Here is a 68750-nt window from a genome sequence, read left to right as displayed (position 1 = left end):
GTCCGTTGACTTGGAGCGTTCGCCACCGTCAAAAAGTTGAAAAATGTTCAACTTTTTCGGCCGCGACGGATCCGTCATCCAATCAGATCGCGTATGCAAATTTAAGCACTGTGACGCGACTCGGGCTCTGACGATACTGGAAAGCGGGAAAGCGGGTCATCTTGCCTCGCAACAAGCAGGAAGAAGCGGGAAGAACCAGGCGAAGCGATTTGATTGGCTGATGGTTGCCTCTGCAAAGACTACTCCCCCATCCGTCAGCCACGCCTTCCCACGTCCGTTGACTGACGGTGCAGTGGGCACGAGGCGTTACGCCTCGTGCCCACTACCTCCGTCCGTTGACTGATCCTCATTGGCTTTGAATGGGGACGGACGCGCAATGCATTGTGGATCCGTCCGTTCCTTTGGAGCCTTCGGCTCCGTCAAAAAGTTGAAAAATGTTCAACTTTTTCGGCAGCGACGGATCCGTCATCCAATCAGATCGCGTATGCAAATTTAAGCACTGTGACGCGACTCGGGCTCTGACGATACTGGAAAGCGGGAAAGCGGGTCATCTTGCAATGACAACGCAACAAGCAGGAAGACTGACTGACGGTGCAGTGGGCATGTAGGGTAAGGCAGCGCAAACAGCCGCCCATCCTCCACGCTATTCTTTCAGAATTTGGAGGATACAGCAGGTGGGAAACTAGACGGCTACGCCTACAATCATAGATGTAGAGTTATAATATCATAACTATCGTTCTATTTCATGTAGGCTACGCCGTCTAGGCTTCGCCTTATGGGCTAAGGTTAAGCTGTGAGCGGAGCCCAATCAATGTACTCCTGCTGGACCCCAGTCAAAAAAACGTAGTCACCAGGGCACATAAGACTCAAAAAAGCAGAGGATGTGCAAAACACAACAGCTTAATAAAAAACGAATTCCTCCTAGATCAAGCAAGGCGATGATCAAGAGAAAAAAGTGAGTCTGCAAAGACTCCGCAATCCGTCCTTCATGGAATCCATGAAAAGTGAAGGGAAAAACCAGAGTAATACGGTTTCCATTAGGTCCGCTACCACCGGGGGCGGAGCTACAGAGTTCGACTCTCAAATAAGGAGCTTCTCTCGTGGGGGCCATACTGGCAGACAAAACCAACTCGTCAATCGGCGAGCCAATAGGAACCTCTCTACTCCGCTTTCCAGTTGAAAAATGGCGGGAGAGAATAAATGGCAGTGAAGTCCAACTCGCCATCCGGCAAGAGAACTTTCAAAGATGCCGCTTAAAAGACATGCCTTCATTCTTAAGCCGTAGAAGGGGCACCGGACTCCAACACAGAGTTGCCGAGTGAGCCCCTGGACGTGTCTAACATGTAGAAACGGACAAAGGTGCCGGGGGAAGACCAAGACGCAGCCGCGCAAATGTCTTCCACCGGAACGCCTCTGAGTAGAGCGGTTGAAGCGGCCACGCCCCGTGTCGAGTGAGCTTTAACGCCCAATGGTGGCGCTAAGCCCTGCCGAGCGTAGGCTAAGCAAACACCCTCACATATCCAGAGAGAAAACCGCTGTTTGGAGAGAGCGCGGCCCCTGCTAGCGTCGCTATAACACACAAACAACTGTTGTGTGGAGCGGAACGCGGCCGAGCGTTTCATGTACATAGCCCTCACCCGCACCGGGCACAGGAGATGTAACTCCGCCTCCGCCTCACTAGAATGAGGCGGGGGGTGAAAAGCCTTAAGCACAATATCCCTCGACCGTAAAGAACTATTAATGTTCTTAGGGAGGAACGCAGGATTAGGTCTGAGCAGCGCGAAGGAGCTGTCCTCGTTAAGCAACAAGCAGCTCGGGCTGACAGACAGAGCGGGCAGCTCACAGGCCCGCTTGGCAGAAACCAAAGCCAATAAGAGCACAGGGCATCCAAAGGGGCCTGAGACAGAGGCTCGAAAGGGTCCCTGGACAACCAGGGACCCTAACCCGAGCGAAACAGGCCTAACCCGTCTAACCCCACGAAAGAACCTCTTGACCAGTGGATGGTCCACCATCACAGCCCGCATGGCCAGCCGAAACAGCTGCCGCATAGACCTTGATAGTGGAAAAAGCCAAACCCTTCTCCAATAAGTGCTGTAGAAACGCAAGCACGCTTCCGACCTCACAATGGGATGGGACAGCGTGGTTCCTGTCACACCAATCAGAGAAAGCACACCACTTTGCCGCATAGAGGGAAGAAGTAGAAGGTGCACGAGCACCCTGGATAGTGTTGATAACCGCTTCAGGCAAACCTTTGCCCTGCAGGATCAACCTCTCAGGAGCCAGACCAACAGCCGTCCCATTACATAGGGCGGGTGGTGCACCGTACCATGGGCCTGTGAAAGAGCATCCGGTCTGAACGGTACCGGCCACGGCGCCGTCCGTGAGAGCACCGCCAGCTCTGGAAACCACAGAGCTGAGCGGTTCTCCGGAGCCACTATAATCAGGGACAATCTCTCCTGTCTGACCCGTTCCAGAAGAGGAAGGATCAACTGGAGCGGAGGAAACGCATACAAGAGAACCCGCGGCCAAGGTGTGTGCGCCAACGCATCCACCCCCAACGGGGGAAGATCCCGAGGGTTGAGAGAGAACCACCACCTGCAGTGTGTGTTCTCCCTGCACGCGAACAGGTCCACCTGAGCCGTCCCGAACCTCTGGCAGATCAGTCTGACAATGTCGGGATGTAACCGCCGCGAGACATGAGGTCCGCCCCGAAGTTCTGGGCGCCCGCGATATGCAGGGCTCTCAGACTGAGGAGATACTGATGAGCCCAAAGCCAGAGCTCGACCGAAAGCAGAGGAGCGCACTGCCCCTTGTTTGTTTATGTACGCCGCCGCCGACACACTGTCTGTCCTGATCAGAACGTGGCGGCCACGTACCAGGTGAAAGAAATGCACCAGCACTTTCCTCACAGCGACGGGTTCCAGCACATTTATGTGGACTGTAGGGGGCGTGCGTGAGTGAGAGAGGCACGTTCCTTCCCAACCCGTCAACGAGGCGTCCGTGAAGACCACTACGTAGGACGTCACTCTGCCAAGGGGAACACCCCTGAGAAGGGCGGGGGGGTTTCCCCAATATGTCAGGTCTGGTGACACCGAACGGGTTAGGAGGAGCACCCTGAGCTTGTGTCGCACGGGGTCCAACCGTTGGCGAGCAAACCACCGCTTGAGTCTGCGCATAAAGAGCAGACCCAGGAGAACCACGGGATGGGCGGCTGCCATCAGCCCTAACAGGCTGGTTGCCATACCTACCACTCCCCTCACTCCTCCCTGGCGTCTGCCACAATATATATATATTTCAAACGCAATCAGTCCATCCTAATTCCATCGGAATAATCCATTGGCCGTTATGAAATCCAGGACAGCTTTTATAGTCCCAGGCTGATTCTCAATGGGATTTAGAAGGCTCTTTAGTGTAACCGGTCTTGTGCCCAGGCGTTCCACTGCTGCATACAGATGTTCCCTCTGTCGAGTGAGTCCAGCACATTTCATCAGGATATGTTTTACTGTTTGCTGTTTTTTACACACTCCCATGCGAGTCCGCAATGCCCCAGCCTCAGTCTGGTCATCATGACTGTATGCCCCCTTTCCTTTCCCATAAAACACTAGCTCTTTGTGACTCTATTCTGCAAGCTGTAGTAATGCCTCCCCTTCTTTTCCTTATCCCACTCCTCCTGCCACACAGCCATGATGTTCTTTTTGCTCATCGACCTACACTCAGTTAACCCCAGCCTCACTTTTACATCTGCATCTTCCCTTCTTAAAGCCCTTTTTGCTGCCCCATCAGCTAGCTCATTCCCCTCTATCCCCACATGAGCTGGGACCCACATGAACCCCACTGACTCTCCCGCCTGCTCAATCCTGTACATCAGGGTAAGAAGCTCCACCATGAGGTCCGACCTGGCTCCAAGCCCTCCCTCCCTCAATGTCATCAGCACTGACAAAATTAAGGACATCGTGAACTTTAACCTTTAAAGGGCTCAAGTCATGCCACCAGGTGTGGGTGTGATAAGTTAATCACACACACCTGGTGGCATGACATGAGCTCCTTAAAGTTATCATAAGTCTTACCTTTTCTCATGAAGGGAGAGATATTAAAGTCCATATCCACAAATGATGAGTAGTTGGTCACGTCGTTCTTCTTCATGTTATCAAACTGCACGAGATGTCTGATGTGTTCCTTCTCTGCGGCTTTAGAATTTGAACCAAGAAAGGAACTCAACTTGTCTATCTCTCGTCCAGTGTCCTACACACACACACACCCACACACACACCCACATCCACACACACACACACACACACACACACACACACACACACACACACACACACACACACACACACACACACACACACACACACACACACACACACACACACACACACACACATACACCTTTAACCCTACATCTTGACCACATTTTTTCAAGGTTCTATTATTTCATATTGGGAACACATACCCCTGGTTAAGAACTGCTGCTCTTACACAAACACTACTTACCTCAACCATATCTTCAAAGAACATGTAGTGGATTTCAGGATGGGACTGTTTCTTCTCCCACCAGCCAGTCACATGATCATACCAGGATCCAAATAACACTAAAACCAGAGAGGAATCCATCAGAAACTTCTAATGAAGGTGAAGCAGAGAAAAATGTAGGCCTGTATTCTGTTGATTATGTATATTTTGCTTTAATATGTGATGTACAGACTCCTTCCGTCTATGAATCTCTGTAGGTAGCTGTTCCAGTCTCCTGGCTCTGGTTGGCATAAATCCATGCTGTCAAAGTGGAAAAAAGACACTGCATTGTCTTTAGCCTTACGGGCCACATACACCACCTGCAAGGAGAGAACCCCCATTAGGACTTCTGCATTTACATCTCTATCTGTGAAACAATATTTTTTAGGTCTTTATTGGCAAAGGCATCCTTTGTAAATAACTACAAATATATATCAATATACATATGATATAAATCTCAAAGTAATTCTCACAGATTTTGATTGAAATGTCAAAAAAAAAAACATATTCAGAATACACAATACAGCTGTACAATTGTGATCAAGAATGTAGGAGACCCATGTAGTTCCTGAGAGAGAGAGAGAGAGAGAGAGAGAGAGAGAGAGAGAGAGAGAGAGAGAGAGAGAGAGAGAGAGAGAGAGAGAGAGAGAAGTGTTAATCTTGAAGAATTCAGTGTCATTCTCTTTGGAAAAACTATTGGCCAGTACTTTTAAATTTCCAACAGATACAAAGTGACGCAGCCTACATCCATTTTGTCATAATACCGCAAAGAGCATCGGTGGACCGAAGGCCTTGTCTCATTCGGTGATAGTTACTTAGAGTAACGATGACAAAAATTACAAAAACGTGCATTTAATACACTCAAAATCTCCTCAACTTCGATTGTTGGGCTCACAAACCTGCTTTTGGGTAGGTCGCGATGAGGATATCATCTGATCTGGCTTGGAAGTTTTGAACTTTCTCCCAGTTGTCTGTGAAAGAATGAGTCATCGAGACTCCATGGAAATCAAATAGACTCGGCCGAGGCGGCGTCGTGGTCTGAGGAAAAGTTGAGCAAAATAAATACATTGATAAAGAAATTGTATGGATGCATATGTGATAATATCTTATTTGAACAAATTTCTACAATATTTGACATATGCCTGACATTGTTGTCTGGGTTTTTACATTAGGTTGAACATAATTGTTTGAGATATCCTATAGGTTAATAATTGTAACTTGACTTTAGAATAAACAAGGCAAAACTATTGTTAGATCTGTTTGACCTTTTAGATAATATTAAACTTTTTTAAAAACATCATTGAGAGAATTCAAAACATTTCTGTAGAAGTATTTTGTTGGGCAGAAAACCAACAATCAAAGTATTACCTTGTCTACCGGTATGTCGGCTGCCATCGCTTCTCCTTACTGCAGTGTTTACCCTCTCTGTGTTCTGTGGGTTCTGAACACGAAATCCCTTTCCTTTCCCTCTTTTTATTGCACAACTGTCGCGTGCCGAGTGGCTGTGTTAATAATTGAAGGTGTTGGGCAGCGTTGGTGGGTGGAGCAGGGCAGGGGGAACCCCATATACCACCTTATCTATATGCATGTTGGCCGCCAGTGCTACTGCTGCAGTGTTTCTTGCATGCCTGTTGTTTTCTTCCTCAGCGTTTGCAGGTTTTTATCATTGAAATCCCTTTGCTTCCCATCTTCGGATTAAACAACTGTCCATTACACCAACTGTGACAACAGATAGTCAAACTTTGAATTATAGCGATGTGACTCTGGGAACGAAGACATGGTATCTAGCCGTTTATATCGGCTGAGGAGAAGGTGGGGTATCAGATATGTGTCAATATAATCAAACAAAACTATAATCCAACAAATACTTTGAGGGAGAATACAATTTAATGATGCAAAAAAAATGTTAAACACAAAGCTGGCAAACAAATGAGTTTGCAGGTGCTGTTGTCTTTCCCAAAGATACACTGTGTTCCAGTTGAAAAACAAATGAGTTTGTAGGTGCTGTTGTCTTTCCCAAAGATACACTGTGTTCCAGTTGAAAAACAAATGAGTTTGTAGGTGCTGTTGTCTTTCCCAAAGATACAACGTGTTCCAGTTGACAAACAAATGAGTCTGTTAATCATGAAAACTTGAAATTTTACATTTTTGTCCAATGTGGCCTTTTGTATAACGTCCCCTCTGTTTCTTCCACACGGAGCAGACTTCTGTGGGCCTCTGCTCCCAGGTGCCTGACCTTTAGTTTGCAGTTCTGACACAAACCTTCGCTTTGGAGTTTTTTTTTCCAGGGGTGCCTTCCCATAAGCTAATGAGCTCTAAGTATTCAAGTGTAAATAATCTTAAATACGTATACGGATCATAGGGAAGTATTGTACAGCAAAAGGAAATTTGGCAGTAAATTAGTAATCGTAGAGCATATGCTGTTAACCTGGGAAAGGGAGAGATTAATGGTGGAGAATGAACGGGGTAAAAACATTCACCATCCTGCGTCGGCCATTGCCATCATTCACGATCATCTTTTTTTAATTTTTACTTTTGTCCTGTTGACTTTCTTCATATTATCAAACTGCAATAGATGTCTGACTTGTTCTATCTCTTCGTCTGTGGAAGTTGAACCAACAATGGAGCACAACTTGTCTTTCTCTCGTCAAGTGCCCAGGCACACAGACATATAGACATACACGCATACACTTTAATTCATAATCATTGCTCAACCCTACCCCTCATTGCTCAACCCTAACCCTCACTTTTAAGCCGACCCACTACCCCTACCCTTCTTCCCCTACCAAATGGGACAACCCTACCCTGTGACCTCATCGGTAGTCCCTACCCTGTGACGTCATCGGTAGTCCCTACCCTGTGACCTCATCATTAGTCATCATAAGTCAACTCGAAATGCATGACCCCCAACCTCCCCGTGACCCCCTACCATATAACCAGACACCTGGTAATGCCACAAGGGATAGACTGGCTGCCATTGTCTCCGGCAACGAGCAAGCCCCATTGTAAAGGTGTATAACCTGAAATGGTATTTATATTATGTATTTTGTAATTGCCATGCTTAAATAAAGGATTTTTTTAATGCTACAATCTGTCCCTCGTAATATACCATTTATTTTGAATGTCACTTAGCTACATGTTAAACGTGGTATTAGGTAGGAATCGGTTAAGAACAAGAACACTTTAAAGAAGAAACACTTTATTTACATAAAGAAATAAATATTAAAACCTACGATTCCATGGTCCCTATACCATATATATGTTTGAAAGTAGGCAATGCCTCTTTTATAGAGGGCTTATTTTAATTAATAGAAAATTAATGCCTTAATGTTAAATGAATATTAACTGTATCTATCAGATTGATTCATATCTCATCAAATCGCACCGGATCGTTAAACATTGAATCGAATCGCATCAAATCGTTCCATTTTCAAATGTATCGTCCCCGGATCGTATCGTAGCACATGTGTCATGGTCTGTCTGTTTCCCTGTCTTGTTTTGGTGTTTCCTTTTTTACTTTGGTATCTCTGTCTTGTTTCTCCCCATGTCCGGTCAAGTTTCCCTCCTGTGTGATTACTGCTCCCTCCCCTATTGTCTTTCCGTTGTTCCTCGTCGTCTCATTGTAGTTTGTGGTGAGTTGTGTCCTGTGTGTTACCTGTGTTCCCTGTGTTACCTGCGTCACCTGTGTTCTCGGTGTACCTTGCCTTTTGCGCTAATAAATTATCCTTTACTCGAACTGTCCGCTATTGGGTCCTACCTTCCTGCCTGCCACCCGCTAACCGTGACAACATGTATCTAGATACGTATCGGATCGTCCTATAAAGGAGAGATGCACCTCACTAATAAATAACATACAAACAAGAACCAGTGATATAATGGAACTAATATTGCACATTACAAAAAGGCATTAACCATCACATTTTATCAATAACTTGGTCGGTTTTAAACAACCAGTGGGTGATTAATCTTTCTATTTTCCTGGGGGTTTTAGGGCTACCAATGCAGAAGAGGTGCTTGAGGTGATGGTGATTGGCTCTGCGATGGCAGCGGCCTCAATGATCCCCTGAAAGAAAATAGATAAGAAGGAATTATAGCGGGGTTATAGGGCCACATGTTACGTACAATATATATTGATTATTATTTTTATATATATTTCTACCAAAATAAATGAAAAAATACACTGGTTTATAAAAAGAAACAACATCACATTGATTCACCATTCTCCAGGCTAATAAGCATTTTTAAAACGAATTATTGCATTACTTGGCAGGGGATTAAAGTTTATCTTCAATCTGGAGTCCCTAGAACATGGAACATATGGATATCATACGACATGAGCCCCCGGTCCACGGCAAGGCTGCGGATCCCGCGGCGTGATTATTAACATAGAAAACACTTAGATTTGTGGTCTTCCATCCTGTCGCATCTTTTTCGCCCGCCATCTTGCCTATAGGATTTTTCTTGATTTTCTATTTTCTCGCAAGGTATCGTGGGAGCAAGTCACAACTGGAGCATTCTCAGTTTCTTTGAGTGTGCCCATCGAAAATCTACATTTTGAAGGAATGTTAGCCCTCCCCTTACCCCTTACGCTACCTTTAAATGGGTTTTGGACATGGCTCCACGGCACGTGAACGAGCAACATTTTCCTATGAGCAATTAAATTGGACAAGGCCTTGAAGTATTAATCTCGAAGAATTTTGTGTCCTTCTCTTCGGCAATACCTTTGGCAGGTGCTGTTATCTTTCCCAAAGATACAAAGTGTTCCAGCAGACACCCATTTTGTAATAGTACTGCAAATACAAAAACATTAGTGGACTATAGTATGGAGGTAGATTTGTGTCTTTATTATGCAATCAAAAATAAGTTTGAGAGCAAAACTTTCCACACTGAAATCAAAAAATAGGTTTGAGAGCAAAACTTTCCACACTGCAATCAAAAAATAGATTTGAGAGCAAAACTATCGACACTGCAATCAAAAAATGTTTTATTGCAAGATAAATTAATGTGATAAAAAAAATATTAATGGGAATCCAAAAGTTTTGTTTGCAAACCCAAAAGTTTTGTTTGCAAATCCAAAAGTTTTGTTTGCGAATCAAAAAGTTTTGTTTGCGAATCAAAAAGCTTTGTTTGCGAATCCTAAAGTTTGCTTGCGAATCCAAAAGCTTTGCTTGCTGTTGAGCTGAATCTCGTGGGCGGGACCTACGCCGAAAGATGTAAGACACGTCTCTATTGGCCAGTCTCGATCGGAGTGACAGCTTGGCAACATCTGAAAAGCCGCTGCCCCCCGACCGCCTCCAGAAGCAGATTGTCGGCCTGACGGACAGGGTGTTTGTTTGTTTCTCTCAATCCGCGGCGGCGGTCAACAACATCGCCCTGCTATCCTCTGCCATGGTCTCCTTGTCGGCTGACAGGGAGGCCTACGGAATTTTCAGGGCGCGCAAGCGCGCGCACGGGACAAGCCCATAAGGCGAAGCCTAGACGGCGTAGCCTACATGAAATAGAACTCCCTCTCTCGTTACTAACTGTGGATGTTGCCAAGCTGTCACTCTGATCGAGACTGGCCAATAGAGACGTGTCTTACATCTTTCGGCGTAGGTCCCGCCCACGAGATTCAGCTCAACAGCAAGCAAAGCTTTTGGATTCGCAAGCAGAACTTTAGGATTCGCAAACAAAGCTTTTTGATTCGCAAACAAAACTTTTGGATTCGCAAACAAAACTTTTGGATTTGCAAACAAAACTTTTGGGTTTGCAAACAAAACTTTTGGATTCCCATTAATATTTTTTTTATCACATTAATTTATCTTGCAATAAAACATTTTTTGATTGCAGTGTCGATAGTTTTGCTCTCAAATCTATTTTTTGATTGCAGTGTGGAAAGTTTTGCTCTCAAACCTATTTTTTGATTGCAGTGTGGAAAGTTTTGCTCTCAAACCTATTATTTTTGATTGCATAATAAAGACACAAATCTACCTCCATACTATAGGCCACATAGACAATCATGTGTCAATATATCTAACAAAACTATAATCAAACAAATAATTTGAGGGGGATACAAGTCAATGAAGCAACAAAAAAAGAATAAGTAAAACATATAGCTGGCAAAAAAATGAGTTGGTGAAAACTTGGTCTTTTACATTTTTGACAATATGTCCTTTTGTTTAACATCCCCTCTGCTTCTTTATTCCCAGGGGTGCCATCCTATTGGCTGGGAAGTATTTAAGTTTAATTCAGCTTAAATACGTTTATAGGTCCTTGCGAAGCATTGTACATGCAATGACATTTGCCGTGGAATTACAAACCGTAGAGCATATTCTGTAACTGTGTGTTAAAACCGGGGAAAGGGAGAGATTAATGGTGCGATTGTTGCGAATGAGAATGAACGGGGCAAAATCATTGACCGTCCTCGGCCAGCCAGGCGCCCTCACTCCAGAACAGCAGGGGCAGCAGTGCGCCGATGACGTTGCGTGACGCCGCCTGTAAAAAAACAAAGATGAATAATACATTGATGACGTAAACATCTCTCTGAACATACACAATAAAGATGGCGTCGGCGGAGGTAGCGCTGAAACATACACACGTGGAGAAAAAGAAAAAGGTAATTGACAAATTTCTAACCATAATAAATGCTCTGCTAGCTATATGAGCTCCGTACATTGTCAGTTATTGATAATTTATATACTACACCACTGAAGCGAAAGACCCAAAGTGATCTTAGCATTAGCAATGGCTGCACGTTTGAAAATGTAGGAAGCTATTTATTTCATCGTAAAGCCACTTGCGTGCCTCATAACAGTGATACAGTTTCTTTCTGTGCTTATAGAGATATATGATTCCACTTTGTTTGTATCGACAGGTTTCTGAGCGTTACTGGCAGGGCTCTGGTGAGGAGAAGAAGGATGAAGCCCCGGGTGGATCTCACGTGCCGGGGGACCAGCCAGCTCCACTGGGCAGCCAAACCAACCAGCAGACCAGTGCTTCAGAGAAGAAAAAAAAATATAAAGCGGAAGGAAGACATGGAAAGAAGGCCATAACAAGGGTCTGTCTGTCTGTCAGTCTTCGTGTGACGATCACCATTGGAATACTAGGATCATTGTGATCACATTAAAGATGTTTGTTTCGTCTCTATAGCTGGCTAATTGCTGTTGATGTTTTTTTTGTCTTCAGAAGCCTGATCCCTTCCCAGGATCTGCACCAGTTCCTGAGGAGAAGCGGCTTAAGTTCCGGAGGAAAATGAAAATTGCGCAGGTAATGTCCTGTCTTTAACATTTGCACTTTGTAATGTTCTGTTGTCAATCTGTTTTGTGATTTTCAACCCATTTCAGTTATTTAAACTTCCATTCTCTATATATGGGAGGCGTCTTTATGAATGTCAGTGAATGCTGACCTCTGCTACCATCTAGGTGGACGCAACCAGTCCTTAATGCACAGTATTTCTGTCTTCTAGCTTCCTCAGCATCTCTCTAAGCTAAGGCGTGTTGTGGCTAGCTCACAGGCTGAGTCAGAAATTACTGAAAAGGAATCTGCCCGACACGACCAACTTCTTCTCCAAGAGGATGCTGGGTAATCTCTCGACGACTACAACTGATTTTGTGTCTTGGAATATGTTTTTCCCAACAGTGATTTGACCCTCTATTTACTCTAGTTTTCTAGAAGGAGATGAAGATGAGGACACGTGTACCATCTCCCAAGAGGATATTGCTGATGCTGTGGATATAACGGCTGGAGCCAAGGTTGGGCGCCGTCCATCGTTGCAGCCATTAGAATGTCATGTCATGTGTTCCATTGAAAGCTCAGTTAATGTTGCCGATGGCACTGTGACTTTGCCTTCAAAAATTTCTTAAATTGTGCAAGCTCACCACTTCGCCTCGATATATTGTTCTTGAACTAGCCTGGCATGAACAGCCAGTCTCTAACACTCAGTAATCTGAGTTAACCGAGCAATGTAGATGGTGATGAAACAGAGCAGTGCTGTTAAAGATTTTATAGAATTGCTTAATTATAATATTTGTGCTGCGTTGGGGATTGTTAGACGTAATGGTAACGTTAGTTAAGAGTGTTTACTCTGGAAAAAATGAATGTGTTTCGCTATAACTATCTGGATTTAGCATCTGACTGGCTGAAGCTCATCCAGTCAGCTGCAAAGTAAGGTTCTCTGACGCCACCCCTCATCAATGACAGTATCCAGTCTTGATGAGTGAGGCAAATACGTGCTGGCTGTGTTGGGCTATCTGTGTGACATGAACACTTTTCATTCAGCTAATTTTCTTCTCCTTTCTAGTATTTTAATCTAGACCTATCCCAGTTTGGGCCTTATCGATTGGATTACAGCAAGACTGGACGGTTGGTATTAACGACTATAAGCATGAAACAAGTTATGAAGTTATTTGAGTTGTTTGGTAGATATTTTTTGTACATTAATCCTGTTTTCTCTGTTGTGGTATTTGTTCTGTTTGCAGCCAACTGTTACTGGGTGGGAGGAGGGGGCATGTGGCCTGCCTGGACTGGCAGACTAAACAGCTGCTGTGTGAGATCAACGTGATGGAGACTGTCAATGATGTGAAGTAAGTCTGTCTTATAGAGCTGGCCCCAAATATTCAGATGAACCAAACTGTTCTTTGTTAGTGTTTATTAGGGATGCACCGATAGTGAAATTCTGGGCCGTTACAGATGTTTAAAATAACAATTTGGCCGATGCCGATACCGATGTTTTTGTTATTTAGTCCCCCTTTTGTGCAAGGGAAACAAACCCTAACCCCCCACGCAGACACGCACCTCGTATGCACGCACAAACAATGACACAGGGAGAGGCTTTTATGATTTGTGTGAAATCAATCTGTTTATTTCAACAACTGCGCCATCAACATTCAACATCAAAACTATTTAACATGGGCTGAGGCAGATAGGCCTACATGCGCCGAAACAGATCACTATTTATTTTACTGAACACAGCCTGCATGACGGTGAACTAGACACGACTTTAGCATTTGGAAACTATGGCCAAAAAAATTACTTCATACGGTGTCTTTTAAATTTTTTATGTTTCCAGCATTCGTTGATCAGCTGAAAAATAGTCCGCCAAAGACGTTGACGTCGCATAGCAACCGAGGACGCTTGCGGAGTGATACGACCAGAAAAAAAACGCCCATGTGCATATCTCCGGCCCAATTTTGGCGGTCCAATCAGCAAATGGAGGGAGTGGCTCAGAACCATGACGTTGAGGTTGTGCGCTAGTTTGAGTTGTAGTCAAACGTTAGTGATTGGTTATGGCAGATCCAGAGTGGCACTGGGCAGATCGTTTAGTTTTAAACTCCAACAAACACCCGCCTTCAAGTGAGTTAATGTTTGTCAATGGAGAGGGGCCAGACTCTCTGTGCAAATGAAATGAAGTACAAGAGTCTGGTAGGACAAGGCTCAACCTGGGGCCTCTACGAATTCTCTTTTTTGTGTAGGAAATTTCCTTTCCTAACGAGATGACCCGGAAGCACTTGGAGGAGAGGTGGTTTGATTTCTTAAAATGCTTAGGAAAGGAGAGCCTTGATACATCCTTTAACCCTCCTTTAGCATACGTTACTCCTGAGCAACTTTTACGAAAGGAAAGGAGATAGTGGTATCCTTTAATCCTTTACGGCAGTGATATTTAAAGCAACATGCCACAGACGAAGTTTACCGTCTGTACGTGAAGACGAGGTAAAGCAGAAGAGAAGAAAATACAATTGATGATCATGGATACCAATTCCAGAAACATATTATTTGAATCGAAATTAATTCATTTATTGCTGCTTATTAAGCACATAATATACACCGTAAGAAACTAAAATGCAGACTTCACATTTAAGAGATTACTGGGGGCAGTTAATTTCAACATCAACATAAATTGAGCCTCTTTTTTTTTTTCACATGTGAATTGGGATTCAAGTGGCTTAAAATATTCCCGTTGGCCAAGTCCGACCTAACTTATTCTCAGTGTTGGCGACATCCTGATTGAAATCAATACGTCAAGAAAGAATGGATCGAAAGAGTGCTTGTTGTAGTCCAACTTCAGAAAACTGTATGTCCACGCTAGAGGCGCTGGAGGTCAGCAATACTCACGCAATGATGTCGGTTAGGAAAAGCTGAGTCTAATTCATTTTAAACAGTGCCGTCTTTTCCTTTGTTTGAAAGGAAGCACCTTTTCATCTCTGCTTGACCCAATGACGTTTTCCACAAAGGTTAAGCAAAGGAGGCATAAAGGATAGGAGATTGGACTATTCGTAGAGGCACCTGACCTGGGAAAAGCCTCTGGATTATGCTGTAGGCAGGATCTATAGACTACCCATGTGATTTAAGAGCAGTGTGTTATTTCTCTTAAAATTACAATCATGTGTTAGGTGTTTGTGTGATATGTGTAAATATTTTTTCTAGTTGAACAAGACAATTTTGCTTGGTCAGACGGTCAAAATGTCTGACTTGTCAGGGCATCTCTTCTTTGCAGTGTTGAAACCACCTTTTCGTCTTGTGATCCTTTAAGTGGCCTTATTATGCACTATTTGTCGAAGCCGAATCTTCGGCGGTAGTCCGGCCGCTGTCGAAGCCGTCCGGCTCCAGCCGAAGCTTCAGCAGTAGTCCGGCGCCTGCGGCCGAAGCTGAGGCGGCAGTCCGCCCGCCGTCGAAGCCGTCCGGCGGCTCCGGCCGAAGCTTCGGCGGCAGTCCGGCGGCTCCGGCCGAAGCTTCGGCCGAAGCTTCGGCGGCAGTCCGGCGGCTCCGGCCGAAGCTTCGGCCGAAGCTTCGGCGGCAGTCCGGCGGCTCCGGCCGAAGCTTCGGCCGAAGCTTCGGCGGCAGTCCGGCGGCTCCGGCCGAAGCTTCGGCGGCTCCGGCGGTGAACTCCGGGAGCTGAACTGCCGGCGAAGCTTTCCGGCGGCTCCGGCGGGTGTCCTCCGGGAGCTGAAAAGTCTGGCGGGGGTAGCTCGGCGGCAGTCCGGCAGCTCAGCTCCGGGAGTACATCCCTTTCTCCTCCATGTCTCCTCCTCCAGACTGCCGCCAAAGCTTCGGCAGCAGTTTGGCAGCTCCGGTGGGGGGAGCTCGGCGGCAGTCCGGGATAGAAAGAGATCGTACCCCCGGAGCTGAGCTGCCGCCGAGTTCCCCCCACCGGAGCTGCTCGTCCGCTGGTCCACAAAATCTTAGCTATGCTTGGATTGGAGGGGAGTAGGGAAGTGGGAGGTAATATTCAACTGTGCCCCTTCCTACGTAGGAGGAGGCGCTGCAACTGACTCGCTCGTTTGGTAACTAGGCGGGGTACTTTCAGAAATGCATATCTCACTCAAAAAAATCATGTACAGACTTTCTTCAAAGTTTGTATGCGTGTGGGATAGGAGTGGGAAAAATAATTGATTCTTCGATGCATCGCGATTCTCGCTAGAACGATTCTATCTCGATGCAGATAAATTAATAATCATTATTATTATTTTTAATATTTTTTGCCTGCTGCTACATTCTGTTCGCCAGAAAGGGATATTTTTTGTAATTTTCATTTTCATATTTGTGACAAGCTTTCCCTCATAAAATATAAGATTAGTTAATTCATCTGTTGATGACTTTAATGATCATCACAAAAGTAGGAAGTGATTAGCAAACTGAGTATCAAACCCAGATGTATATATATATTTTTGAAAATCATGCATGGAAATGTACATAAAAAAAATTGTTGCTTCAGAATCTAATCGTTGACCTCATAATCGGAATCTAATCGAATCGTGAGGTGCCAAGAGATTCCCACCCCTAGTGTGGGAGCACCAGAGACCCAAAACAACACCCCAACAAACATATGTTTTCATATGTCCCCTTTAAATGATGTGCATGTTTACATTGTTTATTCCATTTAGACTTTTGGGCTTTTGTTTAAATCTCTTCACTTGATTTAAGCCATTTAACGTTTCTTTACGTCTTAATCTATGTGGCTTTATTAAAAAATATTTTAAACCTCACTTTATACTACAGCACTCACCGCATTTTCTGCAGGAAATGCATTTATTAGTTTGCTTTGTTATTGCATCAAATGTTTTTTTATTTCCTTCAATCCAGATGGCTCCATAGCGAGGCTATGTATGCGGTGGCACAGAAGAAATGGCTGTACATCTATGACTCCAGTGGAATCGAGCTTCATTGTATACGAAAATTCAACGATGTTCTTCGCATGCAATTTCTCCCGTACCACTTTTTGTTAGCCACAGCGGTAAGTTCACATAAGAAAATATAAAAACACAAAAAGACTACCATTGGGTCATTAATTCAGCATCTCTATACGCCAACCTCTTCACTTTGAACTGAAAGTGTTGTGGGTTGTTGTATTCTTTACATACGGTCCCCAGTCAGTTCAGTGAATTAAATCTCATGGGCTATATTCAATCAATACTATATAGCTGACTCAAATAAGGCCACCCGGATGGGCTTTTCCTGCTTTCATCAAGCCGTCCATTGGTTTGTGTCTCTAGAGCGCAACAGGCTTCCTGCAGTACTTGGACGTGTCCGTTGGGAAGGAGGTGGCGGCCGTGGGCACCAAAGCAGGCCGGCTGGACGTCATGTGCCAGAATCCTCAGAATGCGATCATCCACCTGGGCCATTCTAACGGCACCGTCACCCTCTGGTCCCCCAATCAGAAGGAAGCGATCGTCAAGATGCTCTGTCACCAGGGTGGTGTACGCTCCGTCGCTGTGGACAAGACTGGCACGTACGTAAAAATGTATCTCTTTAGGGCAAGATACTTGTTCCTTCATAAGCTTTCGGCACAACTATATCAGACTGCAACAATACTGTGACATCTAGCCAACAATATTTAAATTTACAGTAAAACCCGGGATAATTTGATCAAAAGCAGACTCTTGCTCCTTAAGTGTAAAAGGTTAAGGGGACATGAAGACAACCTTTTTTATAGATGCATATATGCAAGCTAAATGGGCTTGGGCTAGTAAAGCTAGCCAGGCTTTAATTCAAAATAAAAGTTGTTTTTCATTTGAGGCTTGTCTCAAGCTGACTTCAGCCTTGCAGCAGTGTACATCTGGTTAGAGAATTCCAGCACTGCGTTTGTATTATTCTTACCATGTGTGACTTCTATTGTTGGCCACTAGAGAGCAGCCTTCTCAGTTGTTTCCTGTGCCTCCCTTAGTTATATGGTGACGTCGGGCATGGACAAAAAGCTGAAGGTTTTTGACCTCAGGTCCTTCAAGCCCTTTCAGTCCTACTTCCTGCCTGCCGGGGCCTCCTCCCTGGCTCTGAGCCACAGGGGTCTGCTGTCGGCCGCCACTGGAGACATTGTCCAGGTCACTTTTAACGTCTTTCATAATGGGTTTTTGTATGCATGGATTTTTATTTTTTTATTTCAAGATGTATTAATGTCATGTTTTAATGTCCTCGCAGGTCTACAGAGACGTATGGAATACACCAGTGAAAAAGCCCTACATGGCACACAAAGTGCACGGAGCGGTGTGGGGCCTCCACTTCTGTCCCTATGAGGATGTCCTTGGGGTGGGCCATGGAGAGGGCTTCACCAGTATGCTGGTGCCAGGTCTGCAGTGAAGCCACAACACTACAACACAGTCCCTGATGTTCAAAATATTGGTTGTACTTTGAACGTGAAATCAACCGGATATGGTTGGCTTCTTCATGCATTGTTCATGGTAGACACCTTCTGTTGCTGAAATAAGTGAACCAGTACAGTACGTTATTTGGACTGAGGTTATACTATGTGGATATTTGAGTCCCTGATAAACAGGAAATGGCTAGTTTCCTGTGGGAGGCTGGTTCAACGTAGGTTGAACCAGCCGTTTTGGTGATCTATGTGCCCTGATAATTGACTGCACCTCAGTTGAGTCCAGAGTCCAATCAACGGGACTCGGGCCATGCGAGTCTGCTTTAACCAGCCATCATCCACACCCTCCAGACACAGATTCTGTATCTAATGTAGAGCAGGTGATGACGCCCAATAGATTAGGCAAGTAACCTGGAATTGGTTTAAGGTTGACTAGCCACCTGCTGATTATGTGTTTCTGAGAGCGCTTTGCTTCTTAAAAATAATGATTGAAGAGGCATTTAGAGGGGAGCTGGAAGCACGAGAACGATAAAAAATACTTTCGATTTTTGGTTTGAGTGAGTCAAATTCTGACTTGCTCACATTTCCCATGTCGGTTAAAGGTTTTTTGTTGTAAGGTGGTGACCACAGTCACCACCTTATCAACTATGCTGCCTCTGTCAACAATAACTAACATAAGGATACGTGCCTATGTTTAGGTGCTGGTGAGCCCAACTTTGATGGGCTGGACTCGAACCCATACCGAAGTGCCAAACAACGGCAAGAATGGGAGGTTAAGGCCCTGTTGGAGAAGATACAGCCAGAGCTGATATCCCTCGATCCAGGAAAGCTGAGCCAAGTGGACTACGCCACGTTCAAGCAGAAGCATCAGGACAAAGTCAATGCCCTGGTCAGTAACTCGTTGTATGCAGTGTTGGGGAGTAACGGAAAGCATGTACCGGCGTTACGTATTCAGAATACAAATTATAACTAACTATTCCGTTACAATTTAAATTCTTGGTATTTAGAATAGTTACATTGTTGAAATCAATGGATTACATGACGATACTTCTGTTTCACAAGTTTATTCGTGCTTTCACACTAACAGCATTTAGTGCGCACTAAACAAGTTTGGTCCCTTGGTTTGGTACATTTGCGTTGGTGTGAATACAAGCACCTCACTTCGATGCGAACCAAATCAGCCGGCCTAGACCTCGCTGAACAGCTGGTCTCGGTTCGCTTCCAAACGAACCCTGGTACGGTTCGCTTGAGATGTGAAAAAGAAACCAACCTCAGTCCGATCCACTTCCAAAAAGCATACACCCCTTTGGACGTACCAGGCACCTGCTCAGCCATTCACATTATGGGAATTATTGTCTGATTAGCAGCAACTCCAAGACTAGCAGCATATTGTCGGACCGTCGGGTGAAAGTGAGTCATGGCTCAACATGGAGTCAAGAGACGGAATGTCTATTGGATATTTGGTCAGACGCCAACATAAAACATGCTGGAAAACACATAAAAATGCCGATGCATTTAACACATTCAGCACTAGGATGAGGGAGGAGTTCGACCGGTTCACAACTGTATGAATCAAATCAATATCACAACGAGTGCAGCCCGCTGGATAGCCATGATTATTTACTTTCACAGACGTACACAAACATACCCTTATAGTCTTTGTTCCTCTACAGCAAATTATATAATATAGTGCACTTTCAGGGAGACGTGGGCCTAACACATTCAGCCAGTTTGTACAGAAGAACATACCAGAATAGGTCTATTTAGTAAGCAGGATTCGATTCCGCATTCCTACACTTATAAAATGCAAATGTGGAAGTACTCTAAGTATTCAGAATACGATACGGAATATATTACATTTTTGGGTATGTATTCTGTAACTGGATACATTTTTAAAAGTATCCTACCCAACATTGGATGTATGTGTGAAATAATTTATGTGTTCTAAACTCTGTTACCATACCTAGGGCTATGACCCACTTGCCAGAGATAAGTTCAAGCCCCGCATGAGGAAGAAGGGCAGAAGTTCCACTGGAGGGGTTATAAGGCGCAAGAATCAAGTGGCTCACGAAGACAAGAGAGTAAGTAGTTCACAATGCTGTTCAGATGCTGTTCATCCATCTGTACATTCTCAACTGCTTGCTGAATATTCATATTTATTTATGTCCCGCGTCTACACAGGAGATCATCATTACAACTTTGAAGGAAAAGGCAGAGTCTGCAAAGGAAAGGAAGAAAAACAACAATGGGGAAACATCTGCTGTGCAGAGATCTGCTCTGGACCGATTCAAGAAACGGGCGGCCCCGTGAGGTCCAGCGGACGGAGTGACCTTTCGACTTTCCATGAAGGGCGGGTTCTCGTTCGCATTCTTGTCTACCCACTCGAGACTGTACAATATGCCGCTTGTTCTCGCAATGACTGTTCATCGCTGTCGCTCATGTAGACATGGTTCTTATGGGTGCAAAAGTTCCAACTCTTCAACTAGGTCCCCTGTCTAACCCAAAGCCACTTTATTGATTCCACAAACCATTTAGTTATTTTCTGTCTTGCTTCAGGAAAGTATGTAACCACATGGCTTGAAGGGTCAATTCGCACACTCAGCTGCTTCCATTTAGTCAAGATGATTGCCAGATGAGTTATTTGTACTGCATCACTTTTTTTTTTTTTTTTTTAGAACATTGTGATGCAGATAATTAAAAGATTCTCATGAAGCAAGGACTTCTTGTACAGGCAGATTCAAGTTATTCAGCGAACCTTCCAACCATTGCATCCACAAATAGACATTCACATCCTGTTTTTAAAAGCACTTTCAAGTACAGCGAAAGAACATGTTTATTGAGGGCCTTCAATTCCTGAGGGTTTTTAGTGACTCAATTCTTCTGCAATACCACAACGGAAGTAAACAATTAGTCTGGAAATAATATTAAATACAAATACGTTCTTCAAAGTCGAGATTGAACAAGTCCGGCGGTTAATTCTTAACCATTTCCCCTCCAAATAAAAACACCTTTTCATGCATTGACTAGGACTTTCCGTGTTTCATAGGCCTACTATAAGGAAATTGCCTATCATGTAGGCAAGTTTTATGACACCGTCACTACCCAATTTTATTTTGGCATTCAAATAGGCTAAGTAATAAGGGAAATAATCGTAATTGCGTCGATGCCCTGCCTTCTGGATGTGACTAAATATAGAGGTATATTGAGTTGGGCTTGCTGTGTCTGCATGCATTTGTGATAATAGATAAGACTTGTCTCCTTATCCGTGTTTTAAGCAGTTAATACTACTGAACCTGTGAAGTAGCACACGTTTTGAAGCTATGAGCTCTTTTATTGCCTTGATCACAAGAACGGCTCACTTTCCCCTGCTTGTGTCTGCATGTTGTCAGGCCTACTGTTTCGAAATCTATGGTAGGCTATGGAGTTTGAAGCTACACTGATCAGTGCCAACAAGCTTGTGTCTAAAACTAGTTTAGCCAACCATGTATGCCTGCGGCATACATGGACAAAATAGAACACCGCCAAAAAAAAATAGGCTGCGGTTAAAGTTCATTTAGAGTTAATTTATTTTTGCAATTCAAGTTTTAAAAAATAAAGTTTGATTTTCTTAGTGCAGTAAGTAGGCCTACTTTATTTTGGCAGCCAAATATTTGGTTGTGCTATTCACAGTAGGCCTACGCGAGATAAAGCCCTGCATCCAACATGTTCTTAGACGTAATTCTCTCCCAAGTCACACGTTCACAGCCCCTGCTCGATGCCCAAAGCGTTCCCAATCAGGGCCCGGAGTTTGCAGACCCCCAGAGAGGCGCGCACACTTATCCAAGAGCAGGGGTTTGGCGAATGGATGTCCGCCCAGTAACCCAGCATCTCCCTCGGTGCGATGTGGTGGACGGACACCATGGTCTGGTAACAGCACCGGCCGTAGGGGACTGCCGGTCCGCCCGAGAAGAGAGGACAATGGGAGGGCAGCACCCCGGCGGTACGGGCACACAGCCCCACGAACATGTCCTCGGGGGGCAGAGGCGTGGACAGGGGGGAGGCGGCGGCTGCCAGGGACACTTTGAGGAGCGCGGAGCGGGATAGTACGTATGCCGTTCCGCTGCAGTAGTCTGGAAAGACGGGGGGAGGGTATGCTCCGGCGGGGAGATAGTGCTTGCTGTCTGGGTCCCTGTCCGGAGCCACATGGAGATGCACCCGGCCTAGGTAGAGGTCTCCTTGTTCGTACGGATTGCGGCTCCTGTTAAGGTAGTGAAGAAGTGCGCTCGGATTGAACAACACGTCATCATCCACTTTGGCCATGAAGTGAGCCTGGGGGCAGAACCGGCGTGCCCATCCCAACATCGACAGGGTCTTCAGGGTGAGGTTGGAATACGTGTCCTCGAAGCGCCCCTGGATCAGGTCTCCTCTTAGCCGTGCCTCCTCCACCAACAGCTTAGCCAGTCCCCGGTCCAGAACCACACCCACAATAAACAGGGTCATCACCCGGAGGCCTCTCACCTCGACCTCCCCACCCCAGGTGTCCCTGATGGCCTGGCGGGCTTGCTGATTCCTGGGCGCAGAGGCCACTACGGTTATAAGGTATGGTTTCGCACGTTGGCAGACGAGGGGACTCGGCATGAGCAAGAACTCCTCTGGTCTGGTCGGGGGGACGCTCTTGGGCGGGATAATCCTGCCCTGCGATGCCTCCACCAATGTGTCCATGTTCATGGAGGTGACCCATGACTCGATGGAATCGACGAAGAGCAGAGCGACGAGGGCGCACACCACTAGCGCCAAACAGATGAAAGGCAAAATCCCAAACCTGCTCCATCGTTTCCACAATCGCGTGAACCTGAACATCCAAAGCCCCCGTCCGACCATGACTGCCCGGCGAACTCCACGATGCGAGGCAGGGCTCCAGAGAAGACGTTGTGGACGGAGCTCAGCCTCCCTCTCGGTCCGGTGCACGCAAATACAACGCTAATGTTCAATCGTCCCCCCCTCGTGTCTCTGCATTGCAGCGTTTGGTTACCCTTTAAAGAGAAGAGGACGGTGGTGGTTGCGGGCGCACTGCTGCGTCTCCTGCTGCTGCATCACTGTGCAGACGTGCAATAAAACAAGGCAATAAACAGTCGAAAAAATGGATGTGGCCGCCCCAAGCTATATGCCATTAGTTTCACTCAGTTTATTTAGGTCAAAAGCGGTAGCCTAGCAGAGTTCGTCACGCTCGCAGCCTAAGATGGCCTATGTGACGGGAAATGAGCAAATACATTTGTGCATGCCGTTGGTTTATGAGATGTTGATGCCTATTCATCTCGTTTCCATGCGCATTCACCCCGCGACAGAGTGCCCAGGACGGGATGCCCCTGAGCGCTATGGGCGGGATATTCTGGTTTAATGCGCTCCATCTGTATTTCATCTATTGTGGATGAGTTCTGGGTCTGGTACATCTTTGTATCAAGCTAAACTGAAGCTGCAACAAAGTGAGACACAACGACAGCAGTAGCGGTTCCGAGGAACGACCAGTTATCCTTCAAGCAAAATCGTGTCCCTCTTAATGTCGAGTTTAAAAAATTGTTTATGATTTTTTTTTGTGTGTGTGCAAATGATCATACACCGACGTATAATGATGCATCGATGTTCATTGCAATCAAAAAATATTTTTTCATAATTAAAAAAATATATATACTTTTATTTCATTAAAGTTGCAATCAATCAAATGTAATTATAACAAATTCAGTGTCATTGCAATATATTTTACTGAGGGGTGTTCCACATGTCTGCAATGGTAAATTATACGTTATTCTAACCTGTATAGAACAGATGGATTAACATTACCATTAACCGTATTAATGGAAAAAAGGACCCTCCCTAGCCAAAGAACCACTGACGTTGATTAAACAGGTCTCATGGTCCCCCAAATTGACCCCAGCCGATGTTATCAGATAAACTCAGCATACCTGCACATACAGTGAGCGTTCGTCATTGCAATGACTAAAAGGATATGAGGTGTAACACAACATACACAAACACAGTTTTGAGAAGACAACTGCAGGCCACATGTAGACATGAACGAGGAATTCAACGAGGGTTGTTGGTTTCTTTCACATGTTTCAGAAATGGCTTCTATATTTTACATTTCTTCTATATTTATTATCCTTGTTGTTGTATTCTTGTAATGTTGTTATTCGTTTCGTCCCCCTCGTCTGTTAACTGGCAGCTCACAGGAAGAATGAGACTGGAAATTGTGCAATGCATCAATCATATCAACCTGTGGATGTCACATTATTTCCTGCAATTTAATAAAGTTAAGACAGAGGTCTTAATTATCGGAGCAAAGGTCCAGAGAGAGTCCAAGCCCCTATTAATTGGAATTTTAGGACCTTAGGACATCACAATCTGTGAACCTTAAAGGTCCCATGACATGCTATTTTATGTATTCTTCAATATAGGTATTAGTGGGCACCTAACACAGTACTCAAAGACGTTCCCGAAATTCAGCCGTGGTGCAGAGTTACAGCCACTCCGAGCCAGTCGCACATTTGAGCTTCCCCCAAATGCGCTGTTTTGGTGTCTGTAGCTATAATGCAAATGAGGAGGAGCGAGGCGGGTCAAGGAGGAGGGTGGGGGTGTGGCCCTGAGCAGCTTGCAGCCACGGTATCATGCGCTCTGTTTACAGTGGATGTATTGCAATGGTGAGGCGCACACAGCCTTTAGCCGTGTTCTGTAAATATTCTAGAACACACGGGAGTCCTGGAGCTCTATACCTACATTTGATCATATAGCCTACATAGATATCTATATCATATAATATATATTATCACGGCCAAAAGCTGTGTGAGCCGATATTATGAATCTCAAACGACCGCGTTGGGTTCTCCGACGTTCCTGGTTCTTCCACGTCCACATCAATGTGAAGTAGACTGAACCGCGACAAGGAGGAGAAAGGGATTGTTGCCGGGCAGCGCTTAGGCACCTCCGCCTCCGGCGGTGGTCCCTCAGCGGGGCTCAAGCGGGAGACGTTCGCCGCCAACAATCCCTTTCTCCTCCATGTCGTGGTTCATGTTCTTGAGGGAGTCAAAGCCAAAGTTCCTTCCCCCCAATTCATTCTCAACCTTGGCTGAGATAACCCCCACTACGAGTCTCGTTGTAGAAATACCAGAGACGAGAGTCTGACGTGTTATGCGCCATAACACCAAAAGCAGAACAGTTATCCAAATAACAAGGAAGTGTACAACACTTGCTTTACCGTCCTGGAGCTCTATATCTAAATAATATCATATAATACATAAATATCTATATCATATAATACATATTTTCACGGCCAAAAGCTGTGTGCGCCTCCAGACGATATTATGAATCACAAAAGACTTTGTCGGGTTCTGCAACGTCTCTGGTTCTTCCACTGGCAACCGCGCGCTGCCCGCTCTGGTTGTGGAAATACAAGAGACGTCAAAGAACCGACAAGAAACACTTGCGTTACAGTGTGTGTATTCACACGCACACATGTGGCGCTCGCACGGCCGTGTCTCATTGGCGGGCCAACGTCTCTGGGCGGGCCAGGCAGAGTAAGGGGAGGAGCTTAGATGCTTGATGACGTCCTAAATAAAGACATTCCAAATCAGCGCGCTTGAGCCTCCGTTTTTTCAAAGGCGAGCAGAACAGCTAGTGCTCGTTTTACACCAAACGCAAGTTTTAGCCACTGGGGGACCATAGGCAGGCTAGGGGAACTCATATTTATGTTAGAAAACCTCATAAAGTGAGATTTTCATGTCATGGGACCTTTAAGACATACCTATTTAGCTCAGCATGCTCTAAATCCATTTTATTTAATTTTATTGTACCGTTAAGCACCTTGTAATGCAAATTTGCGCGAAAGGCGCTATATAAATAAACTTTGGCTGATTGAGTGATTGATTCATACAGATACATACTGACAGCTGCTAACTCTTCTGCATCAATTGAGCAAAAGGACATTCATTTTACATTTCTATAAAAAGCTCTCGGTTCTCTATTTGAGCACAAGGTGTGAGCTTGACTATCTATTACCAGCTGTTTGAAAATCAGCCTTTTTCCTGTGCCTTAGTGAAAAACACAAGTGCGATCCGCCACCTAGTAGTATGATCAGGGCAGGGTTAACTATATGGGCAACGGGGCAATCGCTCAGGGCCCGACGATTTTTGGCTAATGTTCTGATAGAGTATACGAAGGAAGGTGTTCTTCCTACGTGTTTTTTGTAATAATTGCAAAAGTGTCATGCATAATACGAGTTTGAGCACTTAGTTCAAACCAACCTAGCATGTTGTGTCCCATAGTTTGCAAATGATGGGGCTGAGTTCTTTTTTAACCCAGAAGTCTTTTACTTTTGAGTGTGAAAATCACAAGTTGTCTTTTTTAAAAAGCACTTGATTACTGTTGAAGCCATGAATTGTAAGGTATGCAGCATGCCTCTATATTGAGTGAAGGCTAATGCCGCTTTCCCACCGACAGTACCTGCTCAACTCGCCTCGACTCTGCCCGCCTTTTTTTTGCGTTTCTATTGCCAAATCTGGTACCTGGTATACCTAGTACCTTTTGAGTCTCACTTCCGTCGAGGTCCCATATGTGAGCTGAACTGGTACTTTTGTGTGACGTAAACAGGCTGCTGGCCAATGATTGGCCAGAGAGGGACGCCACTGGACGAGTGCGACGTCCGAGCCTGACACCTGTACCATTTTCGGCACTTGTTGAGCCAAAAATGGAATCCCGTCCGAATCGCAGCCCCTCTCCGCGCTAAAGCAATGTTTATATAATATCGTCACAAGATGAGCAACTTATCACAGAAAGCGATATGTACGATTTCTTCTTTTGACGAAAAGAGGTTATAGTTTATAGCAGTGTTTATATCATATCATCACAAGATGAGCAACTTGTCACAGAAAGCGATGTTACATTTTATAGGCGACCCACAACGTAAGATGTCACATTCACGATAAGGAACTACGAGGGTACTAAAATAGGCTACGTAATAGTTTACAAGTTACAAGAAGTTTGGTGGTCAGTGAGTGGTTAAAGAGCACCTATTATGCTTTTTCGACTTTTATGACCTATGAACGTTGTTATAATGATTTATAGTCATGTGTCAAATAATGACTTACTATGCATTTAGATGTATTCCCTGCTGACCGTCTGGGGTGGCTGTGAAGAGCGCTAAACACTAGGAACGCCAGTCGCGATTCACTTGTTCAAATTTCCGGGACTTATCAACGTAGAACAATCCAGATTTTCCATAATGCTGCAACATGCTCTTCCGGAAGGTAACCAATCACAGTGTGGGGTTGGCAGGATGGGGGCGTGGGGGCGGGGAAGGACTTAAGCCGAGTGTTGACAGAGGATGCTGAAAGCGCCCAGATGAGACGAAGACTTTCCCGGAAATCTACATCGTTTTTTGTGCTGTGATTCGTGTCAGGTTGCTCTATAGGAGTCATTAATAAGAAATTAAGACCAGAAAAGTAGTATAATAGGAGATCTTTAAACAGTGGGAGTGGGTGTTGGTGGCTGTGCCGGATGTGTGTGTGTGTGTGTGTGTGTGTGTGTGTGTGTGTGTGTGTGTGTGTGTGTGTGTGTGTGTGTGTGTGTGTGTGTGTGTGTAGTCATGAGTGTTTTTCATATGTGTCATTTGGAGCATTCTGGTGGGGGCTCCCCCCGTGTTTATGGTTTATGGTTGTTAGATACTGAAACTATAACGCGGGTCATCAGTCAAGTCAAAAAGCAAGATACATGATGGATGATGAGCAACAGCACACATTCAATAACCGCAGTTAGAATCAGACCCTATTTCTCTAAGCAGTGGACACTCCCACTATGCTCTGTAAGTCCCAGCAACGCCTCTGATGGTCTGTCTGTCTGTCTGTCTGTCTGTCTGTCTGTCTGTCTGTCTGTCTGTCTGTCTGTCTGTCTGTCTGTCTGTCTGTCTGTCTGTCTGTCTGTCTGTCTGTCTGTCTGTCTGTCTGACTGACTGACTGACTGACTGACTGACTGACTGACTGACTGACTGACTGACTGACTGACTGACTGACTGACTGACTGACTTTAACAGCAAGGAAATAAACAAATACATGAATTGAATATAAAAAACATCTTTATTCTACCTATTTCCTGTATGGGGACACAGCATCAACATAATGGATGTTGATGTTGATGGAGAACAAAACTGACAATGATGGAAAAGTATTACCGACTTCACGTGATAAATAAGAGTGTACCGAAATTGTTTGCTTTGCAATTATTACAGTATCTTATGCATGTGGGGAACCACTGGTTCCGAACCACCAAAACCCAGTTCTTAAAATTCATATTATTGCGCAAGGGCTTTCATAAGTGCGCCATAAGCTAAATCACCATTTTGTTCCCTTATTAAGCAATAGTAACTTAACTGATTCTAATTTATTTATTTAAATGGAGGGCACTCTGGGTTAGATGTCGGGCTGACAACCTGCCTGGAGTTTTGGTTTGGATTGTGGAGATTTATTCACCATGCTCTCAATCATGCTGAGGTTCAATATGGACCATTCTTCCTATAGACGGATATACCCCGAGTACAAACACAGCCTACGAATTTGCAGGGTGCTTTTATCATGGTAGTGAACATTGCTACAACACGGGCCATCAATGGCGATTCTACACGGGGGCCTACAGGGGCCAGTGCCCCTTTAGACATGCTTACCCCCCCTGTGGCCCCCCCGTGATGACCAAATAAAATAACTATGATTTTACGGAACTAAAATAACTATGATTCTACACGGGTAACTTAGAGCGGCTAACCCAACACTGTGCTGCTGCTTCTTGGTAAATGAGAGCTCAGCGACTAATCTTGGAGAAAGAGCCACGATTTCTCCTGCTGCAAGAGTCGAAGCTAAGTAAAACGATTTCATTTCTTAAGTGACTTGCTGTTCTTATAGCAGCTGTCATGAAACGAGGAAAGAACAGTGAACAGGGAAGTTTCCTTTGCACTCTTTAGACGAGATTGTGCAAGATTGTGCGAGATTGCTGTAACCTGATAAAATACTGAACCTGATAAAATAAAAATAGGAAATGGCACATTGTTTTGCACTTCATTGTCACCCTGGAGTACAAAATAAATGTCTATAAGATTTTGATGATTTAGTAACCCCAACAAAATAAAATAAATCAATTTCAAGAGGTGAAAATCACTACCAATCGAAAAATGTCGAGGCGTTCATGTATTCCCCTGGGGTATTAAAAGGAAAAGTTTGCAAACGTTAGTTTAGTTGAGTTTTTTTTTTAATATGAAGACAATCTATTCTCAATATTACTTACATCATTGGTAAAGCAAACTCACAAATCAATTCGCAAAAAGATTGTTCCTTTTCTATAAAAGGTTTGTGTGGCATAGGATTTCCCCTTTTTAATTTGGTTTGTGTAGAACCGAAAATCTGTTGCTCTCGAAACGTGACGTCACACTTTAGTACTCTTGTCTGTTCAGCCTTCAAAACGATAGCTGGTAAATTGTGAAAAATGCATTAAACTGTAATCAGAAAACGCGGTTATATGCTATAAACCCTATAGTATCTTGGGTATAAAGGCTGGGACGAATGTCAAAGTCCACCTTATGTTGAAGTATAGACCGTGGCGATTCCCATTGAAACGAATGGCGCGGTGATTTTCTTCAAAACGAGAGCCAGTAAATTGTGAAAAATGAATTAAACTGTAATCAGACAACGGTTATATGCTATAGACCCTAGTATCTGTGGAATAAAAGCTGGGAAGAATTTCGAATCATGTACAATGCATAACGTTAGCTCATAGCTGAGTGGACCATACCTCCCGTTGCCAAGTCGTAGCTAAGGTCCGTCCTATTTACTGGAGTGAACAGTTGCATAAGAACCTTACGGGAGTGTACTGATTGGAAAATATCATGCATTTTGAATGTCCAAATAGCACACCAATAACGTTTTCGTCCTGTCTCGTCTCGTCAACGAAAACAAAATGACATTTCGTCATCGTTTTTATTATCACAGATCTATTTTTAGCTCGTCAACGTCTCGTCTTAGTCACGGAAAAAAGGTCGTTGACGAACATTTTTCGTCATATTTTTCGTTAACGAAATTAACACTGTTTTGAACTAAGATTCATTGGCTTTTGCTCATTTTCTGTGAGGAACATAAATCAGAAAACATTTTCAAGGACCCCCCCCCCTGTATACCCCCCCATCACATTTATATTACACACAGGGTGGAGCTAGTTTAAGTGTGGAAATCATAGGTTCTGTGTGTTATGTTGTTGATCTAAAGTAAACAGACACACCACTCAGCCAGCTGTTGCAACCATCTTGTGGTAGTTTATTCAACTCTAGCGCCACCAGTGGCTTACGCATGATCTGCATTTATACATATCATGACATCCTCTTTATTTTCCTTTATTTATTTTTTTTATTAGGCTAAACAACTGCTCAAACATGAAAAAAAAAAAAATAATAATAATAATCCTAGTACTCCTCGATGAATCTTCTTGGCTTTGAGACAATTCGTCCACTTGCTGTTGTAACAGGTAGACTTGAAAGCTTTGTAGGACTAGAATTACTTCCTGATGTTTTCTTTTGAATGTCCATTTCATGCTTTTTCTCTGTACTGTCATGCACATCCTGTTGAGTCACATCTTGTTTGTTGGTGTCCTTTAGTGTGTTACTCAGTTCCTTGGACTGCATCAGATACTTTCTGTTTCTTCTGTATACTTGTCCCCCAGGTGTCTGGACTACATATGATCTTGGCTGGTCAGAAAGTCCCGTTACCTGGGCTGGATTCCATAATCCTTCCTGCCAGATTCTGACATTGTCGCCAACCTCAAGTTTCTGGAGTGCTCTGGCTCCTTGATCGAAATATTCTTTCTGTTTCTGTTGTCTTGTTTCAAACACCTGTTGTACTGTACTTGTGACCATTTGAGGTTTCAGCATCTGGGATGTCGTCGGAAGTCTTGTTCTCAAACGTCGACCCATCAACAGCTGGGCTGGTGACACTCCGACATCCTCCAGAGGTGTACTCCTCAGACTCAGCAACGACAGATATGGATCTTTTCCATCAGCTTTCGATTTTTTAAGCATGAGTTTGATAGTCTGTATTCCTCTTTCTGCCATTCCATTAGACTGCAGTGGAAAAGGAAAAACACTAACGAGGATTTGCAAGGTATTGCAAACATGGAAGGACTTAAGCCGCCCGCTGGACTTGATCTACTGCACGGTAACCTGTCAGAAAACTGGAGGAGATTTCGGCAGAGTTTTGAGCTGTATTTAACAGCTGCTGGGGGCGCGAGCAAGTCAGCTAAGGTACAGTCCTCACTATTTCTTCATATAGCCGGCGAAGAGACGGTGGAAGTGTACAATACCTTCACATTTGACGAGGAGGATGATAGGCTTAAACTGGCGATAATTCTGGAAAAATTTGAAGAATACTGCAACCCCAGAAAGAATATAACCTATGAAAGGTACAAATTTTTCACGTGTGTGCAAGGGGACATGTCATTTAACCAATACCTTACGGAGTTAAAACTAAAGGCAAAGTCATGTGAATTCGCACAGTTAAGAGAGTCCCTTATCAGAGATCGAGTTGTCTGTGGAATCACGTCTGATACGTTGAGAGAGCGATTGTTACGTGAAGTTGACATTTCTCTTGAAAAGGCAGCACAGCTGTGCCTCGCGGCAGAAACAACAAAAGTACAAATAAAACAAATGCATGAAGAGGATCACAATGCGCAATCCTTTGCAAGTGAAAGCAAGGACATAGATGCAGTGAGGCACAAGCAGACACGCGATAAAGAATACCGAAATAAAACCCAAGTAAGCATGCAAGACAAGGGTCGCACGTTTTATTGCACAAGATGTGGAACTGAGCATGTATCACGAAAATGCCCGGCTTTTGGCAAACAATGTAAGAACTGTGAGAAAATGAACCACTTTGCCAAGGTGTGTAGGTCGATGAAGACAGTGTACTCAGTAGATGATGACGACACAGATCAACAAGCAAGTCTGTTCCTTGGTGTTGTGAATGCAAAGACACAGAGACAGACAGATGAATGGACTGTTGAATTAAAATTGGATCACAAACAAGTCAAATTCAAACTTGATACTGGTGCACAGGCCAATGTAATTCCTTTCAGTCTCTTGCAAAGAATAGGGAAAAAGAACATACTACGACCAACAAATGTGAAACTTTCAACGTACACTGGAGACAAAATACCAGTGAAGGGAAAGTGCAAATGGAGCGTGAAATACAAAAAGAAAGAATTTAATCTGGAATTCATTGTTGTAAAATCAGATGCCAAACCAATACTTGGGATTCAGGCATGTGAAGAAATGGGGCTCATCAAGAGAGTTATGGCACTAAATAAAAGTGACAAAATGGATATCTTCAAGGAGTATGCTGATGTGTTTGAGGGACTAGGCTGCCTAGAGGGAGAACACACTATTCAAATTGATGAAGGCGTGACACCAAAAGTGCACCCACCTAGGAAAATTCCTGTCACTTTGAGAGAAAAACTAAAAACAGAATTGAACAGAATGGAAAAAATGAAAGTGATTGTAAAAATCGAAGAGCCAACTCAGTGGGTCAACCCTATTGTTATCGTTGAAAAGCCTAATGGAAAACTAAGAATTTGCTTAGATCCACGTGATCTTAACACAGCAGTAATGAGGGAACACTACCAGCTACCAACAGTTGAGGAAATAACCTGCAGACTCTCAGAAGCCAAATACTTCACAGTGCTGGACGCAAGCTCAGGGTTTTGGCAACTCAAACTAGACGAAGCCAGCACTCGCCTCTGTACATTCAACACTCCCTTTGGTCGTTATAGATTCCTCAGACTTCCATTTGGAATTATTTCGGCTCCTGAGGTGTTCCACAGGACAGTGAGACAGCTGTTTGAAGGAATTGAAGGTGTTGAAACATACATAGATGACCTCTTGGTTTGGGGTGAGACAAAAGAGCTGCATGACTGCAGATTGAGACAAGTGCTGGAGATAGCAAGAGCCAAGAATTTCAAGCTGAATAAAGAAAAATGCAAGGTGGGCCTAGAGGAAATCAAATACCTGGGTCATATCTTCACAAAAGACGGTTTGAAACCTGATCAGACCAAGATTGAGGCTATTCTGAAAATGCCAACTCCAGAATGCAAGAAAGATGTGGAACGATTTCTGGGCGTAGTCACATATCTCGCAAAGTTCATTCCAAACATGTCCAAGCATACTGAGCCATTGCGGGGATTGACCAGAGACGATGTTGAATGGCAGTGGAAAGCTGAACAGCAGCAGGCATTCAGCACAATGAAAACGATGCTCACTGAAGCTCCTGTGCTCAGATACTATGATGTCAAGCTCCCCGTAACGCTGTCAGTGGATGCATCAAAAAGTGGACTTGGAGCCGTTCTACTTCAAGAGCTCAAGCCAGTAGCTTATGCATCGCACGCACTGACAGAGCAACACAGTCTCACTCCGAGAACGTCAAATACCGACTGTTGGCAAAGGCCCTTTAGCGTCGGTGACTGACGGGAAAGGTACCCTTTTTATTCGCTCGGTGACGGTAAAGGTACCCTTCGGCGTCTTCTGCATACGGAATGGGGGGTGCCTCACTACGTCTCTAATAGACGCTGTGAGCATCTTTCCTATTGGATAGTTTTTAGGATATTCTTCTGTGAAAATGGCGGACATACTTTTTATCCTGGGTGGAAAATATGATATTTTAGCATAGTTAAACCATTAAAAGTGTTTATGTAAACATTTTTAGCGAGAAATGTGCATTTTACTTTCATAATCGTCGTTCGGCGAATGTGAAGGATGTTTGGTTTGATAGATATGACGAAGAATATTTCATCGGGCGATAATGGCCGGCGTACAGGCATCCCGGGCTCACGAAAATAGGTGACATTGTCACGTTATTTAATCTATTATATTCGTATTTCTAAATGTTCGTGTCAAAAAGCACAATTTTCAAACTCATGCATATCAATTGGAAGTATTTGTCCTGTCGTGATTTGTCACTAAGCACGACTTCCATCTAAGGTTCTGTCCGGGAGCTTTCTCCCTATTGTCCCTTAAGGAGCTCCGTACAGAACATTTATTGTTAAAAATTGTCTGTGATAACTAAGAATATGACAGCTTTTCCAGTCTCACCAATATGCGCACAGATCGCACGGTTTGACACTTTCAAGATGCGTGCAGTAGCCTACATACGCCCAATGACCATTTCGTGTGCATACGATACGCAAAACCCAGCATTAACTACTGTGGAGGGCGGATACGTCCATTTCGCGTGCATATGTGCATATGATACGAAAAACCCAGCATTAACTGAATGGGAGATGCAATATTTTAGGACATATTCACCATTTAACGTGTTTCTAATGACATTTCTAGCGAGAAATGTACTTTTCCCTTGAATAATCCTCAATCAGTGAATGTGTATGATCTTTATTAATCTTTTTTATCTGAATGGGAAATGCAGCTCACGTGTTTCCTGCTTTTGTGTTATTAAACCGTTACTTTATGTAACTTTTAATGATATCATCTTGTTAGAAACACGTACGTTTTCGTGAACACTGGATTACGTCGCATTTCAACATAAAATAGCGTGTCACACACACACACACACACACACACACACACACAGCATTTCGCTGCCAAATGAATAAATACTAAGGCAGAATAAAGAATAAATTAATTCATTATCATTCAACTTCAACATGCGTTATTACAGTATAGTGGTGGAGGGATGACGTGTGTTGGCCAACCCGGAAGTGAGTGTCGCCCTGGGTTCCCTTGACAAAAAGCCAACGGGTTTTTCCATTTGATTTTGGATTATTGCAGAAAAATTAGCATCTTTGAAGCACCTCCTCAAAAACTGAAAATAAATAAAAATAACTGTGCTCCAAAGAAAGAAATGTAAACCAATGCATTCCGAATGGGAGTGTTTCTCAGATTTTTCCATGCTACACAGAACGAAATGTAAACCCATGCAAATAAAGACTTCATGGTCATAATCATTTAAATATCATTAATCTCCTGAGGGTGGTATTCTATTTTTTTCAACGGGGCTGAATCCAGTCACTTGACCGTCATGGTTGCTATGGTGGTTGCTATCCACCAGCCCCTCTAATCCTTACATGGCTCTAAAAACCACGCGGCAAATGAGCTGCCGTAAATTGTGTTGTTTTTGTCGTAAACTAGTGTCCGATGGTTAAAAAATAGACGGATATTCCAAGGTATCCTTAAAAGGCAGCTTGGATGTTTTTATTTTCTGCAGTTTAGACTTCTTCTATAACCTATTTTTGAAAGCAAAACACCAAGCTCATTGATTTAACGAGGCAGGGTTATTTGAAACAATTTATTAAATAAATATTTATGAGAGGTCATTCCTTCTCCTGAGTTTTCTTCCTATTTATGTCTAGTGTACAACCCTACTGTCCACAAGCATCACCCCCCCCTCCCCATATGGATTCGAAAGAGGGCATTCAATTATACTACAATGATCAATTAGGAGGCCGAAGCCCTAAAGGAAGTGATGCAATAGGTGACTGGGTCGACGACATTTAAGTAAGCTTTACTTTGAGGTCTCTTATATATCAAAGGGGGTCTCATAGGACGCATACGCTTCAACCTGTGGCTCCGGCCCTACAGGAAATGACTCAGCAAGTGCTCCATCTCGTTGCACCTGCACCCAGCGGCTCGCTTGCAAGATTTTGGCCTGAAGTTATTCCCAGACCTACACCGTAGCCATCCAACCTGCATATCTGAGAATCAGGCCTCTCTTTAATAATGACAAAATGTATGAGAGAAATACACATTAACTTTTGACTCATAAGCGGCGTGGTGCCGGCTCCTTTTGACCTTTTGACCCCAGACTTCTGGGGGAATAGCTGAATCAATTCATTAGTCAATCAAAAGCATGTAAATATCTTTCCGGTGGCGTAAGAGGGAGAACAAGGTGTCCTTCAACATCTACGCTTCCAGGCGATTGCAACGGTGCCACACATGAGCATATTCGAACATGTTTAATGGTAGTAATTAGCTGTCGAAATTGGAGGCCTTAATCAATAATGAGCAGCTATTGATTTGCTTCCCGATAGAAATTTGTGACAAATGACATGTTATTTAGCCTCTACACGTTGAGTTGAGTCCAATGACACCAAGCATGACACTCTAGAAAATGGTAACATGTATTTTACATGGTACACCTAGGTCTAGGACATGATCTCGGTGTAGCAAGAGGGCAAGCTTGATCTCATTGGACTCAGCTTAACGTGTAGATGCTAAATAACATGTAATTTGTCAAAAATCTCCATCGGGAAGCAAATCTATAGCTGGTCATTATTGATAAAGGCCTCCAAAATCGACAGCTAATTACTACCCCGAAACATATTCAAATATGATCATGTGTGGCACTGTTGCAATCGCCTCGAAACGTAGATGTCAAAGGACACCTTGTTTGCCCCGTTACGTAACCGGGAAGATATTTTCATACTTCTAATGAATTGATTCATATTTTAAGGTTCTCGGAGTGAGACTTTAAGTGGCTGCAGCAGAAGTGTTGAGACGAAAGATGATATCAAGACATTTATAGAATATTCCCATTCACATTATGATTCTTCGTCATAACATCCGACCAAACATCCTTTACAGTCACCAAGCGAGGATTATGAAAGTCCAGGCCCCCCCTTCCGGCACTCGGGGTCCGACTGGGCCAAGTTTAGGGCAGGAAGGGCCCCCCATTCCGGCCCTCGGGGTCCGACCGGGCCAAGTTTCGGTGCGGGGGTCCCAGTTAGGCCTTAGAATAAGGTATTCAAATTTCAGGGCGGTAGGACCTTCCTATCTCAAAAACTGTTTTTCCACCACATTCTGAACCATTAGGTCTTGCAGGTAACACTTCTGAGGGGCTTTGTCCAAATGACAGTCCATTTGGGAAAACTTTTTTTCCCTAAGGGCTAGAACTCCAAATCTCGGATATGTCGTTCTCGGGGCCCCGGGAAATGTGTGTAAACATTTTAGCATCCCTAGCTATCTCGAAAAGGCCGGAAAAGGGGCATGACCTCCCACAGTACGGTAAATGTACATAAGACAGAGGTTAGTTTCTAGTCCCCATTTTTTGTGGGATGGAGGTGTACATTTGTGGCTTAATGTGTGTAGTCACAGCTGGCCTGTGGCCACGTTTTTGAAGTCTGGGGTCAAAAGGTCAAAAGGAGCCGGCACCACGCCGCTTATGAGTCAAAAGTTAATGTGTATTTCTCTCATACATTTTGTCATTATTAAAGAGAGGCCTGATTCTCAGATATGCAGGTTGGATGGCTACGGTGTAGGTCTGGGAATAACTTCAGGCCAAAATCTTGCAAGCGAGCCGCTGGGTGCAGGTGCAACGAGATGGAGCACTTGCTGAGTCATTTCCTGTAGGGCCGGAGCCACAGGTTGAAGCGTATGCGTCCTATGAGACCCCCTTTGATATATAAGAGACCTCAAAGTAAAGCTTACTTAAATGTCGTCGACCCAGTCACCTATTGCATCACTTCCTTTAGGGCTTCGGCCTCCTAATTGATCATTGTAGTATAATTGAATGCCCTCTCATATATATGATACCTCCACCACTGGGACGTGGCAACAATTCTCCAAATCCATATGGGGAGGGGGGGGTGATGCTTGTGGACAGTAGGGTTGTACACTAGACATAAATAGGAAGAAAACTCAGGAGAAGGAATGACCTCTCATAAATATTTATTTAATAAATTGTTTCAAATAACCCTGCCTCGTTAAATCAATGAGCTTGGTGTTTTGCTTTCAAAAATAGGTTATAGAAGAAGTCTAAACTGCAGAAAATAAAAACATCCAAGCTGCCTTTTAAGGATACCTTGGAATATCCGTCTATTTTTTAAACCATCGGACACTAGTTTACGACAAAAACAACACAATTTACGGCAGCTCATTTGCCGCGTGGTTTTTAGAGCCATGTAAGGATTAGAGGGGCTGGTGGATAGCAACCACCATAGCAACCATGACGGTCAAGTGACTGGATTCAGCCCCGTTGAAAAAAATAGAATACCACCCTCAGGAGATTAATGATATTTAAATGATTATGACCATGAAGTCTTTATTTGCATGGGTTTACATTTCGTTCTGTGTAGCATGGAAAAATCGGAGAAACACTCCCATTCGGAATGCATTGGTTTACATTTCTTTCTTTGGAGCACAGTTATTTTTATTTATTTTCAGTTTTTGAGGAGGTGCTTCAAAGATGCTAATTTTTCTGCAATAATCCAAAATCAAATGGAAAAACCCGTTGGCTTTTTGTCAAGGGAACCCAGGGCGACGCTCACTTCCGGGTTGGCCAACACACGTCATCCCTCCACCACTATACTGTAATAACGCATGTTGAAGTTGAATGATAATGAATTAATTTATTCTTTATTCTGCCTTAGTATTTATTCATTTGGCAGCGAAATGCAGTGTGTGTGTGTGTGTGTGTGTGTGTGTGTGTGTGTGTGTGTGTGTGTGTGTGTGTGTGTGTGTGTGTGTGTGTGTGTATAACACGCTATTTTATGTTGAAATGCGACGTAATCCAGTGTTCACGAAAACGTACGTGTTTCTAACAAGATGATATCATTAAAAGTTACATAAAGTAACGGTTTAATAACACAAAAGCAGGAAACACGTGAGCTGCATTTCCCATTCAGATAAAAAAGATTAATAAAGATCATACACATTCACTGACTGAGGATTATTCGAGGGAAAAGTACATTTCTCGCTAGAAATGTCATTAGAAACACGTTAAATGGTGAATATGTCCTAAAATATTGCATCTCCCATTCAGTTAATGCTGGGTTTTTCGTATCATATGCACATATGCACGCGAAATGGACGTATCCGCCCTCCACAGTAGTTAATGCTGGGTTTTGCGTATCGTATGCACACGAAATGGTCATTGGGCGTATGTAGGCTACTGCACGCATCTTGAAAGTGTCAAACCGTGCGATCTGTGCGCATATTGGTGAGACTGGAAAAGCTGTCATATTCTTAGTTATCACAGACAATTTTTAACAATAAATGTTCTGTACGGAGCTCCTTAAGGGACAATAGGGAGAAAGCTCCCGGACAGAACCTTATGCCGCTTTTCCACTGCATGGTACCAGCTCGACACGACTCGACACGACTCGACTCAGCTCGCATTTTTTGCGTTTCCACCGCGGTACCATGGTATCTGGTACCTGAAGTGGCTGCTTTTTCTAGTACCTACTCGCTCTAGGTTCCAAGCGAGCTGAGCCGATGCTAAAAGGTGACGTCGGCAGACGGCCGGCGACTGATTGGCCAGAGAGTGTGACGAAGTCACGAGAGCGACATGCTGGTAACATCCATAGCAGCGCCGCAGCCAACATGTTCCACTTCTCCAACTTCTTCAACATGCCAGCTAATAATAGTAATGCGATCGATGCCCTCCATTGTTGTTATGTGGGTTCTGTCCATGTGTGGGTTGCGTATGTGTTGTTTGCGTCGCGTACACAAATACGTCACGGCCCTTTCGCGCAGCCGACCCCGCCCACGTCCAGGAGGTACTATTTGCGGTGGAAAAGCACCCGTGCTGCTACCGTGTCGAGTCGTGTCGTGTCGAGTCGTGTCGAGTCGAGCTACATGTGCGGTGGAAAAGCGGCATTAGATGGAAGTCGTGCTTAGTGACAAATCACGACAAATACTTCCAATTGATATGCATGAGTTTGAAAATTGTGCTTTTTGACACGAACATTTAGAAATACGAATATAATAGATTAAATAACGTGACAATGTCACCTATTTTCGTGAGCCCGGGATGCCTGTACGCCGGCCATTATCGCCCGATGAAATATTCTTCGTCATATCTATCAAACCAAACATCCTTCACATTCGCCGAACGACGATTATGAAAGTAAAATGCACATTTCTCGCTAAAAATGTTTACATAAACACTTTTAATGGTTTAACTATGCTAAAATATCATATTTTCCACCCAGGATAAAAAGTATGTCCGCCATTTTCACAGAAGAATATCCTAAAAACTATCCAATAGGAAAGATGCTCACAGCGTCTATTAGAGACGTAGTGAGGCACCCCCCATTCCGTATGCAGAAGACGCCGAAGGGTACCTTTACCGTCACCGAGCGAATAAAAAGGGTACCTTTCCCGTCAGTCACCGACGCTAAAGGGCCTTTGCCAACAGTCGGTATTTGACGTTCTCGGAGTGAGACTGTGTTGGACAGAGACTGAGCAGCGCTACGCGCAAATAGAAAAGGAGATGTTCGCAATTGTGTTCGGAGCAGAGCGTTTTCATCAGTACATTTACGGAAGAGAAGTGGATGTGCAGTCGGATCACAAACCACTTGAAGTGATAATGAAAAAACCACTGAGCAGTGCTCCAGCTAGAATACAGAGACTTTTAATGAGACTGCAGAAATACCAGGTGAATGTACAGTACAAGCCAGGAAAGGAGATGTACATTGCAGATGCATTATCCAGAGCTTACTTACCAGTGACCAGCTCTCCAGATAAAGACATTGAAGCGCAGGTGCACATGGTGATCTCCAATTTACCCGTGTCAAAAGAGAAATTGGAGGAATTCAGAAAGTAAACAGACACACCACTCAGCCAGCTGTTGCAACCATCTTGTGGTAGTTTATTCAACTCTAGCGCCACCAGTGGCTTACGCATGATCTGCATTTATACATATCATGACACTGTGCACCCTCATTTTCCCTTTCTCCTCTGTGTGTGTGTGTGTGTGTGTGTGTGTGTGTGTGTGTGTGTGTGTGTGTGTGTGTGTGTGTGTGTGTGTGTGTGTGTGTGTGTGTGTGTGTGTGTGGGGAGAGTAAAGCAGGTGAATGGGCCCTTGGTGTGAGCACCCACAGTGTGCACCCACTGTTCCCGCACAAGGTTGCAACATTGGAGCACCCAACACTATCTACACCCATATTCCCACACATTTCACCCTCTGTCTTGCGGGAACCAAGCTTGGGGATCTGACACTATAAAAAATCTCTGTCAGCGTGGTTCCATACCACAACTGATCAAGATGGCAAAGCGATTCTCTGTTCAGACTGCCTTACAGTTGATATTTGAAGAGACAGGGTTTTGATGGTGATGCAGAGGAAACAGTTTCAGAAAGTGAGGATAACATTTCTGAAAATTCAGAGTCTGACACTGAGTTTGAAGAGGAGGATCAGCATCAGCCAGCTCCGAAACGTAAAAGACAAATACACAATATACATAATACATAATAATATAAAACACAATATACATGCAACCAGTGCAAAAAATACATATGCAATACACACACAGTGAGACTCTGCCCCTCATGTGTGGTATAGACTGATATACGTATAATGGCTGTGTTCAAAGGCTTTAATGGGTTGTTCAGACAGATGTTATTGAGTATGTTTCAATTTCTAATGATGTTGATAATTTCCCAGTTATGCCTGTTTTATGATGCATTTCCTTATTTTATTACATGCTAATACGAAAATAAACAAAAACGAGTGGCACCTCTATTCATAAATGTGATTTAACAAAGGTAAAGGGAACAAATGTGTTGTTTATATTACTTGCAATTGGGTTGAAGTAACCATTTGGTGAGTATTTAAAAAAAAAGTTAGATTATGTTGAATTAAAAGGCCTAAAATGCAATGGGTCCACCAGACCCAGCAGCACCTCCTGTGTAACAAAAAAACGAACACCCTATGAGGGTTAAAGGAGCATAGTTTGGGGTATTGACAATTTTTTTTTTTCCCTCGCTACCCTCTTGTTTAGCTTTTTTAAAGTTTCTTACCTAACGCGGGCCGCATGTTTGAACAGGCGCCTGACAGTCTCTCCGTCCTGTCTCCCCACACTGTCTTTTATGTTTCTTGGATGGATGTATACATACAAACGAAATTTCCAGTTACATGTAACTGGAAATTTCGTTGCTCTGTAACATGTGCAATGACAACAATAAAAATCTAATCTAATCTAATCTAGTCTTTCTTAAATGTGAAGTCTGCATTTTATTTTCTTACGGTGTATATTGTGTGCTTAATAACCAGCAATATATGATTTCATTTAGATTCAAATAATATGTTTCTTGGAATTGGTATCAATTTTATTTTCTGCTCTTCGCTTCAAACAATCCAATAAAAAATAATAAGAAAAGACAAATATTAGGCCTATGTCTCCTCCATTTCGGACACTTTGCGCTTCCTCGGGATACCGAAGACAGGTGGTAGAGTTCCTATTGCCATCTCTCTGCCCTCCTCCGTGAAATGAGCTAACCGTCTGCAATGACTGCACACACACACACACACACACACACACACACACACACACACACACACACACACTCACACACATCGTTTTTGTAGGTCATTGTTACGGTTGTGTTAATATTGGAATTCACAGCACATCTGCTTCCGAAGAACTATACCTTTCAGTATAGAGATTCTCCAACAAAGCGGAGCACCACCACTTCCTGAGATGTGTTGTGTCATGCTGTGGAAGATAACAGTATCAGTCAGAATTAACTTCCAAAGACTGCAATGAGAGTAGACTGTTTGTACTCGACTGCATCATAATTTTGCATTAACTTTAGCCATTTCATTTTCGTAGGTTGTTTCAGTCATTAATTTTAGTTAGGCCTACTTGCTGCCATCCTTGTCGTCTTGGTGAAGTAGTCGAGTTGTCTCACAGTCCGCTCGCCTCTCCATTGAGAATGTATTAGCAGGCGCTACAAGGACTCCATGGCTGGCCATCAGACCACCCCCCCCCCCCCCCCCCCAAATGTTTTCTCAACGGATCTCCACGAATCACACAAGTGGTCAATTTTGTCTTCAAAACGGCGAATTTCGCCGAAAGGTGACTAGTTTGCTGTTTGCATGCCTGAAAATTATACCTAGTGCCAAGTTGTATTATTTTGTTTTTGTGAACATAGGAAATATTGTTTGAGGCCTAAGGTCACAACCTTTTTATCACCACATAGGTGGAACAAGTCCCCCCCCCCCACACACACACACCTTCTCCTCCCTTCCTATAAAAACACGCCTCTTACGCACTTATTGTATGTTTGCATGAGCTGCACTTAATGTTCACACTTATTGTAACATCCTGGCACCTAAAAATATAACTTGGCATGGTGTAGCATCTTGTCCTAGCTATCTTTTTGTATGCAGGTGTGGGTTAACCTAGCAATTGTCAGTGCTTGTCTCATGTTTCCATCGTCACTGTACCGACAATAAAGATAAAAATGACTTACAACAGTCCACTGGGTAGACTGATCCATCCCGATATCTAAGTGAGCACTCCCACTTGGGATGTCACAATAAGGCCCGGGAAAGGGTGAATACAAGCCATAACGGCTTGTAATGGCTAACCAATCACTCTTGGTGGTACAGAGCCCTTATCAAGTCTAAATGTGTTATCAAGTCTAAATGGTAAGTTTGCAACAGGCTGAAAAGGACAAAGGAGAATAGTTATCTTTATGGACCAAGGGTTGTTGCCGTAAGTAATAAATACAGATAGCAAAGGCCGCTCCTTAATCCAAAGTACAAATTTCTACTCAGGAACTGCATACACAACTTATACACAACAATACACAAGCACTGTATAGTGCTTGTGTATTGTTCCAGCTCTGTATAGTCATAATCATTTACACATGAAATCCACTTTAACCCTGAGCCAGGGTTAACTATCTGCGCATCTCTCAAGTGTGGTCTTATCCAGGGCTGTCAGAAAACCGTCGAGTGAGAAGAAGAAGGGGTGAGAGTCGTGAGACTCACTGTGCCCTCGCAGATTAGCCCAATAGTTCCCCATCAATTGTTTCCTTCTCAACTCCAGTGGCATTTCCCCCATTTCTACCTGCAGAGCAGGCACTGGTGATGATTTAAAAGCCCCACTGCATACCCTTAATGCCTTAGCCTGAATCACGTCCAGCTTTCTCAAGAGAGACACTGCGGCTGACCCATACACTATACATGCAAACAGAGAACTTCCTATATCCTCTGGTACCTTTGAAAAAACATCATTTATCATGATTATAAACAATAAAGGACTAATTACACTTCCTTGGGGAGTGCCATTCCCCACCATATACTTATTTGACAATTCAGACCCAATCCGGACTTGTATTTTTCTGTCAAACAAAAAATTCTTTATCCAGTTAAAAACCCTTCTACCCCCATCTTGTACAACTTAATTAACAAACCTTCCTTCCACATCATGTCATATGCTTTTTCGATATCAAAAAACACTACCACCACTGACTCTTTGTTTGCCTGTGCTTTCCGTATCTCATCAGCGCGGACGAGACATCTAGTGTTCTATATATCTATGCGTCAGACAACCAAATGTAAACATTTTAATAAGATAGCGGTGGCGTCGGCCCACTTTGAAAGTGGTATGCACGATGTAAACCCTGGTGAGATATGCGTGAATCTCTTTCTAGTCAGATTATTATTATTTTTTTCAATTTTTAGGTGGACCGGAAATATCCAATAAAATGCCGAAAATAAAGGGCCAAACTTCAAAATCTTCAACAACATTTTGAGAAAGGCTAGCCGCTAGTATATAATACTGTCAGAGAAGAAGAATGTCAACAGTGGAAGCAACGAGCAGACCACATTACGTCAGTGCTGTCTGGCTGGCGCCACGCGCTGGTGGTTGAGAGGTACGCAGGGCGCGAGCTATAAAGGGAAATAAAAAATAAAAAACACTGTAAAGTGCTAGCGCTAAGGGGTCACGAACTATGACCTTTAACAGGAGAAAACCAAAACAAACATTTAATAAAAATGGGAGAATTACTCATCAGCGAGCCTAGTGACTCACAGGTAAGCTGTCTAATCCTATTTAAATTGCCTTCGACCTGAGCTTTGAGTTACTGGACAATAAAATAACATAGCTAGGTGACTAGCTAGCTATATAGCTAGCTGTGCTCCTTGCTAGCCCCACTCTGGTGGACTTTTTTTTAGCAATACACGTGCAGATCCCAGCATTGCATTCCCTATTTCCACCATTCCGTTTCATTTAGGAACGAGCGAAATGCGTTCAGAGGATTTTATTTACACATGACACTGAATGAAAGCCTTTTATCCTTCACTTCAGACTACATATTCGATCGATTCCCGTGTGGTGGAGGCGGTCGGCGTGTTAAACAAACTCGCATCAGCCAGATTCATATGCACACACGTAACGTGTGTGCATATGAATTCAACCCTTTTACCCCTGCCATCCCAGCAACAGGAGTGGTTAGATGGGACGTTGATGACACAAGGAAGAATGCCCCATGTGACTACATATAATCACATAGCATCTATGGACCTCTGGATTAAATTAATATGATCACATATCATGTATTGGGTCCTAGTTTGAATTGATATCATCACATGCTATAACGGAGTCCTGGATCAGATGAATATGACTATTTTTAGTTATACTTTTATTTTAATTAATAACTTCTCGTTAGAGTTGAAAAGTAAACTGCAGCTGATGTGTGTTTGCTATTTCTTCAAGCAGAGCCCTTTACCTACGTCACCATGAAGCTGCATCCTCATCAGAAAATAGCACCTGAACCAGGGGCACAGGCAAGTGTATGCTTATTTTTTTGGTAAATACAGCCAAAATATTACAGAAGAATTGTTTTATTGCTGAGTTATGTATTGTTTTTGTTTGCACATGTTTGATATACAAATATGGAGAATGTTTCCAAAACTCTTTTAGATTAAATGATGAGTCCGTCTCTAAAGCACTTTCAGGTTACCCCGAGGTACTCGGCGCAGTACAATACCTACTAATATACAGGAAGCTAATTGTGGCATATTCAAGATAACTATCATTTAAAAGAGGTTGTGTTGGTGTTGCTGATACGGTAATTGATTTAATGAATGAAAGAAAGCAATTTTCCTCTGCTGTCAGATTGTAACGGACCAGCAGGTCCGGAAGAGCCAGATACTCACAGCTATGAACCCGTCCAGCGGCCCCAAGCAACAGTTCTTTCTGACCACAGCCGATGGCTCTGGGGCAGGCAAGGTCATCCTGGCCTCGCCAGACAGCAACCACAACAAGCAGCTCATCTTTACTGCCGCAGACAACTTGATTCCTGGCAGGATACAGGTGCATATTGTTTAATTCATTTAAGTGCATTTGTAGACTATACTTATGTTGTCCTTGGACTACTCTAAATGTGATATTATGAATTCATTTCATTTTAACATTATTCTTAACATTATCTTCAACACACTTTTATTTTATTATTTTGTCAAAGCAAAATATTTAAAATATGCAAACACAAATGCGGTCGTATTCCATTATCAATTCACTGTTTTCCAAAATGGCTCAATTGTTTGACCAGTAGCTACTTGAACAACACTAACCCAGTCAACTGGACATGGATGCTCTTCAGATTGTTACTGATGCCATGTCCATGGAGCGGTTGCTTGGGCAGGCAGGGGATCTCAGTCGGCCTCAGCCAGTGGAATATTGTGTGGTCTGCGGAGACAAGGCCTCAGGTACTTGACCTACAGCCTGGAGAGAGAGACACACACACACACACACACACACACACACACACACACACACACACACACACACACACACACACACACACACACACACACACACACGAAGACACAGCTCATCTACCGTTTGATTCCTCCTCAGGGCGTCACTATGGTGCCGTCAGTTGTGAGGGCTGTAAAGGATTCTTCAAGAGAAGCGTGAGGAAGAGCCTGGCCTACAGCTGCCGCAGCAAACAGGACTGCGTCATCAATAAGCACCACCGCAACCGCTGCCAGTTTTGTCGGCTTCGAAAGTGCCTTGAGATGGGGATGAAGACAGAGTGTGAGTTGGCACTGTTGCACCATTACAAACAAACATCTTATTGTCATTCGTGAGCTGGATGTTTCTAGAACCAACACGTACTCTTTAGTTGCTATGGCAGCAGTCCATACAGAAAAGTAGTGGGGAAGCTGGATTTGGAGTTATAATCATCTTACAGAGTTGTTAACATTAACCAAGTCTTTATAAAGTTATCGTACACAAGACAGGTTTATTAAATTCAAATGTCTGTGCCCTCAGCTGTGCAGAGTGAACGCAGACCCATTGATCTGGTCCCTAGAGAGAAGCACTCCAACTGTGCGGCCTCCACTCAAAAAATCTATGTCCGCAAGAACCTCAACAGTCCAATCATTGCCACGCCAACCTTCATTTCCGACACAGAGACAGAAGGCTCCAGGTCAGTGGAGGTTCAGAGCAGAGCATTATGGGGGATATAAGAAGTTCACCTTTGTAGTACTCTGTAAGGGGAGTTCTCATCTAAAGGAACTTTGTATATGAACTATATTTAATTTTTGGTAGTCAGCTCTCGGTTCTGATCAACGTTTTTTACTTTTTTCTTTAATTGACGTGTAGATCTAGTCTTCTGGAGCAAGGAATGCTAGTGAACATCCAGCAGCCCTTCATCCAGACAGATGGGACATTGCTACTGTCCACTGACTCTGAGGTACACCCATTGACCAGGTATGGTCCCCAGGTATAACAAAGCATTCATTCAAATCCCTGCTGACATCGTCTTGTTACAATCCCAAGCTGGAGTCTAGTCACGGGGACTTGGGGACGCTGGCCAACGTGGTGTCTTCGCTAGCCAACCTGAGCGACTCGCTGAATGAGAACCTCAACGGGGGCGATGATGCCTCAGAGGGCTTCCAGCAGGAGCACTCCGCCAGTGAGATAACACGGTCAGTACCTGAGGAACCGTAACATTATTCTTCAATCAAAACACCAATCTCCCATGAACCCGTCTGCATATAAGGCCACCACAGGTGGGGTCCTGATCCACATGTTGGGGAACTACATGATCATCAACACCGTATGTTTGGTTTCATTGGGTACAGTGCCTTTGACACCCTGGCCAAAGCCCTAAACCCACCAGATGCAGGGCAGGGCCAGAGCCAGGAAGGTCAGGTGCAGTGTGCTGCCGGAGCCACCATCCAGCTCATCGGTCGGGACCAGGAGACCCCTCTCATAGAGGTGGAGGGGCCACTGCTCACAGACACCCACGTTGGCTTTAAGGTAGATAACTTGACAATATCAAGTTTCTGCTGTCCACGCTTAGCTCTCCTCTGATGACATAATTTCCCTTCCTGACTCTGCCGACTTTCATCAAGCTGTCGATGCCGAGCCCGATGCCGGAATATCTTAATGTACACTACATCTGTGAGTCAGCATCCCGCCTGCTCTTCCTGTCCATGCATTGGGCGCGCTCCATCCCTGCTTTTTCAGCTCTGGGGTAAGAACTCATCTGGGCATTATGACAATTTGGTAAGGCAAGGCAACTTTATTTATTATATAATGAGACTGGTTGGTTGTATCGCAAGCTCCTCTGTGTTCATTTTACAGGACTTCAGTCTATTCTCATCTATCTTCAGTCACACACCCACAATGCTCACTACTCTCTCTCTCCCTCTCTATCTGTGCCTCTCAGCCAGGATATGAACACAAGTTTGGTGCGAGCCAGCTGGAATGAGCTGTTCACCCTGGGTATGGCTCAGTGTGCCAATGTGATGAACCTGTCCACCATCCTAGCTGCTATCATCAACCACCTTCAGGGAAGCATTCAGGACGGTAAGGCCCTCTGACTACCACACTAGTGAGCAGCATGACAAACGCACATAAGCAGAAGGCAATTACATCACTTTAGTACCTCTAAGCACACCAAGCAACATATACCAAGGACCTTGTTTTAAAGAAACGGGACGTTGTTAAACAATAAACTGGGCCTTGCGTTCGTCTCAGACAAGGTGTCTGGGGAGAGAGTGAAGGAGGTGATGGAACACATCTGGAAGTTGCAGGAGTTCTGTCACAGCATGATAAAGGTGGAGACGGACGACTTTGAATACGCCTACCTGAAGGCCATAGTGTTATTCAGCCCAGGTGAGGGAAATAGACTACAACAGCATCTTGGCCCATATCTTGTTTCTATGGAGGTAGTTAGTGGCAGGTGAGATGTTTGCTTGAAGTGTTCGATGTTCCAGACCACCCAGGCCTGGAGTGCAGCATCCAGATCGAGAAGTTCCAGGAGAAGGCCTTGATGGAGCTTCAGGACTATGTGCAGAAGACCTATCCAGAGGACACGTACAGGTAGATGTATATACTAGATGTATATAAAATTTCCCCACAATGACTAGAATATTCCTCCTAAAGCAGCTCCTAAAGCTGTCCGAGACTGTCAGGCTTTAAGGATTCGTTGTGGTTCCACGTTGACGCAACGCAATGACCAAGCAGTCGCTTCGATGCAGTTGTGAACATGTTTTGCTTCTGCGTCGGGTTCACGTTAGTGGACCAATCACAGCCCTTGCTGCTGCGTCGCGTGGGAGGCGCTCGCAGGCCCTTGCTGTGGACGCAAGGAGGGTCCGCAAGGACGTAATGGGTCCGTAAACCCCCTTCAGTGTGTCGACGTGGAACCATAACTAAGCCTTGTTATTGTTATGCGTTATGCCCAGGGCCGATCTGTGTTCATGTACTATATTCCCTGAGGAGGATCCAGGGATGGAAAGACATTAATTTGCCATCCACTAGTTCTGTTGCTCGTATCCGACAGGCAGTGCAGCGGCCCAGGCTGCTCGCGGTAGTTTGCTTTACCGCGGGGGGGCTTTTATTTCACATTGAAGTATACATTTTCTCATTTGAATGTCATTTTCATTTCACATTTCAAATTCATATTTTAGAATAATGGTGACAGCCCTAGTATATACTAGCCATGGATACATTTGTATCATGTAAAAGCCTTTCTACTGACAGTTCAAGCAAAGATGTATTAGGTTTTGGGGTGTTCGTTTACGTAACAATAATAAACATCCGAACCCATCAAGACAATTTAGGAATTGTGTATTTTTGTGTACATTAAATAATACTTTTGCGATGAATATGCGGCCAACCTAACTATTGGTGGGGGTTGGGCTTCTAAGGTTGACCCGTATCCTGATGAGACTTCCAGCCCTACGCCTGATGAACTCCAACATCACAGAGGAGCTCTTCTTTACCGGACTCATAGGGAATGTCTCCATAGACAGCATCATTCCATACATCCTGAAGATGGAGACCACAGAGTACAACAGTCAGGACTCTGGCTCTTTGGAATGATAAGTATTCCTCCACCCAGCTGAGACGTCTTTTCAGAGATGGGTAAACTGAACTTATGTACTACTCCTAAGGTTTCTGGTCGACTGTCGCCCTCAGTGTGCTATCCTGTTGCAGTTCCTCTGCGCTCAAAGCCCTGGTACCACAGCGTAAGCCAGCGGGACCACTGGTAGGGGTCTGGGATGTTTCAGAGTTCAGTGAAACTCCAGACTTGATGGAAGAGACTGAAGTCTTTTCTGTACTTCAAACCAATTCCTGATTGATTTTAACTTTTACAGGTTGTTTTACTCTTATTCAAGCCATATTCTTCTCTAATGCTGGACATGATTATGGTTTTTAGGGTAGCTTCTGAATCTAATCTCTAAAATGTGCAATCGTTAATCATGGAGTCAAATGAATGGCATAAGAAAGTCATAATGGTAAAAGACTATAAAAAAAAAGCTTTAAGCTCATGTCGCATAGAAGCTCATGTCGCATAGAAAACAAGTTTAGCCATGGGGAAAATCTAAAGTCCCAACCACAGACTTCTAGAGATCATAGCATCCAAGAATTGATCGGGTGTGAGAATGTATCAGCAGCCTAGGTGAAGGGGATTTATGTAAATTATAATTGTGATTATAATTCATCACATGACAATGCAATCTATCTATTAGGTGCAGTGTGTAGAAAGTAGTTTATAATTAGTGTATAATCACATAATCCACGGTGACCGGCTTGTTGCACCGACATGATTTTACATTAGCCCTGAACAAACAAACAGCACTACAGAGGACACTGTTTCAATTACAAATAGGAATCCCTGTCTTACTTGTAAGATAAGACCTATAGTTGTACAGACTAAATACTAACCTCATCACTTGACCCTTGGCTACTGGATGCTGTCCAGGTCAGAGTGGCTTTGATTATATGGTTGAAAGGCGGGGGGAGGGGGCTGTAATTCAGCAATATGCCAACTCACTACTAGATGCCACATCATCCTACACACACACTGCACCGATCATGGCGTGGTATTTTAAATGTCATACAACAGTATACCTTGTTAGTTTACTTGTTTGTTCAAAAATGTTAGACATTTAAAACAGTAATATTGTAACATTCAATTTAAGTTGCTTACTCATTCACACTGGAATATTGTTTGCAAAGACCACTTCTAAATCAGGTTAAAAAACAAACTTATTTGAATGTTTTCTTTGAGCAGCCACTATCAAATTAAATAAATGTAATAATCAACCTTACTTAATTAACCTGTAGAAATAGCAAAGATGAAGATGGTCCAAGTGATAATTCCATAACATTTTTATAGTTTGAAGTCAGAGAAAAAAATGTAATTAATTAAGGGCCAAATGTGTTTTAGCATTCTGCGGCTATTGCTGCTTCTCGAGTGGAAAAGACAATTCAAGACTCCTTCTCAGCTGCTGTTGTCCTGGCTACGTTTGGTATATGGTTTCGGGTGCAATCAAGTTGTGCCTTGATTGGAGCTGTAGACGTGTATTCACCTGGTGGAGTGGTGGTTGTGTCAGCCGCTCAGCTCTTTTGCAATCACCAATGTATTAATCCTTTAAGGGTTGGACACAATTTTCTTTTATTCGTCGCCTTTTTTTATCCGTCTTTAGTTTTTATGAATTGTGTTGCACATTTGTTTTCAAATCAAATTTGTTTTGACTTTTTATTCAAATTGTTACTAAGTTGCTCATACTAAGTGTACTTAAAGTACTTTATTGGAATGTCTCAGATTAGAAAAAGTATTTTCTGGGGCGGAGCCCCAAATCTATCGGTGTGTTAAGCATATGTTGAATTATACTGTACGTACTACAGCAACTAAAAACAATGGTTTGTTACTGCACTTATGTAAACTAATATTTGTACATGTAGTTTCATTAAAATGAGTGCATGTTTTTTTTAAGTGAAGTTTTATATATCTTGTCACTATGGGCTAAAAGCAAAGAAGTTTTCCGATATTGCAGTGCATGAAGGTGCTTAAGCTTTTTTTAAAGTTATGTATAAAAATGTAGATTTAAATGTGGTTGCATTATCATAATTCAAGATTCTAAAACAGAAATAATTGATGTGAATAGTGTCTTATGTTTGTTTCTGTAAATGCATTTCCTCAAACTTGTGACTAACCAATCATTCAAACAATCATATCTACTTCTTTGCCATTTGCCCTTTTTTCTACCTCGTCAGAAATAAAACTGCAAAAAAATGTAATACAGTGATACAAGTTGGCAATCCGAGTCTGGTGTGATGGTTATTGTTGTTCTGACAGAAACAAACCATTGTTTCAAGTATGACATTGACTTTTGGCACAGAGATGGCACTAGGCTATGTGACATTGACTACAGTTGGGATAGGTTTTTTCACTCATTCATTATTCTCTGTATGTTTCAACCAATAAGGGTATTTGTTCAAAACAGTATCCCTCTCGTTTTTACTGAAAGTGTGATAATATTTTGAAGCTGTAGAGGCATGTAAGAGCCCTACTGTCACGTCCTTTATTTATTTTTGTGCTCGGAATATTTCATATTTCTTTTAAGGGCTAACCAATATTGTTCTCACAATTAAGTATACAGGTTCTTGACTGTCTCATAAAATAACTACACAAGAACTCAAAACTACAACTAGCCGACGTCATGCGTTGAACAACGTCATCAAAGCGGGACAGTTCGTGTGCTGCTCAGTGGTGCTGCTTCTAATGTGTATTGACCCAACTCCTTAAATCTTAAAGATGCCTATGAAAGGAAGGTTTCCGATCAGAAGAACGCTAGAGTATCTCCAAAAAGGGGATTTGATTTTTAAGAACCGAGTAAAGATTATGACCGTTAATTATAATACATCTGGAGTGCTCAGCGACGGAGCAAGGTCAGTAACGTTAGTTATAGCATAGGCTAAAGTTAGCTCATGTGCAGCTCTGCTGGGGAATGTGTTATGGCTTTTTAACGTCTGTCACTGCTTATTAGAATAATAGAATTGCAGTACCCTTTCGGTCGCGACTATAAAATGTGTGTTTGCTTGCTAACAGCAGCATAGCCTCAAGTGAATGTGCAATCAGAACATCACATTTATATTATAATCTATAATGACATAAGTCATTAGGTCATTACATAATCGAAAACCTCTGTTTTCTACTGTTGTTTCATTGGTGTGGTTATGTTGCCTAACCTGTCTAAACCTCTTGTGGTTTCTAGAAAGTTTGTGTTCTTCAATATTCCTCAAATCCAGTATAAAAACCCATGGGTCCAAGTTGTGATGTTTAAGAACATGACGCCCTCGTCTTTCCTGAAATTCTACTTGGGTGAGTTTGCTTTTATGATTTATCGTAATTATACAATAGAGCCGTTTAGGCCAGGCTAATTCTCGCCATTAATTCATGCAGATGATGGAGAGCAGGTTCTTGTTGATGTGGAAGGAAAGGACCACCAACTTATAACCCAACACGTGAAGAAAATTCTCTGCAAATCAGAGTAAGGAATATTAACTAATCAGTATATTATGCAATTTATTGAGTTGAAACAATGCATTATGCCTTCAACATGGTCGTGAAATAAAGGTAAAATAAACTAACTGAAGAACTAATTATTGGTGTTAAAGTTATTCATATTTCATTAGTTCACACGTTAATACAAGTTGTCTTTCTAATGAAGACACAAGATGGTGACTGTCACAGCGTCAGAAAGTATTGTTGTATGCATGTTTTAATATGTATTCATATTTTTTCTGTATATAGAGAGGTCTTGCACGTTGAAGCCCTTGCAAAAATGCAAGAGTCCAACCCTGCCAATTTTGGTCCAAAGAAGTATTGTCTGAAGGAGTGCATCTGTGAGGTTGAGGGTCAAGTACCTTGTCCTGGCACCACACCACTGCCCAAAGAGTTTACTGGAAAATACCGCACGCAGATGGCAGCGGCCCAGGAGTAACTGTCCCGAAGATCAGACATTGAAACATTTTGACATATTGATTTTCTACCGTTATTTTGTGTTTGTTTCTTATGTTAAAATACTTTTCCTTTTGTAAATAGTGAAGCTATATGTATTGCGTTGGTTGCTTAATGTATCTATTTAAACAAGTCTACAAATTGTAATAAATACTTCCTAATTAAAAAAATTCTAGAGGCCAGTTTCAAACTATTTGCGGTAGTTGCATATGTTACACAATCAAGCTGAGGTCCACAGGCCATTTTATTTCTCAATATCAAATTTTATTTGTGCTGAGATGGAGCCGTCAAATGATGGCTGAAGGTTAGGTTCTTAGAAAATAAATGTCTTGAATGGCAAGATAACATACACAGGCACTAATCAAATACAACCTTGGAAACGTTCATAACAAAATTTATTGTCAATATTTTGATTTGAATGTTTTACTGGGATTATTCACAACACAGTGGATTGAGCATAACGGCAAACTCAGTCTGTAGTCAAACCTTTGGACAGTGGTCAATTTTATGTAGTAGAATAAGCAGCATTAGGATAATACTTACTGGCTTCGTCGAGTTGGGGTTACCATAAGGTAAATAATGAATTAGCTGAATAAAGTTGGATTCAAGACAATTTGTTTTCATGTTCCCGCTGATAAGCCAATCCTCTATGTAACTACAAAAGGAAAATGTAATTATTGGAAATTGAGAAAGGTGCCATGCTTTAAATTTCAGCATACAATTCGAAAACTGCATCACTTTGGACCTTTGAAGTTATTCTATACATTGTTAAAGTACCACAGAAGGTGTACATCATGAAACACACCTCAGTATACCTTTGCAGCAATGATGCTGCACAATTTTGTGATCAATATCTACAACCAAACAAACATCCTTTTTTGAGGCCTTGCAGAGATGCATATACATCCAACAATCAACAAAACATGCATCAGATCTTTGAAAGAATGCGTGTTACATTAACAATGTTTACTATAACAAGTTAATATACAGAAATGATATTGATGGCGTTTCTTGCAGAAAAGCACATTGATTCTCTGTGCATTATGCCTTGTGCTTTAATTACGCAAAATGAAATAACGTAAATAATCATTAAGTAGTTAGTGTGTGCTTAAAAATATTTTGCATGAAAAATGTTGTGTAGAATAGTCATCAAGTCCGGCACTACAGGCTAGCCCTAGGCTATCAATTTGAAGAGAAACCTTCTGATTCTCATTAACTAAATACCTAAATGAATGATTTATTCACTATAATTCAGATTATTATGTTTCATAAATTACTTAAACAATGGATGTTAAGTTATTTTTACAGAAATGAGCAATACATTTGTCTTTTTTTAATCCGGTATTTAATAACTTATTTTAATGCACTTGTTTGTTTTAGTTGGCAATAACATACAATTGGGAACTTCACTAGGTTCATGGCCTCATATGAGCTCAGTCAACTGCATCCCTTTTCTTGATTCTTATTAGTGGATAGAACATACGGCTTTAGTTGAGGCAATGGTTAACAGTCAACAAAACATCTACTCAGTCTTTTAGTGCTTGCAAAAGGATTCACTTGGTACAACAGAGACATAGTGCTTAGTTTTAGAGTTCAGCCGACGGAAGCAGCTCTCACCGGGGTAATAAGATGTTTATTACGTTGATGGGCAATGGGCACCCTTATCTGATGCTGATCACAGGATCTGATGGAACAGGGTCAGTGGGTTTTCTTCTGCTCCTGCAGGGTGTGCTGTAGTTCTCTCAGGTTGGCTGAGAGCAGCTCCACCTCGTCCAGACGGCCGTTTATCTTAGCGTCAAAGATGTAGGCCCTAATGTTGTCAATCTGCTGCAGAAGCAGTTCCTCCTCTATCATGTCAATGTCCGCCAGAGCTCCTGCGTCTTCGTCCCCCTCGAAGGGGTTGGTCGAAACCCCTGGGGAGTTCCCAGAGGCCTCCGTGAAAGGGTTGCTCGTCTCACTACTCTCCTCCTCGAAAGGGTTTCCAAGAGATGTTGCAGCGGGTTCTTCCTGTCCACCGTTGTCTTCTTCGTCATCAAAGGGGTTGTATTCCTTCTTCCCGTTGCTCACCTCTTTGTGTTCCTCCTGTATGTCCTCGAAGAAGGGGTTGGACGGGTCCTCTTCAGTAGGCGTGGAGTCCTCTTCGAAGGGGTTTAGAGAGGAGCTGTTTGGCCCTTCGCTGCTGGGAGGAGTGACATGTCCTCCTAAGCTCCTCAACCTAGGAGGGGACTCTTCTTGGCCCGCGAGAGCAGGGAACGCTCTTAATGACAGAGGGCTCCTTTCAAATTTAGGGGTTACTTCTCCAATCTTGTCCTCCTCCACATACCCAGCCACCGGCTCGCCGAGGTCCAAAGAGCATTCCCAGATGGAAGAGGGCTGCCGGGAGTCCGCCGCCGGAGCTCTTTGCTCCCACTCGCTCCTTTCCCGGGCCTCGAGCCTTTGAATCTCCCCCTGTTGCAGGTTCTCCTCCTGGGCCAGCTTCTGGGAGAGAGCGATGGCCAAGCTGGTCTGCTGCTGGTCGTATTCGTCCTGCAGCTGCCGCAGGTTCTCTTCCAGCATGGCCACCTCGTCCGTCCGCTGGGCCTCCCTCGCTTGCCGCAGGAACGACTGGATGTTGTCTATCTGCTGCAGCAGGGGGTCCTTGAGCTCACTGTGGGTTTTCTTGGAATCGGCCGAGGGCAGCCAACCTCCTGCCTTGGTCATGCGAGGCGGTTTGGGAGCCGGGGGGACTTCTCCATTGGTGGTGGCGACGGAACGGTTCTTCTCAGACTCCTGCCTCTTCCTCATGGACTCCTGAGCAGCCTGGTGGGCGGAAGAGACCGTGAGATATAAACATGAGCTGGAAACTGTTTGAGGAGGAATAAAAGGAGCACCTCCTCACCAATCTCTCCTGCTGGAGTTTCTTCTCTTGTTCCTGCTTCCTCTTCTCCTTCAGTGCCTCATACTTGTCTTTGGTTGGAAGAGACATCAGACCCAACAGCTTCTCCTAGTGGAAGCACAATGGCCAGAAGGGTAAACATAAAAATGTGTTTTGAATTGAAGTATTGAATTCGCCCCTGAACCATATATCTCCCTCTTTTAGGTGTTCTTACCTGGACGAAGAGCGTTGCGGTGTAACGGATCATTTTCTGCAGATGGAGGGACTTTGGCGTGGGGGCCGGATCATCTTTCATTCCCAGGGTTAAAATCCTCTTACTGATGAGGAGAGCGAGCGAGAAATCCAGTTTATCCCTTCATACAGATTACATTTGATTTGACTAGACTAGTTTAATCTTCAATTATAAAAAAAACATGCAATGCACTGACCTCAATGCATCGATTAACTCGTAGTACTTCTGTACTTCCAGTCTAAGCCCACCAGCAGAGTCCAGGTTGTATGTGGTTTCCCCGGCACTATGAATGAATAGAGTCAAAATAGAGTCATTTTTTGCTTTGAATCCAAACCAACGATTTCCCTCTAGGTTATTTACAGTGCAATTGGACTTACTTAAGAGATTCGGCCACTTTGATGTACTCTGGTGCCTTTTCATCAACCTTGTCCATACACATTCTTAGCCTCTGAAAGAATCAACACAAGATGCAAGACATTGAATACCAGAATAAATACACAATGAAGGGCATGAATATATGTTGGCTTAAAAATGCAAAAATGTGCAGTTCTACTGCCCACAGTGCAATAAAGCTCAACATAATGTCTCTGCTAGCGAGAGCAACAATATGGCCTGTGAGATAAATAATTCTTTAAGGGCGCACATGAAGTGATGCAGAGCACGCATCTGACACCCCCTTGTGCACAAATACTGTCATCTTTTGGCACCAAGTGGGTGGACCAAGCCATGGGGGTGGGCAGTGAACCATAGCCAGCCTTCAAGACTCAGGAAATAATTACTAAATTGCCTCGCTGAAGCTAGTGTAACGTAGTTACTTAAGTGTACAAGACAGCAATCGTCTAATGAAGCCAGATATAAATCAGTGCTGTGGCTGTATTTGTTTATGTTATATATATATATATATTAAAAAGGCTTTGGCTCTTACAGCTTGGACCTTTGAGCGTCGTACCTCATATAGTTTGACTATGTCAGGCATGTGGTCCCTCTCCTCCAGCTTCTGCTGTCTCTTCAGCAGCGTGTCCATGCAGTGGTGGCAGCAGCGGATCTTCTCGTCGTCCTTCTCCTCCAGCATGGAGGTGACGCTGCTCAGGCTGCTCAGGCTGCCCCTTCTGGAGCCCATCCCACTGGCCCCGGCCCCTGAGGGTGGGGCCTGGGACTGACCCGGGCTGCCAGGGATGCAAAGGGACTCCCGTGTGCCACTGGTCAACTTATCTGGAGAGTGGGAGGGAGGGCGAAAGAAAAAAAGAGAGAGAGAGAAAGAGAGAGAAGCCCTGTTGTTTGTAATGCACCAAAGTGTCGTCCATAATTATGTCAAGCAAATTGTATTTTTATTGCCCCTTAATCACATCTGCAGTCTCAAAGGGCTTCACGGACTACATTTCAGGGATACTCTCCTGCCCTAGCACACCCAGGAGCAAGCTAAAACTCTTATTATCAAGGAATAAACCATCCAAGGAAGAAACACAGAGTGAGGGGTGCCATACCAGACAGACATGATCGTGACCTTCATAGTGATACTCACAGGCCAGGGGCAGAGGAACAAAGTCCATGCATTTCCTACACATGATGGAGCCACACAGACGGCAGTGGTGCCGCCGGTTCCTGATGTTGAACTTGTTCCCACAGTCGGGACAGAAGGGCACGTCCGAGTCGCTCACCCATGGCACCACCGACTTCTCTATGGCTGTGGAGGGGCGATAGCTTTAGAAATGGAAGATGAGATGGATCTCATATATTTAAATATGATGGAAGTGAACAAACCTCTGATTTTAGCTACATCCGAGTTGGTCCTATCGAAAGATGTGAGCTGAAACAATCGGGCCACAAGTAAGATGACATTATTGCATGGATAGAATGGAAATTATAATTCAAATGAATAGTGGTTAGCGATTTCACAACCACACCTTTTCTAGTCTGATGAGGAGCTTGTTGACTTCGATCACATAGTGGTCTATCCTGGCTGCTCTGTGTTTTTTGAAATAGTCCTGATGATTTCTGGTTGCACCTGCAAGAAGAAGTTTAATTAATTATCCAGCAAGACCAGCAGTCTGATGTCAATCAATGCCTATGTATTGTAAATCTGATATATTTGAATCCTTCGTTTCCACTTTCTAAAATGCATGTTTAGTTTGCAACACATCTATTATGTAGTTCTGACTGAGTCATTATTAGTTATGTAAAAATTGGATAATTGGTACATTAATATTTCAAAATGGATCAGAGATTCAAGCCGTCTGGCAAAATAACATTAAATCGACTCTCTTAACCAGTGCATGTCTCCAGCCTTACCCAGCTCCTGGGGCTCCCACATGTATGGATCGACTCCGCCGTAGTAGAATGACTCATAGCTTCCAGTGTCAGCTCGGTCATCTCCATCCCTCTTCAGCAGTTTGTCTTTGGCTTTCTTAGCCTTTTGAACCAAACCTGCACACGCACAGATGGTGATGATGCTGCTTCAATCCTACTCCAACCCTAATGCATCCAATATCACTCAATGCACAACTATGCAATAATTATGCTGTTACCCACACATTCAGCCAGTGCTGGAATTATCTGCTTTTCACTTATCTGATAAGCCTTAAAATACTTTCCGCATCCCTCCGTTTCATCCGATTAGAATCTAGGCTACGTTCTACAGAAGTATTCTGAGGTGAGTTGACCATCTTACTAAATTCAGGATAAATTCACTCTAACCTAGATACGATTATCACAGATATTACAGGCACTTACTCTTGAGTTGGCCCCTAACATGACGGTCGTCTCCAGAGTGCTCCTCCTCATAGTGGTCCTGGAGTTGGTAGAAGGACTGCAGATCCTTATGGCACAGTGGGCAAATGAATCCCTCCTTCACTTCCCCTGTGCCTTCAAAGGGGGGTGGATAACTAGATGCCATGGGAGGAATCGGCTGTGGATGAAGCCCTGATAGACGCGATGCACGGTGGGAAAGGCGTTTCCATTCATTCCACCCGCCACCGGGTGTTTACGCCAACACAGGACAGTTCCATCCCAGCCAGGGAATGCCTTGGTTTTCAGGATGTGAGTGAAAGAAAAGTCCAAACCCAAATTATCAAAAAAAATTGCAACCCCAATAAATGTTCTTATAACACACAGAATAAACATTGCTATGATTTTCACCCGTAACTGATGTCTGAAATCGTTTGCGTTATTTAATCTCATATTTGTTTTATTTAATCTCTCATTAACTATCAGATGAGTGGAACCTCATTACCGTTGTCAGCGGTAGATGGTGGTCTCTTGTAATTGCACCCTAAATTGCCGAATATAGATCTGCCGAATACGTTGTTTTACATTTACACAATGTAACGTTACGCAATGTTATTAGCAGGTGCATAAGGCTTTGGCTGAATGTATTATGAATACTTTATTGTTGTTGTACCTAATATGCTTAACGTGTACACGAAATTGCTATTGCACATCGTCCTATGGTAGGGTCCGCCCTCTGACTCAACACTAGTGAGTCATTAACATGTTTTCTGCCAACGCATTGCCTTATATGACGCTGCAATTGACAGAAACGTACATTTCAAGAGCACACATCATGCAGTATGTCAAATCGGTGCAATGCTAACGACGTTTTAAACTTTCGAAAAACAAAAAAGGATTTCGAACGTCGGTGAAACCAATCACGATTATCGTAGTGAGAAATTTACAAAGACATGAACCTCCCCAGTAGCTTTCTGATGATTTAAACTCATTTTTCGTCTCGTTGTGTAGAGTTCAGTGATCTAAGGAGCAGCGACCAGCCAACTAGCCATGCTAGGTACCATACACTAGCTTGGGGCTAAACAATGGCACGTTTTGTCTCCTGACATCACAAGAAACGCTCTCCCTTGTGTTGCTCAATGGTACACCTGAATATATAATCTTCAGTAAAACATTTGTACTCACACGTTTACAAAAGTTATTGTTTGAAAATGTGGATATTGACAGCTCGCAGCTCCCAGCTGCAACCTATGGCTGCACCACAGCTGCCCAACCTAGTCATGTGACACCCCTCCGTATGGCAGCATGTGACGGACAAACAGAACAAAACGCCAAAAGCCATGGCTATGTTAAAACGTAGTTGGGTTGTCTACACTGCCTAGTGCCTACTCTAGTTTTTTCTTTCGCGTTTCCTATACTTTTATATGATAACCGCAAGATTTACACGAATAATAATAGTGGTTCAAACCAATCGGTTGATGGTTGTCATTCATGCCACTGTCCGCGCGCGTCAGATTTTGGATCCAGCGGTCCGAGCACAGACTTATTGTGGTGTGAATTGCTTTATAAGTCAAGCCTGGAAATCAAATAGTTATTATTTAATAGGGAGTAAAGAATAAAAATTATATGAGACATACTTTCTATCATTGGCCGATACGTTCGTTATTTGATATAGGCCTACTGCACATGTCGATGCATTTCTGATAAGCATTGGCCCTTCCAATGTCAGTATAAATGTATTTAGTAGAAAAAAAAGATACTTCACGCACCCAAAAGCTATTCCATGACTGCAACTAAAAAGTCCACGCCAAAATTCTTTACTAATGCATTTTATTGTAACATCGACATAGTTGTGAAATGATTTAAGGCAGGAATTACATACAGGCTGCAGTTAAACATGAGTCCATGCAATAATATTTTAGTAAAAAATAACTTTTCAGCCTATTCAGTTAGCGTATTTTCGACTTTTCTATTGCTTTTATCTGATAGGAGCCTATACTAAAACTTTGTAACCTCACAGAGGTAACAACACAAAGCAAAAATATAATATTAGGCTAAATAAAAACGTATTTAATAAGAGTTGCCTGTGTCACAAATCGATCAAAGTTGCCTTTTCATTAGACGTCAAATTAGGTTATAATTCGAGGTTCAGTAAACAACATGTGCACACTTCCTCAAAGTTAAGCAAAAGCAAATATTTTAATCCAATGACATACACTTTGGGCGCTATCATCGATCACATACCTGAATGCAATCAATGTAGGCCTATTACTTCATGTTCCTAAATTGTAAAATACCTATGTGGCATTTTTTCGGGTATATAGAAAATTATGTAAATGGGCAGGCTTATCTGAAATTATTTGATTACGGTCAATTACTTTACACATTTATTTTTTTACTATACAGCACATTAGGCTCACAACAGCCTAAACTTTAGTTTTTTTATTATGATCACTTTTCTACCAAATCCTCCTCTGGGGGGGCGAGTCTTTTACCCGGGTGTTGTCTCTTTTCCTCCACGCGACTCTTGGTCACGTTGTCTATGAGGTCGAGCAACAGGCTGGTCTGGCTGCAGCCAGAGGATGGGTCCAACACGTCACAGGGTCTGGTGGAGCCCGAATCCGGGCTCGAGTTTTCCCAAAAACGTTTCCCGGGATGCTGACGCTTGTCGAATTGCTGGAGGGCCGCGTTTTCCTCGTGCTCCACGTCAAAGCCAGGGTCACGCTTACCTGGGTGCTGCCGTTTGCTGAAAAACGCGAGGAAGCGTTTTCCCGGGTGCTGTCTTTTAGAAAGTTCACTCAGGAGCACGGGGCTGTCCGCAATCTGTCCAAGTATCGCGCGTTTTCCCGGGTGCTGTCTTTTCTGGAACTCTATAAAGGAGTCTAGGTCGTCGTCGCGTTTTCCCGGGTGCTGTCTCTTCTGAACAGCCTCGTAGTCTGCCTCCCCGTCGTCGTCCTCCTCCTCCCTTCGCCCTGGATGCTGCCGTTTCTCCAGGTCCTCGTTCAGTCTCTTGCCGGGATGTTGCCGCTTTGTGACACAGTCTGACTGAGAGTAAAGCCCTTCTGGAAGAAGATTAGAAAAAAATTACCGTTTACTTGCTCTGTTAGCTACATCAAAGGAAGATGTATTTGCCATCTTTAAATGACTCCTGCAAATTAAATGTTTTCTGTATCCTGAGTAAATGAAGTGCATTAGATTACAATCGAGGTTATCAAAGTAAAAAGTTAAAAGGTACAGGATACAAACGATAACCAAAGGACAATATCTTAAATTGTGTATTATTATTTTTAAGAATGTTAACTAATTGAAATAAAAAATGAAAACCAACTGTGTAACCCATATTGTAGTGGCATCAAGATACATGTTAATAAAAAAAAAATTCACACAATAATTAACGCACAATTTGAATAGGCTATATTTCAAGTTATTCTCGGCGAGATGAAATTCAATTTGGAACAGCAATAACTGAGCGGAGTTGAGGTGTGCTACATTTACCATTTGTTTCTCCTTGCTCTTGTATCTTTTCCAAAATGGAGCGCAACAAAATAGTCTCTGCTCTCTGTAGAATAATGTCGTCTATGGTCTTGTGGTCCACCGTCCCATCGTCTGGCATACCCTGCCCTCTGGAACCCGTAAAGTTACCCACCGTGAGAGAAGCCAAGATGAGAAGATACGTCGACTTCATTGCAAGTAGAGTTGTGCCTGGTAAGAAATGATATGAGATTATATTTGAAAAAAAAGGAAAGCTGTAATGAGGATAAAAATGGAAAATATAATCAGATTTGCATCTCAACTAAGATAGAGGTTTGAAATGTGCATGGCAGATGAAGTAAAACGGTATTAAGACTTGAAATGAAAGACTTACTTGGTGTCTTTAGTTCTTCCTCTTGGTAGGCAAATTCAATGGTGATTATGTTAATTTGCTATAGACGTAACCGTTTTGTTCCCCTTCTCACAGCGGTTGGTGACCCGTGAAGGCCAACTTCAGAGGTATGAGCAGATACCTACCCATCGCTTTTTATACCCTCCGCTATCTGTCGTCACACCAGCCACCGCGCTGTAAGTTCCTCTGGAGCGCGCGTCTCCATTGATGTCACCAAGTCGTGCGTAACGATGGATGGTGGACTTTAAACGAAGAACTGACAGATTCTTTTTTTAGATCCATAAATTACAACAAGTTGACTTGGAATTTGGTATTTAACTGCGTAATATACAATTAGGCCCAATAGTTGAGCTTTTTATGGGCACTTCCGCAGTAATTTAACCGCACTTATCATGTTTGTAACTCTTACCAACATGGTTATTGTGCCAAATGGTCATCTTGCATATCTTGAAATTGTCAAAGGTTTATAAAAATAAAAATAAGATAAAATAATAATATGTTTGTACAGAGCCTCATTGAGCACAAGAAGGGTGTATGTTAAGGTTTGGTGTGAATTGACCCTTTCGTCATTTAGTTCAGAAGGTTGAAGGACCTACTGGGCAGCTTCGGAGGTGAGGATGGCAGACTCCCCAAGCCCGGCTTTCACACATCGCTGGCATGATTAGGATATTAGGAATAATGTGCAATCTCAGTACGGCTCAGCATGTGACAGTGCTTCCTCTCTGAATCAGGACAGGTGACGGCACCCTACCTTCTAAACTGCAGGGGTATCAGACCACAGAGTGAAGCTCTCCTCCAGCCTAATAATCTTATCTCTATAAGCAAATCTTAACTCTCCCCTGACTATAATGCATTCTTTATTTACAGTGCAACTAAAGAGGGTTTGATAAGCATTGAGATTACTCCAGAGTCCCTTGATTCTCTCCTCCAGTTTGAGTCAGCCCAGAATAAATCAACTGCATAATTTCTTGCCTTCATTGTGCTGTCATGTCTAATACTTCAAGGATGTTTAGAATCCACGCAGGACTTTGGTTATAATATCAATACCATTTTTACACCCTCTATTCCCTCTTAGTGTTAGTCTATAGATAATCTGCATGTCAATGATAAGCAAGATGTAGCATTTGCTGTGCAGTCTGTCCTCCTTCTGATGATAAAATACATTGTACATCTGGCTGTTGTTCTCTTCATAAAGGCAGCAGCTATTGACCCTCCACTCAAAATCCATTGCAGACGACCACAGAGGAACGGGTGTCTTGTTAAACCACTCCCAACATATCAATACAGCTTCTCTTTGAATCTCAGCCATGAGATCAAATCCCAAAGGACCAGGTTCCTTGTCAGCAGGTCAATTACCCCTGGAAACACTGGAACAAATGGGAATCGGCATCAAAAATTAATCTGACATCTTCTGGGACCACACAACCGCTGGGTTCATCGGTTGGTATGTGGGTCTCTGACAGAGATACAAAGTTTTATATTGTGTGTGTGAATGTAACGTTGTAGACCCTGCGGCAGGTTTGAATACTCCCTTTCTATCTTTATTCCCATCCTTACAAGGATGTAATTAAATCCTGTGTTCTTAGTTGGGGCCGTCAAAACTCAGACATGAAGTTAACACAAAGGTTTAACCACAGTTTGAGCTCCCGGAGAGGACAGGCTAAATATACGCTCTTGGCTGGGAGAGAATAATAAGATTCTTCAGCATCCCTCCTGTGTTTCTTCTCACTGAGGCTTGCTGTTTTTTCATTTCATTAAGCCATGATGATGAACTTCCTTCAAGCACAAATGCAATTGGCAATGTTTGGAGACATGAAGTTAAACAGATGGATTCTCTATTTTGTTGCATAGCTACAGAGAGTATTGCTGGACGAGTGCACAGGTTGATGAAGCGCAGACCTGAGCCAGTCGAGCTGCAATATGTGATTCGTATTCATGAGCAACACAACCTTTTGTAGTGGTTCAGCGAATGAGTCAACCGTACTGTCAGTGAAAACAGGGCAGAAAATGGGGTTTTGAAGGGTCTGGCTTCTTCAGCTTCCACTCTCCCGACTAATGGCACATTCAGCTATGGGCTGCCAACACACTTAGAAACAAATGAATGCTTAAGTAATTGAGGCAAACAGACGAGTGAGTGAAACTTGCCACCCTATATTGAATTCTGTGATTGTTGAACATTTTGACAAAATACATGTGTAACATAAGTAGGGGGAAGAAGTGAATATGAACACATGCAAAACAACTTCAACAGAAGGCAAAGGAGACGCATAAAAGTACTTCAAACAAAATGCCGAAAATAATCTGCAAATATGAAATATTTCAAATATTTCAAATATTGATATATATTAATATCTGAAATATTATCCCTCAAAGACAACAACACAAAACCGAAGAGAAAAAAACAACAACAGCACCACAAGAGCCGACCTCAGCACCTCTGCCCTGACCGGGGGCCGGGGCCACTGTGTGCCAGCTACAGGGAGAACGACAGAGGACCGGATGGAACAAGACATCAGCCAAACGGCCGACCCGGAGACACAGGGAAATAAATATATAAACCCTAATGGGTGAGAGGTGTGTGTGTGTGTGTGTGTGTGGATGGCATGACAGCTGTGTGCCTTGGCACTGACACTGGCCTGACAGGGGTCAGGGTGGCGGGCAGCAGTGAGTGACGGCTTCCAGTGGTTGACTCTGGACTCACGACTTGGTGGGAGATGAGGTCACAGAGCGCTGACCATGAAACTGTTTTATTTGTGTGTGTGTGTTTGTTACTACGGGCGGCCTTTTTTATATAGTGGATTGTTTTATTTAAACTGTTTTTTTAGCCCCTCTGAAGGAAACCAATTTTGGCATGAACTAGTGTCTAATGTCATTTAAAGAGCCATTTCATAATTGAATTCCCTTTTCCGTTTTTGTCACTTAGATATTTACTTCAGCTACGAGTGCTTTGAACCTTTTTCCATACATTTGAAATTAGAGATTTGTTTTGTATTTGTTTGATTGTGTTTCTACCATTCCTGTTTCCTAAGGTGAAATACCTTCCGTTGGTTGTTGTTGTTATTGTTGTTGGCCCAAGGGGGAGAGAATGGGTTTAGTGACCAACTAAAAGCCTCTTTCCCGCTGGTCTCTCCCGGGCAATACTCGATGTGACGCCTGGATTATGGTTGAACCCTACAGGTCCCAGTGGGGGTCCACACTCAGGGCATGAGGCAACCCCAAGTTGAGGGACAAGGCACCATATGACTCACTTGCAGTGTACTATGGTGAAGGTCAAAAAGACCCCCAAAAGACCCCACACAGTGGAAGATATTTAAACAGTTATCAGCCCCAAACCCTTTTTCACCCTAAATCATGTTGCTTATAGTCAGACCAGATGCTGAGATGACAGATTCATTTGTTTGCCAATTTGGTTGGGTTTTATTCCAGACAACTTAATGATCACTATTAATTCACTAAGATGATAATTGAATAGAAGGGCTGAGAAATGCGTTCTGGTCCAGGTAACATTAGATGAATGAATGCATTGTCGCTCGGCTCCGGGAGCTCCGTCCTAGGCCTTCCCATCAACTCATAGAATCAACGTTTTTACATTTTATTATTCGTTGTTAGATTAATTATGTAAAATCTGAAGTCATTTGTTTCAACAAATCATGTTGCAGGAGGGAGGGGTCCGTAAGCAGTTGGTGAATCAAAACTCGCCCAGTACTAATCAAATGATAAAAAAGTGTAATGTTTCAAATCAACCGTGTAGCCTGGCCACTGCATAAAAATAGTATCCAATTGAAAAGCGTAATCCAATTGCATAATTCGTTTATCTCCGGTAGAATATCTTCTTATCAAAACAGGAAACAAAGTTTAACCCCGTCCCCTTTCAGCTTCTAGTTTCCGGCCCAGCTACGGTGCCGCCTCCCAGGATTTCAGCTAGCATAGAGTGGCGAAGTCACAGCTCTTCCGGTAGAGCCCTCGGGACCTATGAGATCGAAAAATATGAATTTCAATGGAGAGAAATTAATTATTTTCTGGTCCCAGTCTTTATATGCCCTGGATTACACATATGTTGTTTGTGGATTTAACTGATCATTTTTCATGCAAAGAAAGCTAAAAGCTTTCTCGAAGAAGTTTGTTAATGTTAGGTTTTGTGTGAGGCCGCTTTGTGAACTACAGCTCTTCGCTGCTCTCGACGTGAATGATATACGTCACCACCCGCACTTGGAACTCCCGTACAGACATGGCGATCTCTCTGCTGCACTTCACCACTTTTTCCCAAGGGGAGGATAAAAGCATCGAAAGAGGTGAAAAACATTATAAATTGGGCCATGTGGACAGTTTCAGTTATGCCGATGGGGGGCTTGTCCACGCCAGTCGCAGGGAGCGTGACGTCTACTTCTTCGCCACCTACAGAGTTTGTTATGTAAGATCATTCAAAAACGGGTTTGAAAGAAATATTGTAAATATTTTGTCTTTATTTGATGAACATGGCTCAATAATGTCGTATGAGAACTTTATAACAAAGCACAGTTTTCCTATTCCCTTCCTGGAATTCAATGCTGTAACTAAGGCTATTCCTTCAGGTTTGTCTCATCTGATTAAGAGTCATGTTTGTTTTAATGAAGTACATACTTCCTATGATATACCTACATTATTTTTGAATGGCATGGAATTAAAAGATAAAAAATGTAATAATAGATTAATTCGTCAAATATTGCAAAGTAAAAACAAAATTATTCCAAGAGGAAAATTCTACTGGAATTCGCATTTGGAAAACATAAATTGGAAAAAGACGTGGCTTTTACCTCATAAATTTAGTATTTCCAACAAGTTAAAAGAAATTCATTTTAAAATTGTACATAAAATCTATCCAGTCAATTCTATAATATCTAAATATATGGATGTTGATAGCT

The 68750-nt window shown here is 43.3% G+C and overlaps 7 protein-coding genes and 2 long non-coding RNA genes across 14 annotated transcripts in view; 4 read left to right on the top strand and 5 right to left on the bottom strand.

The window, feature by feature from the left end:
* Positions 1 to 4856, bottom strand: part of LOC132460352 (cytosolic sulfotransferase 3-like) — a 5469-nt gene extending 613 nt beyond the window's left edge. The window contains exons 1-3 of the mRNA XM_060055331.1: positions 4709 to 4856; positions 4498 to 4595; positions 4068 to 4242 (exon numbers count right to left, since the gene is read on the bottom strand). Of these exons, the coding sequence (XP_059911314.1) occupies positions 4068 to 4242; positions 4498 to 4595; positions 4709 to 4856 (421 nt within the window). The remainder of the gene's footprint in view (positions 1 to 4067; positions 4243 to 4497; positions 4596 to 4708) is intronic.
* Positions 4857 to 10208: 5352 nt separating this feature from the next.
* On the bottom strand, positions 10209 to 10498 carry LOC132453294 (uncharacterized). The gene is made up of 2 exons (XR_009524627.1): positions 10448 to 10498; positions 10209 to 10407 (listed from the first exon to the last, which is right to left on the bottom strand). It is a non-coding gene; the product is annotated as an uncharacterized LOC132453294 (long non-coding RNA).
* A 484-nt stretch (positions 10499 to 10982) lies between these two features.
* wdr46 (WD repeat domain 46) lies at positions 10983 to 20793 on the top strand. The gene is made up of 14 exons (XM_060045534.1): positions 10983 to 11110; positions 11369 to 11551; positions 11680 to 11760; positions 11960 to 12075; positions 12158 to 12245; positions 12794 to 12855; positions 12972 to 13076; positions 16573 to 16723; positions 16983 to 17218; positions 17654 to 17807; positions 17905 to 18052; positions 18775 to 18965; positions 20044 to 20157; positions 20258 to 20793. The coding sequence occupies exons 1-14, from the start codon at positions 11057 to 11059 to the stop codon at positions 20384 to 20386; spliced, it is 1812 nt and encodes a 603-aa protein (XP_059901517.1). The 5' UTR covers positions 10983 to 11056; the 3' UTR covers positions 20387 to 20793.
* b3galt4 (UDP-Gal:betaGlcNAc beta 1,3-galactosyltransferase, polypeptide 4) lies at positions 20664 to 23671 on the bottom strand. The gene has a single exon (XM_060046049.1). The coding sequence runs from the start codon at positions 22934 to 22936 to the stop codon at positions 21815 to 21817; it is 1122 nt and encodes a 373-aa protein (XP_059902032.1). The 5' UTR covers positions 22937 to 23671; the 3' UTR covers positions 20664 to 21814.
* Positions 23672 to 44373: 20702 nt separating this feature from the next.
* nr2c2 (nuclear receptor subfamily 2, group C, member 2) lies at positions 44374 to 52433 on the top strand. Of its 4 annotated transcripts, none has more exons than XM_060045631.1 (14): positions 44378 to 44899; positions 45585 to 45658; positions 45984 to 46181; positions 46471 to 46576; positions 46728 to 46907; positions 47145 to 47301; positions 47478 to 47568; positions 47655 to 47803; positions 47960 to 48137; positions 48233 to 48354; positions 48550 to 48689; positions 48861 to 48998; positions 49100 to 49205; positions 50033 to 52433. In XM_060045631.1, exons 2-14 carry the CDS (start codon positions 45605 to 45607, stop codon positions 50205 to 50207), a joined length of 1794 nt encoding a protein of 597 aa, XP_059901614.1. In that variant the 5' UTR covers positions 44378 to 44899; positions 45585 to 45604; the 3' UTR covers positions 50208 to 52433. The 4 variants fall into 4 exon arrangements, with proteins under 4 accessions (XP_059901830.1, XP_059901614.1, XP_059901760.1 ...); XM_060045777.1 differs by having other exon boundaries at positions 45585 to 45675; XM_060045709.1 differs by having other exon boundaries at positions 44379 to 44899; positions 45585 to 45652.
* A 389-nt stretch (positions 52434 to 52822) lies between these two features.
* Positions 52823 to 54306, top strand: mrps25 (mitochondrial ribosomal protein S25). Its single transcript, XM_060046107.1, has 4 exons — positions 52823 to 53063; positions 53390 to 53496; positions 53578 to 53665; positions 53929 to 54306. The coding sequence occupies exons 1-4, from the start codon at positions 52930 to 52932 to the stop codon at positions 54116 to 54118; spliced, it is 519 nt and encodes a 172-aa protein (XP_059902090.1). The 5' UTR covers positions 52823 to 52929; the 3' UTR covers positions 54119 to 54306.
* A 71-nt stretch (positions 54307 to 54377) lies between these two features.
* LOC132452323 (rabenosyn-5) lies at positions 54378 to 61293 on the bottom strand. The gene is made up of 12 exons (XM_060044926.1): positions 61152 to 61293; positions 59973 to 60263; positions 59532 to 59666; positions 59147 to 59247; positions 59004 to 59049; positions 58765 to 58926; positions 58192 to 58454; positions 57620 to 57690; positions 57439 to 57525; positions 57225 to 57327; positions 57014 to 57118; positions 54378 to 56934 (listed from the first exon to the last, which is right to left on the bottom strand). The coding sequence occupies exons 2-12, from the start codon at positions 60133 to 60135 to the stop codon at positions 55834 to 55836; spliced, it is 2337 nt and encodes a 778-aa protein (XP_059900909.1). The 5' UTR covers positions 60136 to 60263; positions 61152 to 61293; the 3' UTR covers positions 54378 to 55833.
* On the top strand, positions 58448 to 60260 carry LOC132453304 (uncharacterized). Its single transcript, XR_009524629.1, has 2 exons — positions 58448 to 58540; positions 58597 to 60260. It is a non-coding gene; the product is annotated as an uncharacterized LOC132453304 (long non-coding RNA).
* A 486-nt stretch (positions 61294 to 61779) lies between the features above and the next one.
* Positions 61780 to 63980, bottom strand: trh (thyrotropin-releasing hormone). 3 transcript variants are annotated; one of them, XM_060046057.1, is made up of 3 exons: positions 63832 to 63980; positions 63462 to 63668; positions 61780 to 63028 (listed from the first exon to the last, which is right to left on the bottom strand). In XM_060046057.1, exons 2-3 carry the CDS (start codon positions 63649 to 63651, stop codon positions 62418 to 62420), a joined length of 801 nt encoding a protein of 266 aa, XP_059902040.1. In that variant the 5' UTR covers positions 63652 to 63668; positions 63832 to 63980; the 3' UTR covers positions 61780 to 62417. The 3 variants fall into 3 exon arrangements, with proteins under 3 accessions (XP_059902040.1, XP_059902043.1, XP_059902042.1); XM_060046060.1 differs by having other exon boundaries at positions 61780 to 63025; XM_060046059.1 differs by having other exon boundaries at positions 63462 to 63712; positions 63832 to 63967.
* Between the last annotated feature and the right edge of the window lie 4770 nt (positions 63981 to 68750).

The sequence above is a fragment of the Gadus macrocephalus genome, chromosome 1 (assembly GCF_031168955.1).
Source record: "Gadus macrocephalus chromosome 1, ASM3116895v1".
Taxonomy (NCBI): Eukaryota; Metazoa; Chordata; class Actinopteri; order Gadiformes; family Gadidae; genus Gadus; species Gadus macrocephalus.
Note: the sequence above shows the minus strand (reverse complement) of the source record. Positions and strands in the feature narration are given on the sequence as shown.

What these genes read in the sequence shown, in the direction of transcription:
- mrps25 (XM_060046107.1), top strand. Translation starts at nt 52,930, where the DNA reads ATGCCTATGAAAGGAAGGTTTCCGATCAGAAGAACGCTAGAGTATCTC. An exon ending in GTGCTCAGCGACGGAGCAAG is followed by an intron (nt 53,064 to 53,389) that starts GTCAGTAACGTT and finishes TGTGGTTTCTAG; the next exon opens with AAAGTTTGTGTTCTTCAATA. An exon ending in AAAATTCTCTGCAAATCAGA is followed by an intron (nt 53,666 to 53,928) that starts GTAAGGAATATT and finishes TTCTGTATATAG; the next exon opens with AGAGGTCTTGCACGTTGAAG.
- LOC132452323 (XM_060044926.1), bottom strand. Translation starts at nt 60,135, where the DNA reads ATGGCATCTAGTTATCCACCCCCCTTTGAAGGCACAGGGGAAGTGAAG. An exon ending in GTGGGAGCCCCAGGAGCTGG is followed by an intron (nt 59,248 to 59,531) that starts GTAAGGCTGGAG and finishes TTCTTCTTGCAG; the next exon opens with GTGCAACCAGAAATCATCAG. An exon ending in GAGTTAATCGATGCATTGAG is followed by an intron (nt 57,328 to 57,438) that starts GTCAGTGCATTG and finishes TCTCCTCATCAG; the next exon opens with TAAGAGGATTTTAACCCTGG.
- b3galt4 (XM_060046049.1), bottom strand. Translation starts at nt 22,936, where the DNA reads ATGGTCGGACGGGGGCTTTGGATGTTCAGGTTCACGCGATTGTGGAAA.
- nr2c2 (XM_060045631.1), top strand. Translation starts at nt 45,605, where the DNA reads ATGAAGCTGCATCCTCATCAGAAAATAGCACCTGAACCAGGGGCACAG. An exon ending in ACACCCACGTTGGCTTTAAG is followed by an intron (nt 48,138 to 48,232) that starts GTAGATAACTTG and finishes ACTTTCATCAAG; the next exon opens with CTGTCGATGCCGAGCCCGAT. An exon ending in TCAGGGAAGCATTCAGGACG is followed by an intron (nt 48,690 to 48,860) that starts GTAAGGCCCTCT and finishes CGTTCGTCTCAG; the next exon opens with ACAAGGTGTCTGGGGAGAGA.
- wdr46 (XM_060045534.1), top strand. Translation starts at nt 11,057, where the DNA reads ATGGCGTCGGCGGAGGTAGCGCTGAAACATACACACGTGGAGAAAAAG. An exon ending in ACGTGGAGAAAAAGAAAAAG is followed by an intron (nt 11,111 to 11,368) that starts GTAATTGACAAA and finishes TTGTATCGACAG; the next exon opens with GTTTCTGAGCGTTACTGGCA. An exon ending in CCACTGGAGACATTGTCCAG is followed by an intron (nt 17,808 to 17,904) that starts GTCACTTTTAAC and finishes ATGTCCTCGCAG; the next exon opens with GTCTACAGAGACGTATGGAA.
- trh (XM_060046057.1), bottom strand. Translation starts at nt 63,651, where the DNA reads ATGAAGTCGACGTATCTTCTCATCTTGGCTTCTCTCACGGTGGGTAAC. An exon ending in AGAGCAAGGAGAAACAAATG is followed by an intron (nt 63,029 to 63,461) that starts GTAAATGTAGCA and finishes ATCTTCTTCCAG; the next exon opens with AAGGGCTTTACTCTCAGTCA.